Below are 55,443 nucleotides of genomic sequence, written 5' to 3'. Positions count from 1 at the left end.
GGTTTTAGGGTGGAGGCTGCTCCTTCTTCTTTACCTTCTTCACCTTCTTCTTCACCTTCTTCTTCACCTTCTTCTTCACCTTCTTCTTCACCTTCTTCTTCACCTTCTTCTCCTTCTTCTCCTTCTCCTCCCTGGGTTTGGGTGGTTTTGTGTCATTGGATAAAAAGTCCCCATTGTGGGCACAGGTGGTTGGGTTAAAAGTAACAATAATTTAAGTGTCATTTCTTAATTGGACAGTTGATCCCTAAAAGGCCTTGCAGAGAGAGAGACACAGCTCCATTTTTAGTTTGTGAAGTGCTGCAGAACTCAGGGTTGGTGAGACTGTGACAGAGATAAAACTAATAAACATCTGAGTCCCAACAAGAAATCCTGTCTGGTGCATTTAATCCTGACCCTGGCAAAACAGAAGCAAAGACCCCACCCAAACTCCTCTCTTTACCTTTATCTATGGGGGATATAAATTCACATTCTCCCAGGGCCCACCAGGAAGGTTTGATCTCACAAGAAATGAAGCATTTCCCCCCTGCATGAGGGAGAAGCAGCCAATTCCTGCCAGGACATCTGCAAGCCCAGCACTGCAGCAACCAAAACGTTGCCTTTTGGGAAAAGCTGGGTGAGTTGCACATCTTGGACATTCTGGGACATTCCTGTGACCCTTCACAGGTCTCAGTGAGCACAAACTTCAGCTGAAATCCCCCACAGCCTGCCCTGGGGCTCAGGAAGATGCCCTGGCACAGTTTCTCTGATCAATATAAGAATGAGGACTCCACATCCACCAAGCTGACAATAATTAGAATTAATTACAGTTCCTGGGAATGAGCCCTGGCAAGGCAGCAGCCCCAGGAAGAAATGTGCAGTGCAGATGATCCCAAGATCAAAGTTCACCTGGCAGAGCTATCAGCAGCAGGATGCAGCTACAAAGGGAACCTCACCCCATCAGATAACCCCACAGATTGTCCTGTGCACACATCCCTTCCACAGGCAGCACCAAAGGAACACAAACCAGCTGCCTGCTGATTTTCCTGAGCAAACAACCCTCCCAGCACCACAGCACATTTGCCACCAGTGAATTCTTGTCACTAAAAACAAAGTGGAGATCAGCCGTGCTGCCAGCTCACACACCAGCCTGGCAAAGCTCCTGCCTGCATTTTTACTTCTAGGGAATTTCATGCCACCAAGGGAATCCAGCTCTGGTGAGCTGCACCCCATCTCAACCTTCCCTCCTTTTCTTCCTCTGTGGAACAGGAATTTTTCAAGTGAACCCAGCCTTCCCAGCCTGGCAGTGCCATGCTCCCACTGCAGTCTCAGATCACTCTTTATTTCCTGCTGGCAGCAGGGTTGATTTTCACACCCCACTTTCTGCTCAGGCTCTGAGCAGGCACCGAGCCCTCGGAGCTCTGTCAGCCCCACAGGTGTGGGTGAAATGTGCTGAAGCTTCTCTGCAGTCAGACAACATCACAGCCAGAACACTTCCAAAACACCTTTTCTGCTCACTAATTCAGGCTTTATTTTATATTCCCAGCCAGGCCAAGCAGCTCAGCTCAAAGCCTGCTCCATTCAGCTCTCCTTTGCTCCCTGGAAGATTGAATTTGTGGCAGGAATGTCTGTGCAGTGAGACAATCCCAAAGAAACCAATTAGCCACATCAAGACTGAGCAGCAGGAGCAATATCTGAGCACTGCCAGAGGTTATCAGATACCCAACAGCGTGCAAAGTTTCACAGGAAAAAAAAAACCTAAAAAATACTATTAAAAATACTATAAAATAAATAATAATAAATTCAATAATTATGTAAAAATACTAAAAATAATATTAAAATACTATACTATATATATATAACACTATATATAGTATTGCATAATATATGGTATTATGTGTAATATATATAATATATATATTATGGCATATATACACAATATATGTGTATATGGCATATATATACAATACTATATATAGTCTTATATATACTATATTATATATATGTATATATAAATATTCATATATATGTATTTATATATATATAAATATATATAAATTAAATACTCTATTATATATGTATTTATATACATATAAATATGTATATGTATACACATATATAAATATATAAAAATATACATATATATAAATATAAAAACCATATAAAATATATATACACTATATATGTATATATAAATATCTTTTATAAATAGACAAATACATATGATTAAAATAAATATAAAAATAAATTTTGTAAATAATTTTTATAAATAGAAAAATAAATTTTGTATATGAAAGTGTTTATTTTATATATAAAATATATATCAAAATATATTTATATATTTATGTATATATATATTATATTATTTATAATATTATATATTTATATATAAAATATATAAAATATCTATAAAAATATATAAATATGATCGATATTATAAATATATGTACTCTATAAATACTATAGATAGAGTTGAGGATAAGCTCAGCCCAGCAGGGTGTCAGCAGGTCCCAAATAGAAACATCCAACCCTCACCTCCACACACTGCCATGTCTCCTCTAATATCCAATTAGAGAGATTAATCTTGGTCTGCCTGAACTGCAGGAGGAGCTCTGAAGATTGGGATCAATGAGGATGGTTTCTGTCATTAACCATTTAATTAACCATGTTAATGAGTTCTGTTGTTAGCCACAGCAGTGAGCTCACTGCCCTGGCGCTGCTGGGCCAGGAGAACTTCCCAAAGATTTCCCAGGAAAATTGATAATGCCCAGCCTGTAACTGAGAACAAGCCAGCAATATTTGCCAGGTGTTATTTCATCCCTCACACTGTTATTTTATCCCAACATTGCACAGCACAAACTGTTGTCATTGATTTAAATCACAACAGATCCAACAGCTCCTTCTCAGAATGGTGACAAACCCAAACTCAGGCTGAAAAAGCAATTAGGGACCAATATGATTGTAGCAGACTCAAGAAATCATGTTTATTATGTGGTTTTTTTTTTTTTTTTTATTTATGGGCTAAAATATGATTGTAGCAGACTTCAAGAAATGCCATTGCAGATTTTAAGGAACTTTTAAGTTGTCAATTCCTTTCTCCCCAGCCTCCAGCTTGATTCCCTATAGAATTCCCAGTTTCCTTCTCATACATTTACTTCAGAAGCACCTGGATATTAAACCTTATAAAATATTTATCTATCTAAATACTTTTATATATCTAATACTTAGATATCTAAACTCTTTATATGTCTAAACTCTGGGCTCAAACAATGATTCAAACCATGGCAAAGAAATTGTGCTAAAACTGTTGGAGCACAGGACAGCCTTGTCCTTCCTGCAGCCCCATTTTCATCATTTCTCACCTCTTCTTTCACTCACTGAGTGAGTGAATTTTCCACCTTTGTGTGTTTGAATTTTCCACCTTTGGAAGAGCAACTCTCAAATTGCAGAGGTACATTTCAATTAAAGCTGACCACACAAACCTCTAACTGAAACAAAAGTACCTTCCATTTTTTTCTTGCTATTTCAACAAAATGCAAAAGAAATTCTCATTTAAAAAAATAAATTAACTATTGCTTAAAAGCTTTAAATGCATTAAATGTTTCATTACATTAATGGCAATTAATTTCTGTGCAATCAAAATAATCTGTTGCTTCACAAGTGAGATGGTGTAGGTTTCCTTACAGCCATACAAAATCGAGGATGCCAGTTCACATGGAACATTAATTAAATAGCTGGCCCAGGGAATTTAATTCCAGCAATAAGTTGCACACTCATTTGCAGCCTCCAACCCATTACCCACACACCAGGGCCTTCATAATGGTAGGTAGAAAGAAAATTAAAAATAAGACCTCAGAGAACAGAGAGAGTAAATTGAAAGAAACCTTAAAAAAGAAATCTTCATTTACAGCTTCTGTTTCTCAAAGGAAACATCAGATATTCTACAGCTACCAGAGAAATTATTTCTCCCCTCTGTGCTTTAACAATCCAATGAAGTCACAAGGCAGCATCATTTGTATAAATATTTCCCCCTTACTTCAATGAACATGCAATTTCAGCCAGTTAAAAAGGAAAATTATGATTCCTTTCCAACTTAATGAAGAGCAGGAATCCAAGGAGCAAAGGGAAACAAGGAGTTTGTAAAAATGTATTTGGAATCTGTCATGTCAGAAGGAAAAAACTCTGTCCAAGCCAAGCCCAGGACAGAATCCAATCTGAGAAATAAATAAAAGTTCTCCCACAAAACTCCTCCTTTAGCAGTTTACACATTAATTGGAATTCCTGGAGTGCCTCAGAACCTGCTGGAACCAATAACTGAAATTGTGAGGGGGGCACAAGGGCCCAGGTTGGAACAGAACAGTGCTGGGCAGGAGGGAACAGCCACAAGCAGTGGTAAAAATCCACATTTTCCTATTGTCAGCCTTCCTCCTGTTCCTAATTAATATTTGAGCATGACAGAGCAGAAAGTGGCATTGATGGGACTGCCCTGGGGTCAGTGGAACAGCTCACAGTGCCACTGGGCACTGTTCCTGAGAAGGAAAAAGAAAAACAAATCCAGGCTAGAGGTGCCAGATGATCAGACAGACACAGGCATGCAAACCTGAACAGGTGGCCACAAAAAAGGGGAAACACACCAGAGTGCAGGCAGATAACAATATTGAAGTTTCTATGACAATTTTTATTTTGTTTTATTCATGATTTTATTACAATATGATACTGTGGTTGTCTCAGGGGTTTGCCAGGTCGCCTCTGCTCTGCCTGTATATCTGCTTATAGATGGATAAATTTAATCTTGGGTCGATCTGATGGGTCAGTCAAAGGGGGCAATATCTAAAGGGGGCAATCTCTAATGGATCCAATCTCTAAAGGGGTCAATCTCCAATGGATCCCATCTCCAATGGATCCCATCTCCAATGGATCAAATATCTAAAGGATCAAATATTGAATGGATCCCATCTCTAATGGATCAATCACCTCCAATGGATCCCATCTCCAATGGATCAATCACCTCCAGCGGATCAATCATCTCTCATGGATCAATGATCTCTCATCAATCCCATCTCTAATGGATTTCATCTCTCCTGGATCAATCATCTCTCATGGATCCCATCCCTCATGGATCCCATCTCCAATGGATCAATCATCTCTCATGGATCCAATCTCTAATGGATCCCATCTCCAATGGATCCCATCTCTAATGGACCCCATCCCTCATGGATCACATCTCCAATGGATCTCATCCCTAATGGATCAATCATCTCTCATGGATCCCATCTCTAATGGATCCCATATCTCATGGATCCCATTCCTAATGGATCCCATCTCTCCTGGATCAGTCATCTCTAATGGATCCCATACCTCACGGATCCCATTCCTCATGGATCAATCATCTCCAATGGATCCATCTCTTATGGATCAATCATCTCCAATGGATCAATCATCTCCAATGGACCAATCATCTCTCATGGATCCCATCTCCAATGGATCCCATCCTTCATGGATCAATCATCTCTCATGGATCCCATCCCTCATGGATCCCATCTCTCATGGATCAATCATCTCTCATGGATCCCATCTCCAATGGATCAATCATCTCTAATGGATCAATCATCTCTCATGGATCCCATCTCCAATGGATCAATCATCTCTCATGGATCTCATCTCCAATGGATCAATCATCTCTAATGGATCCCATCCCTCATGGATCCCATCTCCAATGGATTTCATCTCTCATGGATCAATCATCTCTCATGGATCCCATCTCCAATGGATTTCATCTCTCATGGATCAATCATCTCTCATGGATCTCATCCCTCATGGATCAATCATCTCTCATGGATCCCATCTCCAATGGATCAATCATCCCTCATGGATCCATCATCCCTCATGGATCAATCATCTCTCATGGATCCCATCTCTCATGGATCAATCATCTCTCATGGATCCCATCCCCAATGGATCCCATCCCCAATGGATCCCATCCTTCATGGATCCATCATCTCTCATGGATCCCATCTCCCATGGATCAATCATCTCTAATGCATCAATCATCTCTAATGGATCCCATCACTAATGGATCCCATCCCTCATGGCTCAATCATCTCTCCTGGATCAATTAATCTGGAATTCCTGCCAGCCTCCAGCCCTCAGAAGCACAGCGATTGTGTCCTGAGCCCCTCCGAGCCCCAGCAGCCCTGGTTGCTCCCATCCCCTCTGCTCTGACACGGAATTCCCATTCCAATCCCGCTCTGCCAGCTGGCCCAGGGCTGTGGGGACATTGGAAGTGCCCAAGAAATCCATGGAATGTCCTTCCCTTGTTGCTGGCAGCCCACAGTGCAGCTGGGAGCTCGGCTGGCAGCAGGAGCCAGCCTGGCACCGAGTCCCAGTAACCTTTAAAGGCAAAACATCTGCTGGGACTCAGGGCAGCTGAGCCACTGCTGCTGAGCACCCAGAGCTCAACACTGACACCAGGAACTGGCCTTTAAAACATGAAATAAACAAAAATATCTCCTTTTTTCCCCAATTTTTCAATTTTTCCCCAATTTTTCCTTTTTTCCCCCAGATTTTCCTTTTTTTTCCCAATTTTTCCTTTTTTTTTTTCCAAATTCTTCTTCCTTTCCACAGAATAAAACAGTGCAAAGCCCATTATCTTCCTTCATACCCAAACATGGACAAATGACATTTTTAATAAGCTGTGTACCTGTTTTATACAACAATAAAATTCCTATTCATAGTCAACATATTAATAAATTATGAAGCATAAAATAAATATTAATAAAATTCATAATCAACATATGAAGAAATTATTTATTGATATTTCAGGACTACTATCAGTGTTAATGTATTTAAAGCTAAGTAACTATTCAAATATACTCCTAAAATTGGAGTTCATAATTTTGGACTAAAAAGAATAATTGGAGTAGGTATAAATGTAGCATAAGATTGTGTAATTATGGTAAGTACCAGCATTCTGCAATAAATATGTTGTGAAAAAATATATTTTGAAAAAAATAGATATTTAGTCTGGGAAAATGGATATATATTCTGGAAGAATATATATAGATATATATTCTGGAAGAATACATATAGATATATTCTGGAAGAATACATATATATATATATTCTGGGAAAAACCCATATATAATCTGGAAAAAAGCACATATATATTCTGGAAAAAAACCATATATATTCTGGAAAAAAACCCATATATATTCTGGGAAAAAACCATATATATTCTGGAAAAAAACCCATATATATTCTGGAAAAAAACCCATATATATTCTGGAAAAAAGCACATATATATTCTGGAAAAAAAAAATATATTCTGAACAAAATATATATCCTGAAATTCTCCCAGAGACACATCCAGTAAGATCACAGATTTCAACACTACTCCACCTGAATATTGGAATTCCAGAGCACTGCTGGAAAACCTTTCCATTGTCTGCTGCTGAGGCAGATCTGAGGATAAAAACAACGGAAAGAGGTCCTTGATAGATGTCAGAATTTGGAGGTGAGTTCAAATGCAGAGCCCAAGTTGTGCATGTTTATAAAATCCAGCACCATTCCAGGCTAAGCAGGAGGAGCAGCAAGGACAGATGGACAGATGGACAAGCTGGGCACTCCCTGCCAGGAGCCCCAAACCAGCCAATAAAGGCAGGAGATGTGCAGGGATGGAGCCACAGCTGGAGCACACAGATGTTCTCACACAAACCCAACCCAAACCTGGGCACGACCCAGAAAATAATAAATAAAAACCAGTTCCTGCTCCTGGCATGGCTCCAGAAAAACCCCAGTGCTTGGGATAAAATTGTTCCCTTTGAGCCAAGAAATCACACAAAGGGCCAGTCCTGCCCAGCTGCCCAGAGCCAGATCTCAGAATTTAGAATATCAGCAATAATTGTGCATGTAAAGCACATCTCACACAGTGCTGTGCAATCCTTATCACCCAGCACAACCCTGCTGCAGGGGATGCACAAAAATACCCTGGGAGCCTTCCCATGAATGTGCCATCAAACTTAAAATCAGAACAGAAAAGGGGGGAAAAAAAATCAGAGGAGAGTAATAAATCACTCTTCACTCTTCAATTTGCTAAATAAGAAGCATTTCTCATTTTAAGCTCATGGGTGACAGGATTTTCTGTAGTGACATGGTTTATAGCTGCTCTGCAGATTTGTAGCCAGAATTCTGCTTTCACAGGGAATTGATTTTTGAGTCAGCAGCAAAAGAGGGGGGGTGAGAAAGAGATTTGTAGAGAATGTTTAAAGTCTGACAAAAAACTATAATATATTGTAATTATGATTATTAATTTATTTTATTAATTATTAATATTTCTTACTATTACTATATCCTGTAATTACAATATACTGTAATTAAGAGATAGTTAACTTCTGATTGTAATAACATGAATTATAATATCTGTATTGTCTCACCCTGCACATGAGACTAAAAATAGGATAAAAATTTTTAAAACACCTCTCAGTTACCCCATCTCTAAGTCAAAAAAAAACCAAAAAACATATAATTCAACAAGGGGGAAGAAATAAAAGCAAATCCTTTTGGTGTTTACTTCTTGGGGAAAAAGTAAGTTTCTCTGCTGCTTTTTTTCCTTCTTGAGCAGCAGAACCAAGGGCAGAAGTCAGTAAAGCAGAGTGTTCATTGACTGTATCCTCTGTTTGTTTCACAAGCCCTTCCATCAGGACACTCACCTTGGGCTGGAAATGCAGATCCCTCCTCCTCCAAGTCAGGATTTGAGTGACATACCATAAATAAACCATACCATAAATAAACCATACCATAAATAAACCATACCATAAATAAACCATACCATAAACAAAGTCTGGCTTCCCAGCCAGGCAAAAATGGAAATTCCAACCAGATGCTCATTAACTCAGGACTTCCATGTTGCCTTTTACAACAGAACTGTAAAATTTCTGATCATTTCCACTAAAGGCTGTGTGACTGAACAAGGGGTGAAGGTTGTGTGGGACCACCTCAATTTTAACTTCTGACTTTTAATTTACAGGCAATTTTAACTGCTGCTGGAAGAACTGGGTTTAGAATCCTGAGCCTGGTTTAAGACACGTTCTTAGAGGCAGCAAGGAAGCTGCAAAGTGCTCTATTCCAAGTGCTGAAATAAGTACCTACAGAAACAAGGACATAAAATGAGTACAGAAAGTGGTAAATATGCCAAATGCAAAGTCCTGCTGCAATATTTGAACTCCTTTCCAGGAATGTCCTGTGTGCTCTCTGTGCTCCTAAAGGACATCCTGGAAAGCACCCTGCCTTCTTCCAGGCAGCCTGCAGGACCTCTAATTAACAAAGAACTTCTTATTTCCTTTCTAAAACCAAATTAACCACACCAAATAATATCTACCATGGGAAGAATGGCCAGACTTCCACTATTGCAGTTCCCATCCCCAGCAGAAACCTCCACAGACAAACCCTAATCAGGGAATAATTTCCCTGCATTGTTGGGGAGTTCAGGCTGGAACAAACAGGAATTCTGCTTGTGGGAACCCAGGGCACTGGGAATATTCCTCTGGCTGCTCTGGGGTGCCCTGACACCCAGGGCAGCACTGACTCTGACCCTCATCCATGGGGAAAGCTTCCTAAATTCCAGAATAGACTGGAATTCACCAAAGTGTGCAATAGATTATAGAGAGCAGTGTGGGTGTGTCACTGGGTGAGAAATTGAGGGTTTGGGGTTTTTAGCATGCTGTGGATGGCAGCAGGATGGAGGGCACAGGGTTTGTCCTGGGTTTCTTCTTCATGCTTCTTCTTCCTCCTTCTCCATGGGTTTGGGTGGCATTTTGTAATTGGGCAGAAAAGTCCCCATTGCAGCTCTGTGGGATCAGTTATTGGGTTAAAAGGGAAAATAATGGGGAAAATAATCCAGGTGTCAGCTCTTAATTGGATATTTTAGCCTTAAAAGCCCTTGGAAGAAGAGATTGTTGGGCATTCTGTGCCTTCTAATGAAAAGCTGCCCAACTCACAGCAGTGAGATGTTTTACTGATAAGAAATAATAAACACCTGAGTGTGAACACGAGTTTCTGTCTCAGTGCCTTCAGTCCAGACCCAGCAAAATCAAGGACTGGGACCCCCACACCAGGTAAAACCCCAGGGCAGCCTGTGAGCAATGACAGCCCCTGAGCAGCAGGAACAGAACCACTTGTGCACTGCCCAGCCCCATGTGCCACCCCTTTCATTCAGCCAGCTGTGATTTTCAGAGCACTGCTCGGGATCTGACGGCCAATTCCATCCCAGCAAGGAGATTCCTCCCCCTGCACTTGCCAGGGAACATCCAGAGAGATAAAACTGCACCAAACACCATTTATTGGGGGGCAATGCCAGCATCCCCCGTATTTTATATCCCAAATTAACCGAGAAGGGCTGAGGAAGAAAAGCCACAATTGTGTGGCTGCTGCTGCTCAGGAACATCTGGGCAGCCTGGAGGATGCTGTGACTGTTTACAAACTGCAGGCAGCTGAACTTTTTTTTTTTAAAAAAAATCATTCCAAAGGAACACGCAGGCCCTTTGTTCCTGCAGGAATTTCCACCCCTCCAGTGGCTCTGCTAATGGGGTTCCCCTCCTCTGAAACACATCGAGCAGACAATTGCCCCATTTTCCAGCCTATTTAACACGTTGAAAACATCCTTTTATTTTCTTGCTACAATAAACTCGGAGGGGGAAAAAAAAAAATTTAAAAAAAAGGGTGAAACTTTCCGGGGATAAGAATAATTCATTGTTTTTTTTAAAACAAAACAAGCCAAGCCAGCAGTTGTCCTATGTAACACTCGTGCTTCCAAGAAAATCCTAAAATTAATGGGATGGCCCTGACAGCACTCTGGGAGACCCTGAGTGACACAAACAGCTAAAGGTTTGGGAAAGACAAAAAGCAGAAGGTCAGAAGTTCAGCCATTCAGATATTTTACTGAAGAACAGCTTTACTGATATTCAAAACAGCGAAGATATTTGTATTTTCATCAATTTAAAGGCAGAACACTCTGCATGTTATTACTCAGAGTTTTATTATTTCAAGCTTTTGGTATTCATACATCATCAGATGATTCAGGCTGCATCTCCACGACTCAACCACTTCTGGTTTTTCATCACATTATTACTGAGCTCCAACATCACATTTCCACACTTTTCCCCCTTCCATTAAGAAGAAAAGGATGATTTATGTCACAAATTCCACTCCAGAACTAACTGGACTCCCTCCACCATTGATCAAGCATCACTTCCATGACAAACTGATAAATGTACTTTTAACACCTCTCAGGGCTATTAAGGGATTACAAATGCAGATTTTTGCTGACGCTGCTCCTTGGAGATCAGAGCTTTTCCTCCAGGAAAATTCAGTTTCTCTTTTGCTGGACAGCACAGACAAGCTCTGATCACAAGCACAGTTGCTAAATCATTAAAACTATTTCCACAATTAAAAGATCAAGGGCATCAAAATGAGTTGCAGAAGCACCCCCAGTCTGATCACACACCTGATTTTTAAGGGCAATTTTTGTGCATATCAAATATCTGCCTCTTCTCTGAACCAACCTGACAAGAAGATGACCAAATCAATATTTTAATTAGCCATAAAAGAAGAAACAAACATCCACATGGTGAATCCATCTAGATTCATGTTAGAAATTATCCTGGAGTGCTTCTCACCCTCCCCTCAAAGCCCTGAAGGAGTTGCTGAGCTCTAAATGAAAAATGAGTGCTGGGTTGGTTGATAAGAGACACCCAAGAACTGACAGAGCCTGATTAAAACCCCCAAACTCTGAAAGCACTCAGGAAAACCACACATACAAAACCCTGTCCAACTGATTTCCAAAAAACAAAATAAAGATCTGAATTCCAGGGGTTGTGTTGCCCTCAACCAAGCAGGATTGCAGCAAGCACTGTCCAACAAAACAAAAACTTCATGACTGGAGGAGTCCTGGAAGTCACAGGGAGGGAGATTTTTAGTAGAAGCATCACACACAACATTTCCATGGGAAGGTAAATTCTTATTTGGGCTGCACTGGGAAAAGCCAGGACAGGGATTTTGTCAGTCCCTGTCATGACTCCCAGGTAAAGGAACAGAGCCCAGCACTCTCCAAAGCAAGGAATTTTGAAGGACACAAACTTATTTTAGATCCCTAAACATGCTCCAGGATGCCCTTATTAAACCAGTTTGATTCCCTTCCACCCCTGAAGCAAATTTCACAGATGAGCAGCAATACTGAAATCCCTAAATTCAGCATCCAAAACCTTTTCAATACTGAAATCTCTCAATTCAGCACCCAAAACCTTTTCAATGCTGAAATCTCCAAATTCAGCATCCAAAACCTTTTCAACACTGAAATCTCCAAATTCAGCATCCAAAACCTTTTCAACACTGAAATCTCCAAATTCAGCATCCAAAACCTTCTCCATACTGAAATCTCCAAATTCAGCATCCAAAACCTTCTCCATACTGAAATCTCTCAAATCAGCATCTAAAACCTTTTCAATACTGAAATCCCCAAATTCAGCATCCAAATCCTTTTCAATACTGAAATCTCCAAATTCAGCATCCAAAACCTTTTCAACACTGAAATCTTTAAATTCACCATCCAAAACCTTCTCAACACTGAAATCTCTCAATTCAGCACCCAAAACCTTTTCAACACTGAAATCTCCAAATTCAGCATCCAAAACCTTTTCAACACTGAAATCTCTCAATTCAGCATCCAAACTGAAATCTCCAAATTCAGCATCCAAAACCTTTTCAATACTGAAATCTCCAAATTCAGCATCCAAAACCTTTTCAATACTGAAATCTCCAAATTCAGCATCCAAAACCTTTTCAACACTGAAATCTCTCAATTCAACATCCAAAACCTTTTCAATACTGAAATCTCTAAATTCACCATTTAAAACCTCACTTTTGGTCACTCAGAGCCCCTCCAGCCCCTGGGGTACCTGCAGTGCTGATGGAATTGTTCCCACAGAAGGATGGAAGCTCTTTAAAGCCCTGCAAATATTGATTTTAAACCCTGCCTCAGGCTCACTGCCCGTAAATTCACACAACAAACGGGAGCAGCAGTGGGTGGGGAAGCCCTGGTGGTGCTGGAAATATTTCATCACTAATATTTCCAACACAAATAACAGCACTCAAGTCTAATTCTGCTAGAAATTCTGCTTGGTTTTTATTTAAATCAATGAGTTTACAGAGCCACCATCATCTTCAATAAATAAATAAAAAATTCTCCTCAACCCAGCCTTGAAGCAGGATCTTTTTTTGGGATCAGCTATCCAAAACAAATAATCATTGCATATTTATTCATCAGGGGGTGGCAACCAGCACAAAATTCGTGCTCCTAATGAACTCCTGATAGCAGAGAGGAGCAGCAAAAACTGCTTGGTGGCTCTTGTCCACACCAGGATTTTATTACAAAGAGGATTAGGGCAGGGATTTTAAAGCACAATAATTCTTCTGTACTAGAAATATCAACTGTATGGCCTGGCTTCATTATTTGAAGTGGATTAAACTGAACCACATAAAAGCAACTGTTGGCAAACAATAACAGTGTTCACAGGCAAGGAGTGTGGAATTGCAGCTCCAGGCTGCCCTGCATGCATGTGACTGATGGCACATGTGCAAGGAGCCTGCATCCATCAAAGATAATTCTCTTTTTCTTTTTTAATGTAGCTCTCTATCAGTTTTGCAAAATGTAAATTAAGGATTTGGTCCAAAGCATCAAAATGCAAAGTTTTCCCCAGGAATTGGTGGTGCCACTTGTGAGCTGCTCCCAAACCTTTCATTCCCTTCTGGATGTGGATTTGCTCCTGCTTGCCCACAGCAGAATTTTCACTACATTACCCTGAGAGAGTGAGAAAAGACATGGTTTTGTCTCATTCTTTACCACATTTTTACACTGGGCTCACATACTGGAAGGAAGTGTAAATACAGAAATACAGTGTTCCTGTAACTCCACACACCCTGAGTACAAAGTGCTTACAACAAAACCTACAAGCACAAGCCCTGATCACTGTTTCCCTTCTCTGTTCTCTCAAAGTCAAGGTGATGCTTTTAAAACTCTGTTTATGACTCAAAGACCAGTTCCCAAACCCCTCAAGGCAGATAAATAGGAAATTATTGTCTTCCTCACTGCTCCAACCCTACCAGCTCACCCTGTGCTCTTCCAAAAGCACCAAACTGAGCCCTGGGCAGGTGAGGAACCAGAACAAACCCAGGGAGAGCAGAGGAAAGGGTCCCAAGCACCTCACTGGAAGCTGCAAAAATCAAGTTTACAGCCACCCACCTTCTGTGAGGGTTAGGGCTGTGATAACAATAAAACCCAGCACGGGTGCACATCACAGAGATGGTTATTGCTTCTAATCCCCAGCCCTGAAAAGATCCCAGCAAAACCTTCCAGGTGCTATTGATAGATGAAATAAAGTTGCACATTATACCTACAGCTCCTCATCAGTGCAAACAGATTTTTTAATGGCCTTTCCTCCACTAATTACAAGTCAGAAATTAGTGAGCAGCCTTTAACAGGTCTGGCTAATAATGACATCATTGCCTGCCTTCTTTTGTTCAGCCTTTTTTATCTTTTTAAAGCACAGCTCCCCTCCAGAACAAACCCAAATAACAACTTCCATCCCCGTGGAGGAGTGAAAACCCCCAAGTGCAGCAGCCACAATCAATCCTGCCCTGTGACACAGCACTTAAACAAACGTGCTCCAGACATTTTCCCTGCTAACAAGTGCAGGATGATCTCAGCTGCTGAAATACAGTTTATAGCTCTGAGCTAAAGCAGAGCTGAGAGTGAAACAGCAGCCAGGGTTGAGCTGGCACTGCCCAAGAGCATCAGCAGGGCTGGCACCACTCAGGGGCTCTGTCCTGCCATTTATTCCTGATTGTATTCCTACCATGATTGTATTCCTACCATGAACATATTCCTACCATGAACATATTCCTACCATGAACATATTCCTACCATAACAGTTTATTTCAATAATTCTATCATTCTTCTCTCAACCCACAGGTTTTTTCACCCTTTTTTCCATTCCTCTCCCCCTCCCAAGCCAGGAGCTGTGTGGCACTTGGCTGAGGTTAAACTCCTTTATTGAAGTGCTGCTAAGTGGAGAAGTATTTGTTTTAAACAGCTCATGATTTGTATGCACACAAAGGCACTTCAGCATCACTTGGCCCTGCAGAGATAAGGGGATCCTTCACATTTCTAAGCATTAAATTCATAAATATTGGGGATATTGCTGCACTCCTGGTCATGGCTGGAATATTGGAAACACTGCAGAGCAAGTGGGGATAGAGAAATACAGACAGCACCACGGCTAGAACCCCACTGAAAGCTCAAGGATGACAGCTAAATTCAAAATTTAAAACTAACTTCCAACTAACTCCTTTTTACCCAGCACCAGTTAGAGGAAAACTGCTAAATTCAAGATTTAAAATTAATTTCTTTTTACCCAGAACAAGTTTAACAGCTAAATTCAACATTAAACCTAACTTCCAAACCAACTTCTTTTTACCCAGAACAAATTTAAGGATAACAGCTAAATTCAAAATTTAAAACTAACTTTTTCTTACCCAGAAGAAATTTAGGGATAACAGCTAAATTCAAGGTTAAAACTAACTTCCAAACTAACTTCTTTTTACCCAGAACCAGTTCAAGCATGACAGCTAAATTCAGATTTTAAAACTAACTTCTTTTTACCCAGAACAAGCTTAAGGACAACAGCCAAACTCAAAATCTAAAACCAACTTTTTATTACCCAGAACAAGCTTAAGGATAACATCTAAATTCAAGATTTTAACTAGCTTCCAAACTAACTTCTTACCCAGAAGAAATTAAAGGATAACAGCTAAATTCAAGATTTAAAACTAACTTTTTCTTACCCAGAACAAGTTTAAGGATAACAGCTATATTCAAGATTTAAAACTAACTTCTTTTCACCCAGAAATTTAAGGAAAACAGCTAAATTCAAGGTGATAACCAGCATCCAAACTGACTTTTTTTACCCAGAATTTGCTGCCACCAAAGGCACCAGCTCAGGCTGCAGACAGCACAAGTTGGAAGCTGCAGGGTGGCATAAATCTAATTAAGCCTAAGTGGTAAGACTAAAGGAATGTAAATTAGAAGCAGACACACACAAGTTGCACTGAATCAGACTTCCTCTGGACTCCCTAAATCCAGCATTCCTGCCCTGTGGAGCTCAAAAATCAAGCTGCACTCTGCATTTTAAGAAAATTGAGAGAATAAATTCAAAATATACTTTTTTTTTTAATGTGGCTAAAAGAAATCCCCTCCATCCCAAGGTCAAAATCATTGAAATTATTTCCTCAGGGAGTTCCAGGGCTGTTCATTTTCCCAGTTATGGTCAGGAGCTGGGGCAAAGCAGCCAAAGCATCCCTCCAGAGTGGCACCTCTGGAGCCTGGTGCTTATCCAGCAGCAGAGTGAACACCCAAGAACAGCAAAACCAACGTTCCTCACTCACAAAGCAGATTTGCAGCAGCAAACCAATTATTTTATCCAGTACTCAAGACAAATCATTTTCAAAAATATACACAGAACAAAGGGAGAAAAGGAAGAAAAGCTGCATTCATCCTTAAAGGTGATTTTAGGCACAAAAGTGACTTGCAAAAGCAGCTTGAAATTCAAAATACCATTTTTTCTAGTCAGAAATCCAAACTGCCATTTTTCTCCACAGTGCACACACTACTCAGACATTTCTGACTGAGCATGCAGGGAACAATCTCACCTGTGAGCTGGCACTGCAGCACCAAAATTATCATTATCCTAACACGAGTTAACCCACCTGGAACCCTCACCATGAAGGGCAGCAGCAAAAATATCCCCCAAATAACACCAAACCACCAAAATATTACCCAAAAATGGGCAAGGTGAGCCTCTGGCTATTCAGAATCCTCCAATTCCCTTTTGCTGATGGGAAAAGAGCTGATTGCTAATGATAAAAGTCAGTTTTTATCAAATAAAATCTTCACAGCCCACCCAGTGAGGAGTTCTGAAATGAGACCCAACCAAAATTCTCTGGGAGTCTGAGCTCCCAGCCTGGCCTGAGTTTGGCAGCAGCTCCACCACAATTTCTTGTCTGCTCACAATGCAAATGCAGCTGGGAAAAGAGAGGTGCCTTGGCACGAATTCCACACACTTTTAAATAAATTCATATTTATGTTATTCCTCTTTTTCTACCTGCATGTATAAATTAATTTTTTTTTAAAAAATCAGGTTGTTCCCTGCTGCCAATTGAACTGCAAGGTGTTGGGTTGGAAAACAACCTCTGCAGGGTTTGCTGCACATCTCTGTGGCCCTGGAAACAATTTCCTACCCACCTTGGGCTCAGGGAATTCCCCAGGATGCTCCAGAACTCAAACACGGAGCAGCAGGGCAGGGAACTTACGTTTCTCATCGTCAGCATGGACCAGAGATGCTGCTCTGGACAGCACATCCAAGGGAGTCTCCATTCCTCTCTGGATCCTGCAAAATTCAGAGCCCAGGTTCAGAGAGCACACACAGACTCCAGATCACAGGGGCAGCCATGCACAACAGCAAAAATAACCCCAAAAATCCAATTCTAATTTAAAAAATTAAATTTTATCTTTTTATCACTTCATTTATTAAAATAAATGTATCATTTACTATTTATAATTTTAATTTATTTATATAAACAGATGAACTCTGGATATGTGAGAAGCCACACACAGAACTGGATTTTTTTTTAATTTTTTTTTTTAGCAGCTGCTTTTCCTTGGATTTTACCCCTTATAAATCCTAATTTAAAAAATCAAATTTTATCTTTTTATCGTTTCATTTATTAAAATATATGCATCATTTATCATTTTATTTATATAAACACACATATGAACTCTGGATCTGTGAGAAGCCACACACAGAACTGGATTTTTTTTTTTTTTCAATCAAACTTCAGCAGCTGCTTTTCCTTGGATTTTGCCCCTTATAAACTCTAATTTTAAAAATAAAATTTTATCTTTTTATAGTTTTATTTATTAAAATATATGTATCATTTATTATTTATCATTTTATTTATATAAAGAGATAGATGAACTCTGGATATGTGAGAAGCCACAAACAGAACTGATTTTTTTTTTTTTCAATCATATTTCAGCAGCTGCTTTTCCTTGGTTTTTGCCCCTTATAAATTCTAATTATTTAAAATTATAATTTATAATGAATTATAAATTCTAATTAATTAAAAAATTAATTCCCACCCCATTAAAAGCACCTATCCCAGCACTACACCCAGCAACCAATAAAACTCCCATAAAACCAAGGATTGCATTGCAGCTTCTCAAAGTTTCACATGAATGGCTTCAAAATTAAAATAAATAAATAGAAAAAGATGTTTCAGTATGAAATTCCAAAAATATGGAAGGAAAAGCAAGGAAGAGAATAACATGGTTTTTACTACAAGGCCAACAACTTCTACATGTTTCAAATAAAAAGGCAACAGCACAGGCAGAACTGTTTAAAAAAATTGAGAAAGAGAAAAAAAATCAAGCAGAACAACTAAATTTTGTGGAGGTTTTTCCACAAAAAACTCAGCAAAAGCTTCTCTCACAAGAACTGCTTACTGTAACTGGCTTTGCAGCATGATTTTAAATAAATAAATAAATAAATGAATGAATAAATAAATAAATGAATAAATAAATAAATAAAAAAGGGGGTGGCAGCTGCAGAAATCTCAAACACATGTCCAGCACGAACACTGCCCTAACAGCAAGCACATGCCTGGGAAGCAATTTCCTCGACTTTGCACTAAAACAATAAACCTCCCCATCCTCACTCCCTCCTCCTAAATAAGTCAGACTTTAAGCAAAGGCTTTAAAGCACAAGAGAAAGGATTTTAAAGCATTTGCAAGTTGGGAAAAAAAAATGTATTTTTAAGCCTAAAGCTTGTATTTTTTTAGTTTAAATAATGAATTTCCACAGAGCAAAGGAAGAAGGGACAGATTGGAAATAACCAAGTGTATTGAGGATTAAAACATGGTTCTTCTCCCTCAGCTTTTGCTCAGGAATATTTGAACTGAACTTATAAAGTCAATTAACTCTTTAATTTAAAGGCAAGATCTTAAGCTTATTTTACTGTTTTGTCTCCACCAAACATTTCTTCTTCCTTTCCCACCTGGCCACACCCTCCTCCAAAGGAAAGGTCTGGAATTCCCTGCATCCCTTCATCCCCATCCCACCTGCATCCCTCACACCCTGGGCCTTCATTTCTTTCATATTTTCTGTTTTCTTGGACTTCACTGACCCCCCCACACCAACTCCTCTGACAGAGTTAAAATTCAGCTGGAAAAATGATTTTGATTTGTCTGATCAGGGGATGCAGACTGAGATAACTCAGTGCTAAATTCATCCTGCATTCCAAGACAATAATACTGATATTTTTGATCAGAAGAAAATCAACTCTTGATAAATATGAATGTAAAAGTCTTTTAAAAACAAATGGACTACATTGAGTTTAAAAATTCTTAACATGAAGAAAATTGATGCAGTTAGAAACTGAATTTAGTTGTAACAACATCCATTTTCTTCATGTAGTTAAGATATTCTTTTTTTGTGCAATTTTTTAATATAGTTTCAATTTTTAATTGATTTTTTTTCTTTCAGCTTCCCAGTAATTTTTAAATAATGGGAGTAGCAGATGCCCAATCCCTTCCCAGACTGTGCTCCCAGTAAGAATTAACTGGTGACAGAAACCCACACTGGGAGAAGGAAACAGGAACCAAGTCTTGATGCAGTTCAGGAAATTAGACACTTAAAAAACAACTTGAACTAAAAGTGGCCTCGATGGAGCTTTGCAGCTTTGTGTGTTATTAAAGCTCACATCAGGAGAGAGCTGCTGAGGCATCACTCAAAAACTGCAATTCCCAGATTTTCTGGCATTTTGGAACAGAGAACAAAAATCACCTGCAAGGAGCTGCACACTGCCAGGTTATTTTTCTAAATGTCTATTTAATATCATTAAATATCTATTTATCTCTAAATTAGACTGACAAATCAGTGATGATAGTTCAGGTTGCCCAGGAGAGTGAGAGAGGAGGGATCCCCTCTTAGCTCCAAGTTTAAATCCCTGATTTGGTCAAGGCAAGGTGACAAAACGCTGCCTGGAGTGGACCAGCCACATCTCAGAAAGGAAAGACTGAAAAACACTTCCTAGGCTTCCAAGAAATCAAATTTATAAATAAATAAATGAATGAATGAATAAATAAATAAATAAATAAATATTAAAACCACGAACACAGAAAATCCCGCCAAAAAAAAAAAAAACCAACAAAAAAAACTCACAAAACCAAAAAAAAAAAAATGAAACAAAAACAAAACAAAAAAATCCCCAAACCCCCCTGTTAATAAGGAGACTCCTGACCAAACCATTTCTCAGTGTGACACAAACCTGTCTCTGCAGCAGAACCCAACCTTTGAATTTTTGTGTATTTTTGTGTCCCCACCACAGCACAGCTCTGTGCCTGGCAAGGGAAAGGCAGGAGCGGTGGAACACGAGATAAAACTGGATTTCCCCTGGCTACAGCTGAGTTAAACACCCTGGAAACTGTTTCCCCAGTAAATCTCACAAATCTCTTTGTAACCAATCTCACTGGTTACAAAGTCTTAGCTGCTGGATTCGGGAGCCAAAAGAGCTTTTACAAGCATTTTTATCTGGTGTTATTTCAAATATTAGTTTAATATCTTCTCAAGTGCTCTTATTTATCAGTTACTGCTCCCACACAGCACTGCCCTGCTCCGTCCTCTCCCTACACAGCAGCAGAGAAACATCCTGCAAAAGAGGAGAGGCAAAAAATGGGAAATCAGAGATGCCTGAAAGGCTGATCTAAACCTGGCATTTTTTAATGCAGCACCAGGAGCACACACCACCCATCAGTGTAAAGAAGCAGAACTTCATTTTCCCTCTCCTCCACTTCATTATCCCTCTCCTCCACTTCATTTTCCCTCTCCTCCACTTCATTTTCCCTCTCCTGACATTTTTTTTCAAGACCCAGAAACACTCAGGGCACTCTCAGCTTTACGATATTTTGGGTTTTGGGTTGTTTTATTTTTGTTTTTTCATTTTTTTGAAGGCTCTAGGGAAGTGAAAGCTTGAGAATACAAACAGTTGAGTGTTTTCAGGGATTTCTGCAGCACCTTCCAAGCATCAGAAAGGGACAAACCCTGAGGATGCTTGTTTGAAATTCAGGTCACAGACAGCAGAGCTCCACTCACTCAGCCCAAACAGAGACAATTAATTAATTAATTAATCCCACCAAAGTTCATGTTCACAACGAGGGGATGTCAGGGAAGGGTGGGATAAAGAGAAGAACTTGACATTTGATTTTTAAAAAGGGAGAGGAAGGAAAGAGAAGCAAAGCTGATGTTTGGGCAGAGATCTCATACAGAGTTAGGATGGGTCTGGGACAGACCTGAGCTCCAGCCAGGTGCCAAAAGCAAAAGTGGGTGATGAGAACAGACAGGAGTGCAGGCACCACAAAAAGAGGAGAATTTGGGTCCGATTTGGACATGGAATCCCAAAGAGAAATCACAATGGCAACAGCCAAAACATTCCCCAAATAACACCAAAATTATTGCAGAACAAAGGGACAAATGGCACTGCCCGGATTGCAGTGGGAACAGCAGCTCACCCAAACCAGCCCCAAAGCTGCTGAGACACAGCTGGCCCTGCCAGGACAGACAGACAGACAGACAGACAGACAGAACAGCAGCACACCAAAATCAGCCCCAATGCTGCTGAGACACAGCTGGCCCTGCCAGGACAGACAGACAGACAGAACAGCAGCACACCAAAATCAGCCCCAAAGCTGCTGAGACACAGCTGGCCCTGCCAGGACAGACAGACAGACAGAACAGCAGCACACCCAAACCAGCCCCAAAGCTGCTGAGACACAGCTGCCCCTGCCAGGACAGACAGACAGACTGACAGAACAGCAGCACACCCAAACCAGCTGAGACACAGCTGGCCCTGCCAGGACAGACAGACAGACTGACAGAACAGCAGCACATCAAAATCAGCCCCAAAGCTGCTGAGACACAGCTGGCCCTGCCAGGACAGACAGACAGACAGAACAGCAGCACACCAAAATCAGCCTCAAAGCTGCTGAGACACAGCTGGCCCTGCCAGGACAGACAGACAGACAGAACAGCAGCACACCAAAATCAGCCCCAAAGCTGCTGAGACACAGCTGGCCCTGCCAGGACAGACAGACAGACAGAACAGCAGCACACCAAAATCAGCCTCATAGCTGCTGAGACACAGCTGGCCCTGCCAGGACAGACAGACAGACTGACAGAACAGCAGCACACCAAAATCAGCCTCATAGCTGCTGAGACACAGCTGGCCCTGCCAGGACAGACAGACAGAACAGCAGCACACCAAAATCAGCCCCAAAGCTGCTGGGACACAGCTGGCCCTGCCAGGACAGACAGACTGACAGACAGAACAGCAGCACACCAAAATCAGCCCCAAAGCTGCTGAGACACAGCTGGCCCTGCCAGGACAGACAGACAGACAGAACAGCAGCACACCAAAATCAGCCCCAAAGCTGCTGAGACACAGCTGGCCCTGCCAGGACAGACAGACTGACAGACAGAACAGCAGCACACCAAAATCAGCCCCAAAGCTGCTGAGACACAGCTGGCCCTGCCAGGACAGACAGACAGACTGACTGACAGAACAGCAGCACACCCAAACCAGCCCCAAAGCTGCTGAGCCACAGCTGGCCCTGCCAGGACAGACAGACTGACAGAACAGCCCGGTGCCTGAATTGCCACCTGCAGAAATCACAGAGATAACGCTGAAGGGAGAAGAGCAGGGTTAATAAACAATTAATTGCTTATTGCCCGCTAATTACAACAATGAAAAAGCAATTCACCAGTAACAAGACACTCGAGAGCAAAGTGTAGATAAACACAAGAGCAGGGAAAATTGACAAGTGGTCAAAAGCAGCTCCCACCTGGGAGAGGCAGCCCCAAAACTGCCCAAATTCATGCCCAGAAATGCCAAGAAGAAACAGACTCGGCTAATTTCATCGGAAGAGAGCGAAACTGAAGAGAAAATCCAAACACAATTGATCAGCACAAGCAGTAAATCCACACAGGGAAGGAGGATAAAGCAGAATTTCATGCAAAATAGGCAAACATGGTTTATTTTTTATGAGAGTTGATTTTTTATTTTAGGAGAGAGTAAAGCATATTTGCCCCATAGGCACGTTGTAATCAATAATTTTCTCAAATAGGCACAATACAGGGAAATTTCTTCAGCTCTGCTTGGACCAGAGCTTCTACTCATGGACAGAAAAATCCTGTGTGGAGATATCCATGTAAAAATTTCAAATGTGAAATGTGTAAGTGCTCCCTTCAGATCATGATTATCAACCACACTGATCATTCCCTATTTACAACTCAAAATCTTGAGAGTAACTTCAGCCTATTTAGCTAAACACACTTTTTATTTGTTTTTAAAATGTATTTATCTCCTGTTTTAGAGTTTCTTTAAACCATGCTTGTTATGCATGTGGAAAATGAGTTTGAACAGGCAAATCTTCAACCAGAAACAACGATCTAACTCATCACACAGAAAATTATAAGCTTAAAGCAGAGCTTTGGTATTTTACCTCGTGCTTTTTGTTGTCTTATTACATAAATTCCCCCTTAACAAGGCAACATTTTAAGAAGCAAGCAATTAGTAATTTTTGAAAGCTAAGAAATTTAAGGTGGGAAAAGTCCAAGCTGACCTTGTCTTGTACAAGATCACTCAGAGCATCCCACAAGATCACTCAGAGCATCCCACAGGTTACCCAATCTGCTGCAAACACATTAGGAAAGATTTAAGCACAATAAAGAGAACTGAACCAAAGCTCCCTTTTCCAACAGAAAACTTCCAGGTGTGTCTGGAAATAAACCAATTCACCCCTGCAATATGGAGATGCTCAGAAGGTTATCAAAGCTGCTCGTGTGTAAATAAGAAATTGATGGTTTGTGGTGTGGATGCTCTTAATGAACCTGCTCCAAAGGGCTGTACAGATATTTTCTATCCTATTTTAGTTGCCAGGTTAATTTTATAGCAGGCTGTCAGATCTCAGCAGCACTCCTGGGGGTTCAGCTCTGACCCAGTTCCTGCTCCAGGGTGGGTCTAAAAGCTGACCCCATCCCACAGAGGGGTTCCTGAGCAGGGAAGGAAGAGCATCCTGCCCCAAAAACATCCACTCCTGCCCCAAAAACACTCACCCCTGCTCCCCTACAGTGTGCTGGGATCTCAGCACACTGCTCCAGCCCAGGCAGGTCACTGGGAAAATGCAAATGTCCAACAGGCAGGCCTAAATTCTAGCCTGAGTTAACAGGTCAGGTCTGTATCTCACTTGTGAGTCAAAGTTCTTGTAAGTAACCCCAAAAGTTTCACAGCCTGATCCCCAAAAACCAGATTATAACTGTGCAGCAATAAGAAGAGATGTAGAGAATTGAAGCAAAAGGCATTCCACGTTAGAAGTCTCTCAAGTTCACAGGCAGGAGAATACAAATAAAAGGCCTTCAAGTCTGGAGAAGAGCCTCCAGAAGTTTATTATTAAGGCAGGAGAGGGATATTGCTGCCCAATTTTATAGAGTTTTGGATCTGAGGGTTCTGCAAAGAGTTTCACTCAGGTTTCCCAAACTGCAGTTTGTTTCCCTGGGAGGAACACTCTTTAAACACTGCTCTAAAGTCAGAGACAAACTAACCAGATAAATCACCCTGCAGGAGAAATCCTGGAACTCTTGATCAGCCAAGTCCTCTTTGGTGTAATTAAAAAAGCAGCCATTATTTCTTGTTCCTGATAACCCTGAAGCACAGCCACGGCAGAAAGGAAGCGAGCTGGCTGTATGGGCTCTCCAACCCAGTGGAAACGGGAGTGAAATTCCCACTCATCCCCCTCTCAGCAAAGGGATGCGCTGGCACCAGCGTGCAGAGCTTAACTCAGGGAATTAATTACTGCAGATCCCATCTGGGGAACACGCGGCCAGCGCGACACCGCGCCGCTGAAGGCTACAGAAACATCCCTGCCCACGGAACAGAGAGGATCCAGCCCCAAGAGCCTTCCCAGCGCCCTGGGACGCGTTCGGGAAGGTTTCACCTCCGCTGCCCGTACGGTGCCGGGGATTTTCCCTGCAGGAAGAACAGATGGGCGGGAGCCAAGCTGCGAGCTTCGGCCGGCGGCAGCGTCCCGGTGCTGCGGTACCCGCGGGCACGCTGCTGCCGGGCCGGCTCCGCCCGGGGCTGCCGCCTGCGGGAGCGGCCCCGGGGCCACGGGCACGGAGCGGGTCCCTGTCCGGACATGGGGAGCGGATGGATCCCGACACCACCGGGAGGTTCCCCGGCCGCCGGGAGCGCCCGGCCCGGTGCGGCTCCAGCGGGGAAAGCCCCGCAGCGCGGAGAGGACGGGCCGGGGCAGCCCCGTTCCAGTCCCGTCCATGTCCCGTCCCAGCTCTGTCCCAGCCCCGTTCCAGTCCCGTCCCAGCTCTATCCCAGCCCCGTTCCAGTCCCGTCCCAGCTCTGTCCCAGCCCCGTCCCGCCCGCCAGCGCCGCTCCCTCCGCCCCCGCGGCCACCTGTGCGCGCTGTCCCCGCGCTGTCCCCGCGCACTCACCGGCGCTCCGGGCGGTGCCGGCAGCGCGGCCGCGGCGCCCGCGGGCCGGGCCGTGCCGGGCCGGGCCGGGCCGGGCCGGGCGGAGGCAGCGGCGGCGGTGCGGGCCCGGGGCAGGCGCGGCTGGGCTCGGCCGGCGCCGCTGGCCCCGCTGGCTGCGCGGGCCCGCCGAGGAATCCCAGGAATGAGGGAATTCTGCGGCGAGCAGGTGGGGAGCGCCGCCCGCCCCCATTGGCCGTCCGCCCGTGACGTCAGCGCAATTAGGGTAATGAGGCGCTGACGTCACATCCTCGCAGGTAGGGAGCGCGCGGGCCCCGCCCCCGGGGAGGAGGGACACGGGGCGGAGGGTCGCGGGTTCGAGCCCCGGGAGCGACACCGGGGACAGGAGAGCGCGGGCGGGGACAACGCCGCTTCTCTGCCCTCCTGCTCCAACCCTAAACCTTGTCCTGCCCCGCAGGAAAAACCACAGGGAAACAGCACTAAACTAAACCTCCAGGAAAGCAACAAAAACCCCTCCTTCACGAGCAAAGCGTTTTTTAAAAGCAGAAACGCGCGTTCCGAATCAAAGCACGCTGTCACAGCGTGTGACAGAGCGGCTCGGTGTCCCCAGGCACACCGAAACACGCACGAGTGACGAGTGTCAGAGCTGCCGTGAATGGACGGGGCTCACATCCCATCTGACGGGAACTGCTGGGAGCAGCTCCGGCACTTTTCCTGTTTACTGCTCGCTCTGCAGCGGGGTTTCACCGAGTCCTTCTCCCGGCGTGACTCACTCAGCCTGGGAGGAGCTGCCGGCAGCCGGGTTTGGCTGAGAGCAGAGCTGAGCCCTCCTGGTCACCAAAGTGCTCCTCTCCCTTCCCCCTGCAGGGCAGGAGCTCCCCGGCAGGGCTGCACGAAGCCGGAATATCCCCATTCCCATTCCCATTTCCATCCCGCTGCTGGGGAAGGATCGCGCCCGTTCCCACCGTGCCAGCACAGCCCCGGGCATTCCCATGGCAGCGTCCGTGCCAGGGGCGCCACTTCCAGCAATTCAGGAACGAGTCTGGCTAAAACTCTGCCTGCTTTTAGCAACGTTACCGGGCAGCTTGTGTGTCTGGAGGAGCCCTTCCCCAAAGCCAAGGCAAGGTTTCTCCATGAAGAACATGGGAATGCTGTTCCCAGGCTCCAAAAATTAGTTCCAGACTAGGAGAGAAGCGCTGCAGTGATCTCCTGGATCACTGCATCCAGTGATCTCCTGGCCACACTGAACATCAGTCACCAAACTGTCACAGACATATTTTATGAAAAATCTTTCTGCTAAGATTTTTTCTCTCTTGAGAAGCTGAGAGGCCTCAGAAACACAATGTAAACAGTAATTATCTGCTGCTGTGGAATGCAACAGGTGCATCTTTGATTAGTTTTGTTTTTAACTGATGGCTAATCACAGTTTAGCTGTCTCAGATTTTCTAGTCAGTCACAAGATTTTATTATCATTCTATTCTTTTTCTTTCGTTGCGAGCCTTCTGATGAAATCTATTTTTTTCTATTCTTTTAGTATAGTTTAATATAATATATATCATAAAATAATAAATCAGCCTTCTGAAACATAGAGTCAAGATTCTCATCCCTTCCCTCGTCCTGGGAGCCCGGCAAACACCACCACACCAAAGAGTCCCAGAACGGGGCATTTTATCCTCACCAGGATCTGAGGCGGCCCCAGGCGCCTCTTGGAGGGCATTGCAAAGGCAAAGAAAAGGCCAATAAATCACCCTGAGCCCCGTGAGGAGCCTTAGGGTTGCAGCTTTGCGGTGGAACCCAAAAAGAGCACAGGGCAGCAGAACCAGAGAGCTGTGCAGTTCTGCTCAGGGCATTTCTCCCGTGCAGCTCCTCCTCCCTGGCTGGGACAATAAATGCAGGAGAGCAGAGGAGGCAGCACAGCGGGGTTTGCTCGGGGAAAGGCAGCAGCGGGGCACGGCAGGGCTCCTGTGGATGCTGAGCCTGGGAGTTGTGCAGGAAAGGGCGCAGGAGCAGCGCTGCAGAGCCAGGGAGCGGCCGGGGTCACCCCACACACCCTGGGCTCGGATTCCTGGAGAGCTGCAGAGCCCGGGAAGGCTCCGGGCTGTCCAGTTCCCATCTAAAAGTCCATCAAAATCATGCTGACACCAAAGTATTTTCATATCCTCACAAGGACAGGTCATGAGATCTCCGGGCCACCAAAAGCTAGCCAAAAGCACATTCCAAACCTAAATTAAATCCAGATTTAGACTCCACACGCTCAGGAGATCTAACAGGAACACTTCAGTTGATAAAACAAATTAAATTCATGTAGTGTCAGAACAACCATAATTTTATACATATTGCAAAACCTTCATCTGGGATATCTATAACAACATAACTTTAAAAATTATATTGTATTAATAGACAACTGGAGATTATTTTCATTGCCAGCAAGCAAGAAGAGGAGTTTGATGATCTAATATTCGGGGAAAAAAAATAGTCAAAACAGTAATGTAAAACTTGTTTGAGAAAACAAGATCCTGGACAAGAAAAACACCATGAACTATGGAAAACAAAACCACAGGCACTGAGAAAAGATCTGAACTAGACATTGGTACATATCACAAGAATTAATTGCTGCAGACTAATTACAAGACTTTTCAATATGTATCTCTGAGAAAAAAAATCTGCCACTCCTGTTTCTAACTGCTGGAGGGAAGAGGTGGGAAGGGTTTCTTTGTTTAACCAGAGAGAGCTCCTGGGATGAGGAGGAGCTTGAGAAAGGAGAGGTCAAAACAGCTTTTGATCCTTTGGAGCTGCTGCTCCCAGCAGAAGTTTTAGCACAGGATATTTATGAAACATCTCAGGAGCTTGAGGAGCATCAGCTGGCTGGGAACAGTGACCCTGAGCACTCCCTACAGCCACACTTGCACTGCAGGGAGGTGACAACTTCTGTAAAAACCAAGAAAAAAAATAAAGTGCAACTTGTCAAACGTTGGGAATCTTGGGAGACAGATCTTAACACAGCACAAAAACCTTGTTGGGGCTGCTGAACTCAACACATGCTGCTCACCAGGGAAATTCACACAGTAGGAAAGCAAACCCAGTCCTGGGTGATGAGCTGTATTTTGTTTTGCTGGGGTGTTAAAATTTGGGTTTCATTTAGCAGGAACTTTCCAGCCCAAGGGTATCAAAGGCTCTTTGCTGACTCAGATACCAACAAACACTTACTTTGCTGAGACCCAAAACTCACCAAGATAGCTGAGGGTTTGTGGCTGAACTAAAATAAAAGCTGTGCTTCAGCACCCAGGTAAGGCACCCAAGGTGCAAATCCTGGGATGCCACTCCTGTTCCAAATGCACATTAAGCACCAAAAATTAATGACATTCTTCACAAAGTATGGCCAGTGTAACAGAAGGTTTGACCCCTGTGTGAGGGAGCTGGGATTGTGGCTGGCTGTGGATCTCAGCTACCTCAAGACCACGGTTTAAGACTTTTTTTGGGGTTTTTTTTTCTGTTTAGAGGCAGGAAAGGTCCTGAAACCAGAGGGCAAAACCCCATATTCTAGAAAAGTGCAGTCTGCAGGGAGATCCCATGGCCTAATCTCTCTAAAAGGATATTCAGGGGTGCCCTCATCACTCTCACAGCTCCTGAAAGGTGCCTGTGCTCAGCTGGGCTGGGCTCTGTCTGCAGCAGCACTGACACAGCCAGAGCACACAGCCTGAGCTGCACCAAGGGAAATACAGGCTGGAGAGCAGGGAAAAGCTTTTCACAGAAATAATGATAAAGTTCTGGAATGTTCTGCCCAGGGAGGTGGTGCAGTCCCCATCCCTGGGTGTGTTTAACAAAGCCTGGATGTGGCACTGGGTGCCAGGGCTCAGTCGAGCTGTTGGGGCTGGGCTGGACTCGATGACCTTGAAGATCTTTTCCAACCCTGTGATTCTGTGAATTCTGTAATCCTACAGCCCCTACTCAAGCATTACTCCTGTCACTCTTACTGGAATTGTTTGACATCTGTTCCATGACCAACCAAGAAAATAAAGCATTTCCACTATAATAAGAATTGGTTAAAAATGCCCTGGGCAAGTTTCTCCCTTCACATGGCCCCAGCAGTGGCACACCTCACTTTTGGGACAGACTGTTCCCCACCATGGGACCCAATCCTGGCTTGCTGAACTATTGCTGAGTGATTTCAGTGATTTCTAAGAGCAGCAGCAGCAGCAGGGGGCAAGGGTTGTGTGGCTTCAATCAACTGCAAACAGCTGTTTTCCTTAGGTGACCATCTAAGGAAGGAATTTGCCAGCTGGCATCACTGCATGTAAAAAAAAGGAATTTATGGAAGTTCTTCCACTTTCTTACTGCCATCCCTCTTTGGTTTTCAAACAGCAACAATACAGATACTTCTTTTCCATCAGCCTGGAGCTCCCTGGAGTCTGCAGGGAAGCTCAGTGTGGACCAAACTCTGCACAAAGATGATGCAGTTGGTGCCAAAAGCAAACATTTTCTCCATTATTTGTCACAGGTTTAATGAGGCATGGCAGTGCTTTGCCATCTCTGTCAGTCCAATTACAGTGCATGCTTCCATCTATCCACACCTTCTTTCATAAAACAGGTTAATTTTACACCAAGTGACAGCAGCTTTTAAAATCTAGCTCAAAGCACGTTTTAGCACACACAAATTACGTGGCCTCAGAAGCAAACATCTTTTCAGCAATGAAAAACTCCTAAACTCTGAATCTAAAACTCTTTCCTGCTAAAATCCATATCCAGCTGCACTGCAGCTCAAAGTGAAAAACTCCTAAAATCTGAATCTAAAACTCTTCCTTGCTAAAATCCACATCCAGCTGCACTGCAGCTCAAAGCTGCCTTATATAAAAACACACCCAAAATTCAAAATACGTAAGATCTAAATTTTTTTTTTGAAGATAGTTTATTATTCATGACACCACAATGTGTTAAATTGCAGTAATTCCAGCCAGACAAGTTGATCCAAACTGTAAGTTGATGGAGATGGTTATTTATTACCTGCTTCAAGACAAAGCTTGCCCTCTTCATAATTGTCTGCCCCATCATCCAAGGGAAGATGAAAAGAGACAGAATAATTTCAGTTGGAGCAGGGTCAGAACAGCAGCATCATCTTCAAGCAAACAATGAGATACTTTCAGACTCACACAGAACATGAACACCACCAACTACATTTAACCACAGGTACTTTTTGCTTGCCTTGTTCTAGAAAAGATTTCACCCCATGGAGGTTCCCATAAGATGAAGACAGACAAGATAGCTAAAAAAAATTAAATACTAAAGGAGTATCAGATGAACAAATTAAAAGCAACCCCTGACCACAACCCACTGGTTTTAATTTGTTCAAGTTTTGTTAAACACTGATAAAAAGACCACAGATGGTTCACAGAACTCCAAATGGCAAATTTAGTGTAAAGGAAAGGTCAGTACAGTCAGTGATCTCCAGCTGAAGGTAAATATGCAGAGTAACCTCTTCATTAGGCAGTAAACATCCACATAACAGATCTCACTCCCTGTTTGATTTGTGTCCTCTCACACAGGACCAGAAGAACTTCAGTCCACGTGGGATCATTAAAATCACAAACAGGTTGCAGCTCAAGATGAGATGCCAAGTTATTTTCAGAGTTTCCACATTATTCATGGTAATCTCCACAATTTCCATACATTTGCAGGCTGTAAGAAAAGGCTCTTCAGTCACCAGGATTCTTCCCAGACCAAAGCCACCAGCAGCAGGACACTGGGCAGAGGAACTGGGCACCAAAGGGTGCCCAAAGCCCTTTGGAGCATCCATCTCTCAGCTAAGGATGCTGAGAATCACTCTGGAAGTTTAGGATGCCTGGAATCACTCTGGAAGAAGCAAGCTCAGTCACATCTGCTGGATGCAAACACCTCCCCTGTCACCCTGCTCCTGGGGGCAGCTCTGCAGTTCTTGCAGCCTGATCTAATTACTACTGGCTAATTACTGAGGACTTGGGACCCTTCCTGACTGGGGCTTTCTGGACTCAGCTCAGTCATCTCCTCAGGACGAGTGGACTCTCCTCAGCTTTCCAGGTGAGCCCTCCCCAGGGTTTTTTTCCCAAATGGCTCATGGGGGGTTGGGCTCTGCTCCCAGGGAACAGGGACAGCACAAGAGGAAAAGGCCTCAGGCTGTGCCAGAGCAGGCTCGGGTTGGACACCAGGAGGAATTTCCCCATGGAAAGGGAGCTCAGGAATTGGAACTGCCCAGGGAGGTTTGGAGTGCCCATCCCTGGAGTGTCCAAGGAATTCCTGGACACTCAGAGCTCTGGGCTGGGGACAGGGTGGGGATTGGGCACAGCCTGGACTCAGTGGTCTGGGAGGGCTTTTCCAACCTGAAATGTCCTATGATTGTCTAATAAAAATAACACAGCAATTTTCAATTTTGTAGTGGAAAGGGAATCCTGCTAAAATTATTCACAGATAAACAAGTCAAACAACAGAGGAGACACTCTTTAAACAGCAAAAACATAAAGGAAAATAAACCAATTCTTGCTTTAAAAGCAGCTGTGCAAATACAACCCTTAAATATAATCCACTTAAAAATGCTGTAAGAATTGGAAGTGCAGTGATGGATTTCATCATCCATCTGATTTGTCTGCAGGGAACTCACCTTCAAACTGCCAAAGTGCTGCTGACTCAGTCTCCTCCTTGGCAAGAATCTAAGGCAGGGCTGCAGAGACAGGGTTAAAACAGGGCTGTGCAGGATGAGCACAAGCTCACCCAACCCCAGACTTGGGAGGCAACAAGGGGAAAGAAAGAGAAAGAGAGAGAAAAAAAAAAAGTCTAGAATTTCTTGTGCAAATAATTTGGTTTTAAAAAGCTTTGCCCCAGGCTGTAAAGCCAAAGCAGTGTGACAGCATCGTGAGGCAGACAGTGGGAGCTGCTCTGTGTCAGCCCTTCTTGAAGCATCCTAGGAAGGGAAAAACTTCTTGGCTCTCACAGCACTACAGAGAGTGAGCCAGATTCCTCACCACTGCTGAGAGCAAGGCAACTTGAGGATGGCAATATGAAAAGAAAAAACCAAAACCACAAACAAAACCAAAAAAAACCACTGAATGCTCCCCTCCCATGCTTCGCTATGAATTTTAAAATAGGAGGTTTGGAGAAGCTTTGGCAGCAGGCAGAGATTAAGTAAATAATCACTGTGTGGGAACACAAGCTTTCCAATTTACCAAGCGCACTGTGGAGCTAAAGAGATCTCATACAGAGAAGTAATACAGATTAATTCAGTAATGAGATGTTTTACTATTTACTTGGCTTATTTAATTGAGTAGGGGAGGTATCTTAAATATCAGGTTCAAGGCTTTTAAAGAAGGTATCAGTACAACAAAGGGAAGTGAAGGAACCAAGACACAGAGTGCTGGTTCTTGGTCAGTTTTGGCTTTGTTTTGCTTTTAAAGACAGCTCCTTGTGGCTGCAAACTCCTCAAGATCAAATTTAATCAAACTGAAAACTAGGAAGAACTCCCTTATACCCACTACACTTGCAGAGATTTTCAGCCTGTCTTTGCAGCTGAAAGACCTTCCATTTCTCAGAAAAAATTGTGCAAAACCATCCAAACAGTCCCCACCACTACTGGGCAGAATGCTGGATTATGAAGGTAAAAATTGCATGGAAGTTCTTAGACCAAAGATGTAAATAAAATATGTGGGAGTTTGCATGAATAATTTCAGAATGTATAGTCTGAAGCTTCCTGTTCATGTAGTAAAACTTAATCCATTTCTAAACATTTCTGATTGAAGCAGGCTGAGTAAGAGGTTAAAACATGCAGGAGAAAAGTGATTACTGCCTCTCCCTAAGGCAGTCATTAAGTTCAGGATCAGTTAGCAACCGTGGTGGAGATTTTTATCTAGAAAAACAGGTAAATAAAGTCACAAAACTCTGTGAAACCACAGTATCAAAGGTGACAGAGCGACTGTTGAGTCAAACAAAAAGCAGAGCACTAAACAGCTACATGGAGGTAATGTCTCTTTTTCCTGCAGTAAGGAACACAAAGAAAATTCATTTTCTACACAGACTATATGGCCAGCAGAGTGACTTTGAAAATGAAGAATACTTCGTCCTCTCTCAACACCTTAACCAAGAAAAACCATCAGAAACATACTGACCTGATATTGTGACCTTCAGAGCATATTTCAACTTCAATTCTATTTTTAAATTAATTGCTGGGAAAAGGCATGAGTCACAGCCCTGCTTGGATCCCCCTGCACTGGACACTCACCAAGGGCTGGGCTCATTCTGAACTTTCCCAAGTCACAGCAGGCTCCTGCTTTAGCACCTCAGTGTGAAGAACAAGGTTCAGCTCCCTCAGCCACCCAGGAATCCCGGCCTCTGTGTCCACCTTGATCTTCCCCATTTTGGCACAGATGTTTGCTGCACACATCAGGAAGCTCTGGGATGCTGCAAAGTGTTTCTGCCAGGAAGGGATCCCAGCTCAGCTGCACATGGGCACCTTCCTCGTGCTCAGGCTGCAGTGTTGACTCCCACCTGCTGCCAGTGAAGGTCAACAAAACCTAAAGAGAGGCCTGAGGGAAGCACAGGTGAGGAATACAGGCTCTGCACTTACAGGTACAGCTGGAATTTGGAGGGTCCCACAGTCAGGCACCTGGAGAAACTCCCTGTTCCAGCACTTGGAAAAGGGGAACAGTGCAAGCAAGGAGGAACACATCACACTGATGGAGGTCAGCAGCCTGTGTGGTTCAGCTTTGTGCCCTCCCCAAACCGAGTTTAGGAGCAGCCAAATGATTATGTATGCAGTCACATTTTGGATTTTTTGATTTCCCCTTCTTCCTGTGTCATCCAGTTCATTCCCTCTGGAGCAGGAGGCTGTTCCACACTCCCTTGGCACTGTGGATGTCAGAGGCAGTGAGGCCCATGCTGCTGACTCACCTACACAAACCCTCAGCAGTTTGATTGGGTCCAGGCTCTTCATTACAAAGAAGCCTTTTAAGACATCAGAAATAAATCATCTGCCTGGTTGCCTTTAATGAAAGCTCTGCTACACAGGAAAAAGGGGGAGGGAGCATGAAACAATATCCATGGTGGAACAGCCAAGCCAGAAAAGAGGGATGTCTGAAGAACAGAATGAAAGACTTGAGAATTAAGTTAAGAAGAGAAACAATAAAGTATGGAAATGGAGCAGGAAGGTATAAACAGGAAAGTTACAAATGGAATGAAAGGCTGAAGTGAATTTTTTTTGTGAAAGAACAACCACACCTCATCAGGACAAAGAGGCAGTAACATATTCCCATGTCCCAGCTTCCCATGCAACAATCCCCGGTTATTTTAGTGGATTTCAGCTGTAAGAGCAGAAGAAATCATTTCCACACAACTGGTGGGGACTTCAAAAGCAACTAACAAGGCTGAAATCAATCTCTCTTCTCTTAAAAGTTTTACATAGCAAAGCTCTGTAACAACTGCCCCAAGTACTCTCTTAACAATGGTGAGGAGTTCACAACGAGCTGCTCAGGGCTATGATTCATTCCTGGCTCTCTGCCAGAAAAATAAATACATTCAAGACCGGTGGCCCCAAGGGGAAAGGTAGGCCACTCTTAAAAAGCACAAGATGAATGATTTACAGAGCAGAATCCAGTTTTCAGCCCATATGGATGAGGAGGAAGGACTTTTTTACATCTCCCAGAGATTTAGTGCACGGACTTGGATACTGGCAGTGCATCAACAGATGGAGGGAACTGGGAACTATCGAGCTGGGATTTGCAAAACTCACTCCAAAGAGCAAGAAATGACTTCTTATATTGCTGTGCACAGAGTTCATAAAGCCAAATCGAACCTTGCAGCGGGTATCCAGCAACACAAGACAAACACAGCCAGCTCAGGTTACAGGAAGTGCACTAAAGTCCCACCTGTGCAGGGACAGAGGGATCCTCTGGCAGAGTGACAGTGACAAACAGCTCAGGGCTGGGCAGGGCCTGACTCCACACAGCATCTGCTGCACATAAAAAGAGTTAATTAGCTGCTAAACAGCCAGCACTACCTCACTTTTTTCCTTTCTCCCCACAAGAACATTATTTCTGGGATAAATGCTCAGGCAGCAAGGTGCAGGATGGAGCCTGGGCTTTCACTGTGGGAGTGAGGCCAGCTCATCTCACAGCAGACTGATCTGTCACTGCCCTCTCATGTTCTGAACCACCATTTCAGCAGCCAGCACCTTCAGAAACACCAAACCCTCCTTTTAAGTGTGGCTTTAACATTCAGAACATTCTCTTTAACGTTATTGCAAAGGGCTTTTACCTTTTCAAAGCAGCAAAGAAAACTGCTTTGAAATGCCAGCAACTGCATTTCATCATTAAAAAATTCCAGATTTACCTGAAAGTGGCTTAAATCCCCTAGTCCCACTTTTTATAATATAAACTTTTCAAACTGGGGACTTTGGCCTCTTACTAATAGGGCCAGAGAACGCCAGGGCCATACAAACATTTTTTTCCCCCTTAAAAAGGCTGTACCATCAACAAAGGGACATTTGAGGGGATTTGTTTCACACATTCTATCACCAATGGATAATGCAAAGTGTGAGGAACCTGCCTCTGACCTTAGAAAGTTTCCCAGTTATTTAGTTCCTACTTCACAGTAACGATTTCCTGAGTCTGGGTTAAAATTTCAAACTCAAGTATTTAAAAAGAATCAGTATTTAAAAGTCTCCCTGTGATTAAAGCAAGCCTGTGTGAGTCCTATTACATACAACAATGTATTTTCTGTTGTCCTTCTTAAATTTATGCTCTCAACTTCTCCCTGGAAACAATCAGCAGACAACTTCACTGCAATAATGTATTTTTTAAAGTGAGATCACTAAATCAAATGTAGCTTGAGAGATGGCCCTGATGATCACATAATACACAAAGAAAAAACCCAAACATGCTGATCAAGAAAGATACATTTTATTTCCCTTTTTTACCATTAAATTATTTTTATCATTGACAGTCTCACAAGGAAAATGAAACCTGAGTTTATTTCTATTAAGGAAAATTACCTAAATTAGCAAAACCACCTGAGTCAGTGTGAAAAGTATTCTATTTACAAAAGATCCTCCCAGTTTCCTGCACCAGACATGGATACTGCCAGCAATGCCCATTCTTTCATGGCATGATTAATGCAACAACTCATGTACAACTCCAATACTCTTTAGTTTAGCTCACTTAAAGGGAGTTCAAGTTTCATCTTTGTAGGCAGTACTTCAAGGGAAAAAAAAAAAAGACAATCAACCAATCTGTGCTTTTGTTCATAACACTCCCAATTTTCAAGTGTTTTGATGGAATCTTCTGCCAAACAACAAATATTGCATAATTCTGCCCAAGGAGGTCCATGGAATTCTGATTTTCCTTCCAACTCTGGCCCTTGTGACAATGCCCATGAATTGGACACTTTTCATCTGGTCCTCATGAGAGAACACACAATTTCATTATTATTAAATATCCTTATTAATTAATATTATTAAATATCCTTATTAAAGGATGTGACACCTGCCAAGCTGCTCTTTTCTCTCTCCCACACTGTGGCAGTTTTTGGGATTCAAGGTGCTACAGCGAGCATCCTCAGAGGAATTCCAAGGACAAACCTGTCAGGGCAGGAATGTCAGAGGGCACTTTCATATCTACTGAAATCTCAATGGATTCTCCAGTTCTGGAAATCCCTGAAAGAACTAAATTTGGGATATTGATCATTTTGAGACTCTGGGGGGTACTTGGGAAGTAAAGCTACCACCACATAGAAAATGAGTCACTTTGGGTTTTGTACAATCAATCATTTTTACTTAGGATTCTTCCAAATAGACAGGAAAATTCATTTCATTATTTACAGAGTATAATTCCTTTGCCCTATTGCCAACAAACCTCCCATTAAAAAAGTTCCTATTTCATTAAGAAAATTGGGCATGTAAATCATCAGAACAGACTTCTTAAATACACTGTAATCTTCTCAAGTATGCAAAGTCACATCTGCAAAACATTTAGAGAAAAAGTACCATTTATTTACCCATACACAGTATGTACAGACTCAGGATGGCTTCTTTAACTCTCCCTTTGCCATCTTATATAATTTCTTCAAACTGTAGATCACAGATTTCTTTGCCCCTAAAAAAGAAGAAAAAAGAGAAAAAATATCAACATTTTGCAATGCTGACTCAGTCAGAAGGTGCTTAGTGCATCAAATGAAGGATTCCCCTGGGGGAATGACAGCCTAATCCAGCAGGCAGACATGCAAATAACCTTCCTGTCACAGGCAGAATACAGTAAATAATGCCACTGAAAATACTTTTAATGCTATCAAAGCAGAGCAAATAGAGCAGAATTCTGGTAAATTCCATGCCATGGCATACAATAAAGGCAGACATCTCAATTTTCAGAGGTCCAGCAGCAGCTGTTGCCTCCAAGCATTTATGAGTTTTAGATATGATGAGACTGAGGATGACTCCCACAAAATTTGTAAAATGTATCCTTGGAGTTAAACAATTCCTGAAGTTCAAGCAGAGATGAGCCTTCTCTTACAGACCTAGAGTAAAAACCCACAGCCTTTTGCTGGGTTTAGTCACAGAGTATTTATAAATTTTAAACCAAATTACTGTTAGTCTTGGCATTTCAGGAGGGTTCTGAGATCCCAGCCAGTGCAGCTACTTGCTTTTCCTTTTTTGTTTAAAAAAATCACCCCAAACCAAACAAATAAACCCAAAACAACACACAGAGTGACTGCTCAGATTACAGCACACATCTCATCACACCCTTACAAATTCAGAACTGAAAAGGCAACTCTTTAGTGCTGCAAAAAAACTCTCATTTTGACACGTGCACAGATTAAAGGTGTAGTAAATTGTATTTACTACAATCTTTCCTATGTTTATTTAATTGAACACCTGACAAGACTGACTAAAAATACACAAGGAATTTAACCAAAAGTCACACAACATCACAGCCCAGAACACAAGGAAAGATTTGCAACAAACAAGGAACCACAACCCAAGTTTAGCCATGTGCTGCACTGGATTTCTTTAATTTTTGGGGGGGTGAGTGGGAGGGGCATAATAATAATACCTGATTTGGGAAGACCTCAAAAAAAAAGGAAAGTTAAAGAAATCAATGAAAGATAAAATATTTTAAGTGATAGATGCATTCAAATTCAAGTTGCAAGAAGACAAATTAGTTGGCAGCAAGAAGGAAAGGTGCATACTCATTTCTGAAGGAATGCAGCAGAAAAAGAAGCCTCTGATAACAGACTGCAGAGAATCAGTTCTGCACTTCTCATGTCTCCAACTGCAATTTAAATAAACTCAGCTTCACCTTGGGTAGGAAAACATCCATACATGTATTTTGAGCTGACAAACCTATCTGTATCCCATATGTAGGCTCCAATTTTTCCATATTTACTAGGTTTTTGCAAAAGCAAACACACTAATCAAGTCATGACAGGCTTTTCTTTGCAGCATCTCAAATAACAAATAAATAACCACGTAAATCCTGAAGTGCCTGATAAATCTGCATGGAGATTGCACACAGAGCAACAATTCCTGCAGCAGCACAAAGCCAGGCTGAGCTCTGGCACAGCACAAATGTTAAAAAAGTTAAAATTGTCTAAGTGTGGCTCTGGAAATGCCCAAGCTGCAGGATGCAGCCCCTCTGAGAGAGGAACTGCTGCTCTGCCATTCCAGTGAATTCCAGTGCTTCTGGAAGTGCAGTGCAGTGCAGCATGTGGCAGATGCACTGCAGCACAGCTGCTGCAGGACTGCAGGGAATGGTGCAGGCACTGCAGCCTGCAGGGAGATCACTGCTCCAGCCTGCAGGGAGATCACTGCTCCAGCCTGCAGGGAACAGTGCAGGCACTGCAGCCTGCAGGGAGATCACTGCTCCAGCCTGCAGGGAACAGTGCAGGCACTGCAGCCTGCAGGGAGATCCCTGCTCTCAGCCTGCAGGGAACAGTGCAGGCACTGCAGCCTGCAGGGAGATCAGTGCTCTCAGCCTGCAGGGAATGGTGCAGGCACTGCAGCCTGCAGGGAGATCCCTGCTCTCAGCCTGCAGGGAACAGTGCAGGCACTGCAGCCTGCAGGGAGATCCCTGCTCTCAGCCTGCAGGGAATGGTGCAGGCACTGCAGCCTGCAGGGAGATCCCTGCTCTCAGCCTGCAGGGAACAGTGCATGCACTGCAACCTGCAGGGAGATCACTGCTCTCAGCCTGCAGGGAACAGTGCAGGCACTGCAACCTGCAGGGAGATCCCTGCTCTCAGCCTGCAGGGAACAGTGCAGGCACTGCAACCTGCAGGGAGATCACTGCTCCAGCCTGCAGGGAACTGTGCAGCCTGAGGGTGATCACTGCTCCAGCCTGCAGGGAATGGTGCAGGCACTGCAGCCTACAGGGAGATCAGTGCTCTCAGCCTGCAGGGAGATCCCTGCTCTCAGCCTGCAGGGAAGGGTGCAGGCACTGCAGCCTGCAGAGAGATCACTACTCCAGCCTGCAGGGAGATCACTGCTCCAGCCTGCAGGGAACGGTGCAGGCACTGCAGGGTCATTGCTGCTCTCAGCTGCAGGGAATGCCGCAGGCACTGCAGGGTCATTGCTGTCATTGCTGCTCTCAGCCTGCAGGGAATGCTGCAGGCACTGCAGGGTCATTGCTGCTCTCAGGCCTGCCCACCTGCTCAGCAGCACATCCTTCCCGTCCCTCTGAGCTCCACCCGGGGCACGGAAGGAGCTGCTGGCCCCGCTGCCCCGCACAGGTTTGTCCATCCAGCTCAGCTGCTCCCCAAAGCAGCCCTCGGGCTGATCATTTACAGCTGCAGGAGAAGTTAATGGCTGTAATTACGGCTCTCTCTCAGAATCTGAAGCACTTGGACCACATGAAAATGTCTTTTACTTCAGCTCTGAAGCTGTGACTCGGTGGTTCCACCTCCCCTTTAGATTTTTCCACTGCAGGACACAGAACAAAGCCCTGATGCACATGGGACCGAGCCCACAGCGTTTGTGTAAACACAGCCGTGTCTGGTTTCACTTAACGCCCCACGCTGAGTTCTTTGCAAGTGTTGGTGCTGTAAGACAGGGTTTAGTTGGGATTCCCTCAAAGTGTCCTGCTAGGTTTGCCTGGCTGCAGTGTCTTGGACTGCCTTTGGATGGATGTACTGCTGGACAGCTGTTATGTGGAGCAAATAATTATATATTTGTAGTGTGGCAAGCACAGATATATGCATATTTACAGATATTTACAGTGAAGCCAGCAGTTATCTGCTCAGACAGCTGATGAAGAGAGTAGTTATCACAAAACCTGAATATTTGATATGTAAACTCGCTCCTTAAAAAAAAACAAACTTGAAAACAAATGCTATTCAGAACATTTGTCCTAACTTAAAAGTATCTTGAACAAATGAAACCTGCTCCTTTAAAAAAAAAAATCCTTGAATCCTTGAAAATAAATGCTATTCAGAACATTTGTGCTAACTTAAAAGTATCTTGGACAAATGCTTCAATTGATGATTTATGCTCTAAGACTGTATTTATAGAAAAATTTTCAAAGCTTGCAGCATTCCTTAAGTGAAATATAAAGAAGAAAGAAGCTAAAGAAGTATCAACATCTCCTTCAGAGGAGCTAAATATAAGAGTTGCAGAGTGAGTTCCCAAAGCCCAGGCAGGCTCTGGCTATGTGGGAAAACAAATCAAAGCCTGGTGCCATCTCTAATGGGAAACAGAGAGGCAACCTCACCACAGCCTCAAAGAAATACACAGGCACATTTTCAAAAACTAAATAGGGCATTTAACAACAAACAAAAACACAGAGCTGGGGCTCCACTTGAAAACCACACTGGCAGAGAAAGATGAGAGAAGTTCTCTTAAATGGGTTGAAATTCCTTCTTGTGCTCCTTGCCAGTAATGTTCATACCCAGCATGGCATCTGAGCACAGCTATTGCTGATTTACCATTGAATTTAGAAATGCTGGACATTGCACTGCCATGCTGTGGCCCAGAGCAGGCATCTCACCTTTGCTGGTGTTCTTGAGATAAAATATTCAGCCAGAGAAACCAGATTGTGTCCCCTAGAACACTTCAAAAAGAGTCATGGCCAGCTAATGAAAACATTCTTTTGCAAGCAAAGTACTTGTACAGTTATTAGGAACAGCAATAAAAAGCCAAAGCTCAATGGAGCCACAGATTTCATGATTCTCTTTCATAACTCTTATTTTAAGCTACTATTCCTGACATAAGCACTGCAGTAGGTCAGAGCCTTATATTTTTCCTAAAGTCTTTACTAGAAAGTGTGAAAATAGGTCTTAGGGGAACAGAATCTTAGACAAGATTTGGAAAAAGAATAAAGAAAGAAATGCAGCATCCTTAGGGACTGAATTTAAAGCTCCACACTTTCCTGTTAAACACATTCCTTGCCTGAATCAAGCAAATATTTTCATGCAGGAGCCACATTCCTGTTTTCTCTGTGTAAATTCTATATCCTATGAACATGGAGAGCCCCAAGAGCTGGCACAGCCAGGAATGCTGCCCCAGTGAGACATTTGAAATTAAGAAACAATGATGAGGAGAAAAATCTTCATTAGAAGACACTGACAGATCTAATATCAACTCAGTCATATGAGTTTGGAGACAAATATTAAAAAAAATTTAAAATGGCAAAAGGATTTTGCTAATTAACTCTAAAGCCGTGGACACCCATCCCTCCTCAATTCCAGGGCAGATCACACAAACATCACACTTCAAAAATACTAAGGTGACATCCTTGAGCAGTGAAATTTCACTCCTGAATTCTGTCACTAATGGTTTTGATCAGATTCTGGCAGACAAGTGTAAATACATTTTTAAAAAACCAACCCACCTCCAAAAAACTAAATAATGAAAAAAAGTAAGAAAAATCCACCCCCCCAAGCCTCCTTGCTTAAATTTGGCTTGTGCTGGAGGCAAAAGCTCAAAATTGCTTTGCTCTACTTAAACCAAATCACAAAAATATGTTTTCACCACAAAAACCACTAGTAGAAAATAGTTTTTAAATTCAACTCTACATAACTGATTAGAAGGAAACTACAGGTTGTTTGAAAGAGAAAAAAGCCACTATAGATAAAGCAAAGAGCAGTTAAGAGCAAGGGAAATAGAGACATTTCCCAAATAACTGATTTCAGGTGCATGAAGCAGAATGATAAAAATGATAAAATGATGATAAAATGATGATAAAAATGCCAAGTGGTACTCAGAGATCCATAATCACTCCCCAAAGTGTCAGTGACTGACTGCATGACAAACAAGGGGAGCTACAGAGCCTCAGAGGTGATTTATAACCCCACAGTTTAACCATTTCTGTTCTACTCTGCACTTACCCAGCTCTGCCCCATGGGACACCTTGAATTCAAGGGAATAACCTGAATTCAACAGGAATAACAGTGGTTTTAACCCCTCCCTTCCAATTCTTTTGCTTCACAAAACCTCTGCACAGCTCCAGAAACAGAGAAAATGAAAGCTGATGTTGTTGTTTGGTTTAAGATGTTGTTGTTGTTTTAAGAGTCACACAGACTCCTTTCAGCATTTTAAAATTTTGAAAGAAAGCCTCTGCTTTAAATGTTGCTTTTATTTTCCAGGGATTTTTAGCAAAACACACAAAAAGTTTATTCTCTAAACCCCTGTAACAAGACAATCTTGGGGCCCTGTCATTTTTGCTGTGTGAAATCAGCAGGCCCACATTGACAGAAACCCCACACATTCTTACCAGCTGTCAGGATGGTTTTAACACTCTGCACTATACTGGAGGATCTCACAATTGCTGAAATGCCTGCAGAGGGAAAAGCACACAGATGTTACCCATCCAGCACTTGTGTGGGGATTCTTTTCCCCTCCACCATGCACAAGTTAAATATTGTTCCAGTTATACAATCAAGCCAGCCTGAAAGTAAAACATACACTGAGAAAATTTGGGTTTGCTCTGCTTTTTCATACTAATTAAAAGTATTCTCTAAACTATTCTAATTTCTTTTATATGTAACATACAGAAAAAAAACCCCAAATCACTATTAAAACAGACAGCAAGCAGTAGGAATGATCAAATCCATTTATTTAGTGTTCTCATTAGCTCTCTACTAAGATGATTAACCACGAAGGATTCAGAGTTGTTTCATCTAAGTGCTGGTAAATTAACATTCTAGAGCAGAACAAATGACACCCCCTGTTTACCACTACAAGAAAGTGGGGTTTGGCACTTCTCTGATCAAGCAGAGATACCTCTATCATGCAGCTCTTCCCTGGCTTCTCTAAATTACAGCTTTTGGAGATAAGGCTTGTTTGCCACTTTGCACTGGGGCACATTCAGTTGTCATTGTCCAGGGGTTCTTAACAGAACAGTTTGAAAAATGTTACATTTTTTTCAGAACTATGAAGCTGTATTTGTTCTAACACATATAAAAGCATACTGATATGTACAAAACTACTCACATCACTAAATAATTGAAAGAAATGTAGAGCTGCAGCAGTCTCAGAGCTAATCTTCCAAACTGACACATTCTGCATAGAATATAATTTCAAATATTTGAAAATCCTGCTTCCATACTGAAGAACAAAGCTTAGCACAATCCATGTGTAAGTAAGGATACAATATTCCACTGTAAAATCATCTGAGGGGTAGGAATAGGGAAGGTAAAGGAACAAATTGTGTTGATGTAGCAGAGTATCTTGGGACAATGCAATTCAGCTTGAGTAATCAGCTCTGTCTTGTAGGATTCCCAAATGGCTTGGCCTGGCCTTTACCCAGATTGATAAATTAGGAAAATGCTTTGGTTACAGAAGTGAAAGAATATCTTGATGTGTTCTCCTAAAAGTTTAAACTGCAGGGCTGAGAAGATGTGTCCAGTTTGCTGCTGCACTGCTGCTCCCTGTGCAGCCACAGCTACAGAAATACAAGCACAGCACCATCAGAGCTCTGTGTGCAGCTCAAACACTGCTCCCTGCTCCCAGACCCAGCTTTTAGCCCTTGGCTGCTCCAGCCCAAGAAAGAAACTGAACAGCTCCTTATCCAGGTGCAGCTCATCCCAGGCTGTCCATGGAGAACTGCAGCACCCAGGAGATTTATTTCCCCCTCAGAAATCAGGCTGAGAGCTCCCTCAGCTCCCTGGTTAGTGTCTAGTGGCTCCCAGGTTTCTTGGGAATTTTTGCTGTGCTCAGGGAGCTTGCAAAATTTACTACCTGGAACAGAAAATGTGCCAGGTTCTTCAAATGCATAAAGGACCCCAAGTACTAAACTTTTTCATTTTCCTGCAGTGTAGCAGAACATTAGTGTCTGCAGCATCAGCTTTAACTTGCTCATATGACATAATGCTGCCTCAGAGCAGTTGTGCTGATGAGAAGCACCTCAGCCTTTTCCCTCCGAGCTGGAGCTCTCTGCCAGGGCTCACATGTCTGGGCTAACCACGATGACTGCCAAGGGAAATGTCAGCAAGTCAGAAAATTACCTCAGCCTCGCAATCTCTGACTGGGAGGATATAAAGCTCAGTATTTTGATGAAGTTTTGCCTGAAAATGGAAGCACCAGAGTTAGGTGATCTAAGCAAGCCACACTATTACTCCTTAAATTCTGCCTCTTTCAGGATCCAAACCAAAACACATCTTTCTGTATCACTAGGAACGCTATTGATATTTTTCAGATAACCTGTCTGCAATCAAATCCAAACTCAGGTATTCAGGAATGGATTTCATTATTATGTCCTGGATTTTTTCACCCTTCTCTTTAACCCATCTGAAACAGGAGAACATATTCAATAGACTTGTGTATCTATCATGGCTTAAAGGAGATTACAGACACTGGTCCAGACCTACCTTGATGCACCAGATATCCACAGTCAGGGTCATTGGCAACTTGCAGTAAAATTTCTTCCACGTCTCTGTTCTTTCCAGGAGGGTTTACCAGAGCAGTTATCTTTTGCTGCAGAGTCTTTGGCAAAGCCATAAGTTGTGTAAACTGACCTTCTGGACTTTTATCAATCTGAATGTTATAAAAGTAAGACATTAAAAACTTTCAGTTCTCTTTTTTTTTTTTTTAAGAAGTCAGAAAGTTGACCTCTGATAAATATCTCACAGAACCTGATCCATTTCACTAGAAAAGGTCCTTGACAATGCTAATAAAAACTTCCCAAGAACAGGGAAATGCAGCATCTCAGTTTTCAACTAGAAGAATGAGTCACTGCAAGGGTTTTTATTCAAAGGAAGACACACATGATCTTGCTGTGTCTGCAAGTAAATGTTCATTGAAACTCTATCATTTTTGTTGTATCCAATTTCCTCTGGAAACATAAGTACAGGACAATAAAAAAAAGCTCCCCAAAGACCCCTCAGCTGAGTTTCTTCTGCCTGAATATAATCAAACTGCAGACACACACACACTTCATGTTTAGCTCAAAAACCATTTTCTCTGCTTTCAACTCCACATCTGGTTTGTATAACTTGAAGAAAACATTCATCCCACATTTTGCAATCTAAATCAGAAATCCAACGAGCCTTTTTTGAATACAATGATACCAACGTGCAGGCCCGGACAGATTTCTCCAGAATGCAACGCACGATGGGGCAGAGCTCTCCAAAAGAGGAGGAAAATCTGAAGAGCTCCATTCCTCCCACACAAGGTTTTAGCCACTTCACGGAGACATCAGACAGGAGTCTGATTGCCCTCTCCACTCCCTTTTGTCAGTGTGGAGAAAATGATCTCCAGATGAGTCAGCCACAACTGCAGAGGCAGCGAGAGCGAGCAGCTCTGAGCTGTGTGTGGGAGGAATCTGTGCCTCAACCAGAGCTCAGGGCTGGGCTCTGCCTCCCCTGCTTCTGAGGGACCCCTGAAGAAGGAATTCTCTCTGTAGCTCTGCATCTCCTGGAGAAGGGGTTCCATTCTGTTCACTGCACCCCCAGCAGCACTCAGCCACCTCAGGCTGGGCAGTAACTGCCAATAAGCACAGGAGGGTGTGAGCAATAAAGTATTAAACACTTGGTTGATTAAATGCCCTCATTTTGTTGTTGATTTGAAGCAGTCTTGATGACTGTTATGGGATTGTGGAGAGATTTATTATCCAGCAATAAATTTGCAGTATGCTACCAGGATTCATTTAAAGGATTTTTTTCTTGAAGGAAGCATTACTAATTCTTTCCCAAATTCATTTAAATATTGCTTGTACCAAACTGTTCACAAGCAATAAGAAAACATGGAGACAGCTGCAGGATAATACAAGTCTGCCTGTATTTTACCCCAAAGCATTGCAGTGAAACTGTTTACTGTACTCAAGCCTGCAGTTAAAGGAATTTCTAATAAAGACACATCCTAAAAGGTGGCTTTTGGGAGAGAATTACCAAGGCTTGAGGATAAAGAGATGCCCACATCCAAGAGGCAAGTGGTGCTATTTGTGACTTCACCATGAAGTTTATATCACACTTGAATATTCACACAGGGACATGAAGATTACAAAAGGGAAAATTGCTACTGACTGTGGCATCTCTCCCCTGACTGCAATGTTACACAAGAAAAATGGAATTCAAGATATTGATCACTTTGGATTTCCCAAAAACCTACGGGAAAATGGTTTTGTATGGGTATTAATGCCAGAATTTCACTAGGGTTTAGTCAGGTGATCTCCATAGCTGGAACTTGAGGAGGTTTTTTTGTGAGATGCAGTTTTTGATTGCAGAAAGTTGCACCTCTGAGTTACAGCCTCATCCCTCTAACACAAACCATCTGTTTATTCCTCACTTCCTAGCCTGTCATTTCCATGTGGAAGCCATTAGAACACACGTTTTACAGTGATCTTCTCTGGTTCCCTTGCTGGGGTCTATTCTGTGCTCATACTCAGAGAAAATGAGCAGTAGCTCCTCCATATGAAAAACCTGGCATTTAAGGCAAGTCTGCTGGTTGCAGAATTAACCAAACAACAAACAGCAAGCACAGAGCCTACAACTGCTCTCCTGGTGCATGGCACAATTCCTGCCTTCTGTCAGTGATGAAGCACTTGCTTGTTTGAAAGCTGTTTGAAGGAGAACACTTGCCTCGAGCCTTCCCAGCTGGTGCTTGTACACCACTTGAGGGCAGTCCTGGAGTATGGTACTGTACAGCTTCTGGAAATGGGGAATGTTGGGCTTCACTATGTTCTGCACTTTGAATCTGTCCTCCCCTATGATCATTCTGAAATCACCTAGGTAGGAAAAGAGAGAGTTAAGCTATTAGGAAAACCCCAAAAACATGAAGGAGAATATAATAGAAATCAACATAGTACAGTACAGAGTGTCATCTAAATCTCTGCTCTCCAGTATTAAGTATGCCAATATAATCATCTTCTAATAGTCAAAACAAAACTATTCAAACGCCTTCAAGCATAGAAAAAATGTCCTTGAAGGCACACATTGGTACGTGGCCTCTGATACAATGTCATCAGCCTGCCTGTCCACATCTTCACACGGAAACAAAGTAATTCCAGCTGTCAAGTACCAGTCACAGTCTTTGCAAACATACCCTCAGTCTCAACAATTACCAAAAAAATTGCCCAGTCCTCATACTCTGTATCCACAAGCAAATGGGCTTAAATTTTCCAATTTGAGAGGTAATAATTCTGCACTCCAAGGGCAGTACCTGGAGTTCAGCTAACAGCAGTCACTGTAAGATCACTGGATCGCTTTCCCTCTTAGCCATGTACTGTGTCAGTAGTTTCAAAAAGCAATTCCTTTTAACACCACTGTTACGTTACTGGCCTTTACACTTTCTTTTCAGATACATACTGAGAAGTTTCAAAGAGGATAAATGAAAAGCCAGTCAGTCTGTATGAAAGCATTCCACTACCTGTTAGGTACCAGCCTGGCTGCTTGCTGGGTTTCCAGCCAGGAGCTGGATGCTCAGTGTAGCTTGTACCAACAACCAAAGCTCTGAATCAATTCCTTTTCCCACTTCCCACATTCAGGAGATAAATGTTGTTGAAAGGTGCCAACTTGCTAGCCTTCCTTAGTTTATTTCAGTTTATGCCGAGCCACAAAACAAACACTTCACATATAAATGGTACTGACTCAGTGCTCTCAAAAAAATGCAGGAAAAAAATAAGATAAACATTTTCTAAATTAAAGCATTAACAACTCTCCTCAGCAGTCTCCAAGGAGACTGATTAGAGTAACACATAAAATCAATTTTGTCTACTAGTACAGCCTCTGAAAGACTTAACAAAATGGCAGCAAAATAAATATCCACAAGCAGCCTTTCCCTTGTACATTCCCAGCTGGGAGCTGCGTTGCTTCAGCTTTGCTCACACAGCACAGCCAGTCTCAGCATTTTACTGATTTTTGTTTAATTGCACTGTTTCAAAGAGCATTTAAAAAGCATCTTGGTCAGTAGTGCCCAGCAAGAATCCAGTGGCAGTGCTGGGCAGGTTTCAGGTGGGCAGATGAGCACTGAACATCCCTGGCTGGCAATCCCACTGTCAGCACCCTCTTCCTGGTGCTTTAAAGCAGGCAACAATTCAGGAGAGAACTGCTCTGGAAAAGCGAGCTGCAATCTGAACTGCCCTGAGAAGCGTTACATAAAACAGTGACACTCCTCAGTACAGCCAAGCTGCAGCTCAGACCCCCCCTGTGCTTCCTTTAAAAGCCAAAACTGCATTTCTGTATGAACCAAGGAAGTGCTCTGTAAAGTACAACTCCAACCAAACGCCTTCACAGTAATTCCAGTAAGGATGTCAACATTTAAAAAGCAACGCTGAGTTAAATTGTAACAATCACATCTTATATTGAAAAACCATTTGCAGTAGTTTTTTCAATATTTTTCCTTATCAATTTCCTAAAAAAAAGGAACTCAACAAAAACCAACCAGAAGTGTTAAATGTAAACAAAGAATCATAATCAGGATCTTTAAGTTAACTAAGTAAGAGCCTTAAACACAGCACACTCAAAAAGAGATGACAAGGTATGAGTCAGACTATCAGATGACTCAACATTGCACAGAGTGGAAAGAAAAAAAAATTTTTCCCAAGGTTTTGAAACATTCCACCAAAACACAATCCATGCAAACAGGAGAGAACCCCCATTATTTCATCACATCCAATCACTCACACTGAGCTGCTCATAAACCAAGCAGGTACAGGCAGCGTTGCTGAGGCAGCTGCACCTATTTCCTGTGAATAAACCCAATTACTGGAGCTGTTACATAACCACCATTCAGAGAGAATTCTTGATGAGGGCCCAAAGCAAGGAGGGAGATGACTGATCACACATGAGACTCCAACTGTGCTCCAACTCCAGCTCTTCTCAGCCACCTGAGACCCCCCACACTCACCAGAGTAGGAGAGCCCAGCAATCTGCAGGTAAAGGTCCTCTTCAGAGAAGCTCTCTGGCAACATGAGGAAGGATGCTATCACTGCACTCTTCAGGTTGCTGACAAGGGCAGCTTGCAGCTTGCTGTTCTCATTCTGGGCCAGGATTTTCACCTGGAAAACAAAGCCATTTGGAAGCAAGACCTCAGCAAAGTGCTACTGAAGTTGGAGCTAGAAATGTTACTTCTTTTTCATGCCAGATTGAGTAAGAAATTAATTTAAGAGTGGATCTTACTATCATGGTACAACAAGTACTAGAGTATCCCCACCACGTGAGAGAAAGGAACCTGTTTTTAAGAATTAACACTCTGCTAGAAAAAGCTGTTTTCACACACAGGTTTGGAAGTGCTGTATGCACCAGACATGAGCTAATCTCTGAAGAGCTAGTCACCCTTTCATACTTGTGAATTTAAGATTAATCAGAACAGGAAATATGAATGCATCAACAGAAATACTTCACATGTGATTGTGCAATAAGAAAAAAGACTATACTAAAAGAGAACAGAACACCAGACAGAATTAACTTTTCTTCTTCATCTTCATTCCTTTTATTTTTTAAATAGAGGACTCCCCTAACAAATGCTTCAAGTAATTTCTCAGATAGGAGTTGTCCTAGAAGAAGCAGGGTTTTATTTTTGCACCTGGCATGAGCAGAATGTGAACTCGAGGGGATCTTCACTTACCCATGAGGAACAGATCACTTGAATGTCTCTACCTGCCACAAGAAGGGTTTATTTTTAAGAAACATTGCAACTGTTCAAGACCAACTACAGAATCCAATCACCTAGGGTATGGAAATACACTGGAATGAAAAGCAGACCTTTGCTAAGAACTGAAATAGAAACACTGGCAGATGAAGGGAAGCTGGTTTAGGAGATGGATAACTGTGCACTTCCAGAAACAACTCCCCTAGGAATCCCTGCTTGGTGGGAGTTTGTCTTTTTCAAGTGGTCTGGTTAAGCAATGCTGTCTTGATAAAAGGCAGCTTTTTAATATTTGTTTACCTTTGTGAACAAAGGTAGTCCTCTTGATTTTTCTCAAATCTCATCAAGCAATTCACTTAGATGTACATTCCTAAATTGTTGCTACAGGGAAATCTAAAGGAAGTCAGAACAGAAAAATCTGTGGTGGCACCCCAAGCAGTCACAGAGGTGACTGCAATACCTCAGGATTGCCATGGAAACATCAGCAAGTTATGGACATGCTAAGGACACCACAGTTAGAGCCTTTTAAAACATGAAACTCAGCAGAGATGCTATTCCTCCTCATGGAAGACACCAGCCTTGCCTTAGAGAAGCAAAAGGAATAACCTCCTCCGTTCCTAAAAATACCCCCTAATATAAAGCAGGATTTTTTGGAAAGAAAATAATACAGCAGGCTTCAAATCAGAATGCCTGAAACACTGATAGCATTTATGAACAAATTTTCAATGGTTCAGAGAGCTGCAAATCTCCCAGGAAGTCAGAGTGCAATGGTTATCCCCCTGGTAAAACATGAATGTTGATTCTTGGGGTAAATCTGACAGAGCACCGCAGTTAAGGAAGGCTTTTTCACAGTACAGAGAATTTATATTCACTGTACCATGCCACAAATCAAAGCAGCAGCAAATGCAGTTCCACTGAAAACAACTATTCACTATTCACTGTTGAAGTGCCATCCAGAATTCTCCCTTCACTTATCTTTCTCAATGGATTAAGTTTCCTCCTTTACAAAGATAACAGCTGCTCTAACCTGGATCATGCTGTAATTCATCTCTGGAGATAAAGCCAGCAGTCTGAGACAATCTATTCAAACTTCCACTCCGAGTTTTTTAGCTAAACCATAACTAACTTCTCTTCCAAGACCTGAAGAGATTTCTCCTTCTATTCTCCCCCTCCCCTGGTAACAAATTTTCCCTTAGCACTGCTGCCATCTGCTGAAAGCACAACGAGGCAGGCACAAGGGGGAAAGCAAAGATTATTTTTTATGGTCCAAATATGGAGGAGAAAAACCAACCATGGTTCATTCAGTTATGAACCAGACAGTAACTGCACAGCAAAGCTGCTTTCATCTTTAAAGATTTCCATTCTTGAGCTGTGTTAAATTTTGGCCACCCTATAATCTGTTATAAAAGGCAAATAATACATTTAACATTAAAGGGACTTGGCATTAATAGAGTTATTCAAGATTTACTACAGGCACAAAACTGTTATTAATATACTCCCCTTTAGGGGTTCTTTTTCCACAGAACATCATGAGGAACTACATTTCACCTCCTCTCTGAGAGATTATCCCTCTGGGGCTACACCCCTAAACCAGGGCAGATTATTTGAGCACAGATCCCTGACAGATAAAAGTTCAAACTCTGATTATTTTCCAGCCCTGTAATTTCCTGCATTTCCAGAGAGAAAACGGAGCAGTTACCGGCTTCTGCAGGCGCCCAGCCACATAGAGAGTTTTCCAGTGAAACAAATCCTCAATCAGGGCATCAGTGCTAATTACTCCATATTTTATCATCTGGAAAAAAACAAAGCAAAAGAAAGGCTTTTGAAAAAACTTATACCTGCATTGTTTTCCCCACGTGGAACTTACTACTTGCTATAACTGTCCTTAATCCCAAGGCACACATACCTCCAATAAAAAACTGGAAAATATTTTAATGTTTTAATTAACACATGAGGTAAAAGAAAAATCTCCTTCCTATTTAAACTCAAACTTCTGCAGGCAGAAAATGGAATGCAAAGATCTTTTCTAGAACCAAAGTCACAATTAAGTCAGCAGCCAAATATTACAACAGCTGGAATAATCCACATTAGCCTTAATGATATTAAAAAATATCATTAAAGATTTATATTTATTAAAAATATTTCAAAATACTCAAGCAATAGTTTGTCAGAGACTTCAATTACAACCTCCAGACACTTATGTATCCTGTTACTGGGAGGTGGGGTGTGTATCAGGGAGTTTTTTTTTTTGCTCTTTGATATTAAGAAAAAAAAAATTGTGATCTTGCAGCTTATTGTATGTAACTGGAAAAAACAGAGGACTTTCCACAGAATTTCCAAAGATTATCACCACAGCAAGGCAGCCAGAATTTCTGGATGCCCAAGGACCACAGGCTGTGATATGACTGAGTCATGAGAGCATAGGAGCCGGGCACGAAGAGCCAAGATCACAATGTCATGGCAAACACCACTGGTCCTTCAAATGAAATCCCAAATCTCTTTTTACATCAAACAAATAATGGGTAAACCCCAAAATCTCATACAGGGACAAGAACAGAAAAACTAACAGTGTTTCCCTCGCTCCTCCCTACCAAACACAGAGGTGCAGGAACAGGACAAGAACCACTCACCAGAATTACTGATCACACCCATGCCTCACAGGTCAGGATATGAGGCACTAAAGCACACAAATAGCAATTCCAACTTGCTGTTGTAACTTGCATTTTATATCAAACAGCCCACTTTGCTGTTACTACGTGGTCAGCTGCTGAAATGAAGCACCACCAAAACTTCACCAGCACCAAAACTGGCTGGCAGAAAGCAATAAGGAACATAAATCCAGTTCCTGAAACGCTTTAGCTCGAAGTTCCAAACACTGCTGACACTTCTAAGGTGCAAGACAGGCTGCTCTGTTTGCTTTTTAATTAAAATGCTGTTAGTGAAGCAGACATAAATATTGAAGATACCACGAGTTCATCTACAATTACAATCTGCAATATTTGCTTCCTGAAATCTGCTTTAAGCTAATCATTTTAATACTTCACAGACATAAATATTTGACTTAATTCACTCAGACTACTTGCACTTACCCTGCCATTGCATGGCACTAAGGTGTTGTAGTAAATTCCTGCTCCATATCTCTGTATTGTACTTATCTTTTTGGGCCCAAAAAATTTAAGGAAGGAATAATGACTGCTGTTCTTTAACAAGTTCGTCATATGCCAGGTCACAACATCATCAACAGCAAACACAAAGTCCAGCATATTTGTCTGAGGATAACAAGAGAAGTGGTGGGGTTTAAATCTCAAGAAGAACCAATGTTATCATAATAATTTAAGATATACACAGTATCAAACTTCCAACTAAATATTTTTCATGAGTAAAAAAATAAAAATAAAACCCAAACCACAAGTATTAATATCAGATACAGTTCAAAGGTTCCAGCGAAGTTGGATGATTATTATCATGTATATCAGACAGTCCAAAATTCTCCTGTCCTGGTGAAGACCAAAATTCAACCCCCCAAAAGAGGGGAGCAGGTGGGGGATGTTCAGCACCCTACCCCACAGCCCAGTGGAACAGCTTACAGAGCTAATGGGCAGCACTTTGGCCATGAACGGGGGGAATGTGGGCAGATAAAGGCACCACCCGAGAGCTGGCAGCGAGGAACCGCATTTCTAGGATATTCCTTTGTAGTGTAGTCCTTTGCTTTTCTCAACACAACCCAAAAAATAAAAATAAACATTATTTCCAAACTGCGGCCCTCAGAAGATGAGGAAGCTCCCCAGACTGCCATTTCGGTGCGGCAATACATTTGAAATTCCCCTCACACGGTGCACAGCAGTGGCACGAGATGCAGTAACTCTGAAAAAGCAGAGGTAAACAACCTGACACAAACTCGGGCTGAGAGGGACCCCGAGCCGCCCACAGTGACAGCCCCACTGCCGGGACCGCCCCGGACACCCGCCCTCGCCGTGCCCCGGGGGTTTGGGATCGCTGCCCCTCGCCGTTCACACGCCGCAGGGCCGGAGCGGCTCCGCTGCGCGGAACGCCGCGGGGCCCGAGCGCTCACCTCGCCGTACTCGGCCGAGGCTCCGGCCTGCCGGAACACCCCGGAGCCGTAGGCGAACGCCAGGCTGAGCTCCTGCGGGAAGTGCGCCAGGACCCGGCGGAACTTCACGGCCGAGCTGGACAGCACGGGCAGCGCCATGGCCCCGGGCCCGCCCGGCCTGGCCTGGCCCGGCGCTCCCGCCCACCGGCGGCGGGAGGAGAGGCCGCGCCGGGGGAGCGGCCGCGCCGCGCTGCGCCCCCTGCGGCCCGGCCTGGGCATGGCGGGCTGGCCGCAACGCCGGGGCTGGGCGGGCCGGGGGGCGCTGACCGGGACCCGCTCCGCCTCCCCTCGGTGCTCGGTATCCCCTCGGTGCTCCTCTCAGCGTCCCCTCGATCCTCAGCGTCCCCTCAGTGCTCCACTCAATGTCCCCTCATTGCCCCCTCACTGCTCCTGTCAGCGTCCTCTCAGTGCTCCCCTCATGGTCCCCTCAGCAGTCCGCTCAGGCTCCCCTCAGCGCTGGCCTCAGGGTCCCCTCCAGGTCCCTTCAGACTTCCCTCATGGTCCCCTCAGTGTTCCCCACAGGGTCCCTTCACTGTCCCCTCAGGGTCCCTTCAGGCTTCCGTGAGGGCAGGACCCTGTGAGGTACCCCCAATGTCCCCTCAGGGTCCCCTCACTGTCCCCTCACGGCCCCTTCAGACTTCTCTGAAGATCTTCTCAATGTCCCCTCACAGTCCCTT

At 43.1% G+C, this 55,443-nt stretch overlaps 1 protein-coding gene across 1 annotated transcript; it reads right to left on the bottom strand.

Annotated features, from left to right (window-relative positions):
- Positions 1-36,666: 36,666 nt before the first annotated feature.
- Positions 36,667-54,924, bottom strand: TAMM41 (TAM41 mitochondrial translocator assembly and maintenance homolog). The gene is made up of 8 exons (XM_084214300.1): positions 54,728-54,924; positions 53,745-53,924; positions 52,355-52,447; positions 49,915-50,065; positions 47,649-47,794; positions 45,441-45,606; positions 43,346-43,408; positions 36,667-37,741 (listed from the first exon to the last, which is right to left on the bottom strand). The coding sequence occupies exons 1-8, from the start codon at positions 54,863-54,865 to the stop codon at positions 37,665-37,667; spliced, it is 1,014 nt and encodes a 337-aa protein (XP_084070426.1). The 5' UTR covers positions 54,866-54,924; the 3' UTR covers positions 36,667-37,664.
- Between the last annotated feature and the right edge of the window lie 519 nt (positions 54,925-55,443).

Source organism: Fringilla coelebs (genome assembly GCF_963513975.1).
Source record: "Fringilla coelebs genome assembly, chromosome: 13".
NCBI lineage: Eukaryota > Metazoa > Chordata > Aves > Passeriformes > Fringillidae > Fringilla > Fringilla coelebs.
Note: the sequence above shows the minus strand (reverse complement) of the source record. Positions and strands in the feature narration are given on the sequence as shown.

Bases quoted from the DNA above. Each gene is read 5' to 3' on its own strand.
- TAMM41 (XM_084214300.1), bottom strand. From the start codon at position 54,865: ATGGCGCTGCCCGTGCTGTCCAGCTCGGCCGTGAAGTTCCGCCGGGTC. The intron at 53,925-54,727 runs GTGAGCGCTCGG...TGTTATCCTCAG, and splicing joins CCTCGGCCGAGTACGGCGAG to ACAAATATGCTGGACTTTGT. The intron at 45,607-47,648 runs GCAAGTGTTCTC...TATAACATTCAG, and splicing joins ACCAGCTGGGAAGGCTCGAG to ATTGATAAAAGTCCAGAAGG.